General features: G+C 31.6%; 1 protein-coding gene across 3 annotated transcripts; it reads right to left on the bottom strand.

The window, feature by feature from the left end:
* Positions 1-19,863: 19,863 nt before the first annotated feature.
* LOC143064340 (neuroendocrine convertase 2-like) lies at positions 19,864-65,440 on the bottom strand. 3 transcript variants are annotated; one of them, XM_076237104.1, is made up of 17 exons: positions 65,384-65,440; positions 57,180-57,335; positions 55,500-55,521; positions 54,414-54,479; positions 51,462-51,587; positions 48,623-48,675; positions 46,179-46,264; positions 40,817-40,989; positions 38,065-38,191; positions 35,801-35,901; positions 35,126-35,226; positions 32,684-32,799; positions 29,484-29,601; positions 27,863-28,131; positions 25,580-25,669; positions 22,581-22,782; positions 19,864-20,067 (listed from the first exon to the last, which is right to left on the bottom strand). In XM_076237104.1, the coding sequence occupies exons 2-17, from the start codon at positions 57,242-57,244 to the stop codon at positions 20,004-20,006; spliced, it is 1,779 nt and encodes a 592-aa protein (XP_076093219.1). In that variant the 5' UTR covers positions 57,245-57,335; positions 65,384-65,440; the 3' UTR covers positions 19,864-20,003. The 3 variants fall into 3 exon arrangements, with proteins under 3 accessions (XP_076093219.1, XP_076093218.1, XP_076093220.1); XM_076237103.1 differs by having other exon boundaries at positions 65,275-65,411; XM_076237105.1 differs by lacking the exon at positions 19,864-20,067 and adding an exon at positions 20,397-20,480 and having other exon boundaries at positions 65,275-65,411.
* Positions 65,441-72,089: the final 6,649 nt, after the last annotated feature.

The raw sequence follows: 72,089 nt of genomic DNA, 5'->3' as shown, positions 1-72,089 counted from the left end.
ATAAATAACTTAATATTTAGAAGGCATCACGAGACAGGTTTCGATACAATATGCGAAGCTTTAAATCATATGGACGTCAAGTTGGTTACTTATTCCTTATTCGTTACTTATTCCGTATGCGCTACTTTTTCCTTATTCGTTACTTTTCTCTTATTCGTTACTTATTCCTTATTCGTTACTTATTCCTTATTCGTTACTTATTCCTTATTCGTTACTTATTTCTTATTCCTTATTAGTTATCTATTCGTTACTTATTCCTTATTCCTTATTCGTTATACTTATTCGATTTTTAATATCTTTCTCCCTTTTTAATTCTTTGTATTCTTATCTCTGGTAATAGTTTTTATTTTGTTGAGGTGATGGTACCCTTTAAACACGTTAATATGTATCCGTTTTTTATGCTCGACCGATCCTGTTATTTGGTTTTTTTTTTCGGTCAACCTTTTAATTGCTTTATTTTCGTATATCTGTAGTTGGTTCTTGGTTCGAAGAGGGGAAGTTAACCTATTATTAGCGCGTGTACCCGTTTCGAAGCTAGACTAATACCTTGTTTCTAATTCGTTTCTTATACGCTAATAACACGTGTGTTATATTTTGCACCTTTAAAAAAAACTTTTCAATCTTTTTTTTTCTATACATCTCTTTGTGGTAACTATAGGTTCTTAGAGATGGAATAACCCTATTAGCGTATGTACTTGTTTCAGCGCTCGACTGTTACCCTGTTACTTATTCGTTCCTTATTCGCTTATGATACGTTAGTTATACGTTGCACCTTTTAAAAAGAAATCTTTTTAATTTGTTTGTTGTCCCTAATGGTAATTATGGGATCTTACAGGTGAAAAAAAACCTTTTAGCGCGTATGTACCCGTTTCAGCGCTCGACTGGTACCCTGCTACTTATTAGTTTCTTATTCGCTTATAATACGTTTGTTGGGGAAATACCCCTATTAGCGCGTATGTACCCGTTCAGCGCTCGACTGATACTCTGTTACTTATTCGTTCCTTAATCGCTTATAATACATTAGTTATACGTTGCACCTTTTAAAAAGAAATCTTTTCAATTTGTTTCTTGTCTCTGATGGTAATTATGGGTCCTTACAGGTGAAAAAAACCTTTTAGCGCGTATGTACCCGTTTCAGCGCTCGACTGGTACCCTGCTACTTATTCGTTTCTTATTCGCTTATAATAAGTCTGTTGGGGAAATAACCCTATCAGCGCGTATGTACCCGTTTTAGCGCCCGACTGATATCCTGTTACTTATTCGTTCCTTATTCGCTTATGATACGTTAGTTTTACGTTGCACCTTTTAAACAAATAATTTCAATAATGTTCTTGTCTCTGGTGGTCATTATGTGTCCTTACAGGTGAAATAACACTATTAGCGCGTATATACCAGTTGTCGTCCGTCGTCGTTAACTTTTACAAAAATCTTCTCCTCTGAAACTACTGAGCCAAATTCATCCAAACTTGGCCACAATCATCATTGGGTTATTTAGTTAAAAAAATGTGTAGCGTGGCCCGGCCAACCAACCAAGATGGCCGCCATGGCTAAAAATAGAACATAGGGGTAAAATGCAGTTTTTGGCTTATAACTCAAAAACCAAAGCATTTAGAGCAAATCTGACATGGGGTAAAATTGTTTATCAGGTCAAGATCTACCTGCCCTGAAATTGTCAGATGAATCGGACAACCCGTTGTTGGGTTGCTGCCTCTGAATTGATAATTTTAAGGAAATTTTGCTGTTTTTGGTTATTATCTTGAATATTATTATAGATAGAGATAAACTGTAAACAGCAATAATGTTCAGCAAAGTAAGATTTACAAATAAGTCAACGTGACCGAAATGGTCAGTTGACCATTTTAGGAGTTATTGCCCTTTTTAGTCCATTTTTAACCATTTTTCGTAAGACTTAGTTATCTTTTACAAAAATCTTCTCCTCTGAAACTACTGGGACAAATTAATCCAAACTTAGCCTCAATCATCATTGGGGTATTTAGTTTTAAAAATGTGTGGCGTGACCCGGCCAACCAACCAAGATGGCCGTCACGGCTAAAAATAGAACATTGGGGTAAAATGCAGTTTTTGGCTTATAACTCAAAAACCAAAGCATTTAGAGCAAATCTGACATGAGTAAAAATTGTTTATCAGGTCAGGATCTATCTGACCTGAAATTTTCAGATGAATCACACAACCCGTTATTGGGTTACTGCCCCTGAATAGGTATTTTAAGGAATTTTTGCTGTTTTTGGTTATTATCTTGAATATTATTATAGATATAGATAAACTGTAAACAGCAATAATGTTCAGCAAAGTAAGATTTACAAATAAGTCAACATGACCGAAATGGTCAATTGACCCCCTAAGGAGTTATTGTCCTTTTCTAGTCAATTATTAACATTTTTCATAAAATTTGTAAATTTTTATTAACATTTTCCCCTGAAACTACTGGGCCAAGTTCATTATAGCAATAACAAAGATGGCGACCCCCATGCGTTTGAAAATTTCTTGTAACCCCAAAGTGTTTAAGGTGAAATCACCACTCACTACAATAGTCACAGACATGTACTAGACTCATAAATATGGGAGCTCGGTAAGAACAACTTGGCAACATTCCAACAACAACTTTTTGTTTGACCGCGATTTGGCAAAATTTATAAATTATTGCAAACAATTTCTATTTTGCAATGCATGCATCATACTCACATGTATATACAAATCCGGCAGTAGGCTCATTTGAAATATTTCAATAAAAGCTTCCTTATAGTGAAGGATAAAGGTAATTCCAGTAACGCATTTACATCCATGCCAAGGGTGTGTTCTGTTATTTTGTTCAATCATTTTCCCCTTAAATTTTCATTCTCTTACATGAGACAAAATTACCTAAACTGTAGTTTTCAAAATTCTCAAGCTAAAAAGAAAAGAACCGGAGAGCATAGTATGTCTTTGTTGTCCTTTACATTGAATGGCAGCACAGGGAATCACCTCTGTGGGGTTCAACTTAGGGGGTTTATTTATTTCAAAAATATTTTTTTTCACTTATTACAGTTTTGTATGCATAAGATTTGTTATGTTTAGGTTGAACTTGTCAGTGTCAGGGAATAGGGATAAGAAAACTATTTGTTTTCATGCTGTACAACTTGAATATGCCTATGAATTTGATATATCGATTAAATTTGTCTTCATATCTTTTATTGACAATTATTATTTGTTTAAGCAATTGATTTATTTGATTACATATACATGTATATATGCATATATACAACTTAGTTTAATATTTTAGTACTATGGCAGTTACTATAGGGGCTCTTAATTGCAGGGGACTGTCGGAAGAAGTTAAACGCAGAGATATTTTTGATAGATGTAATAAAAAATATGATATAACTATTTAATGTGAAACAAATTGTACAAAAGAAAGAGAAAATAAATGGAGAAATGAATGGGGATATCAGGCCTATTTATGCTCGTTCACTGGACACAGCAGGGGAGTTGCTATACTTTCAAAGTTATTGTTCATAAAGAATACAAACATAAAGAGGGAAACTATTTAATTTTGGATATGACCATTCATGAGTATCGAATAACTTTAGCTGGTATATATGGCCCAAATAATGATAATCCAGGTTTTTTCACAGAAGTACAGGAGGTAATCTCAAATATTCAAAATTCGTCAATAATTATGGCAGGAGACTGGAATGTAGTTCAAGATTATGAAATTGATACACTTAATTATAAAACAAAAAATAATGTCAAAGCGCATACTAAACTGATAGAAATAAAGAACTCCTTGGACTTGGTAGATGTTTGGAGAGCAAATAACCCAGACAAGAAAAGATATACATGGAGAGGCCCAGAACATAAACAAAGTCGTTTAGACTATTTTTTGATATCCACTGATTTTGAATCCTTAGTAAATAAATCTGATATAGATATTAGCTATCGTTCTGACCATTCTCCTGTTTCTCTCAGTTTGAAATTTTATAACCAAGAAAGGGGGCGGGGTACTTGGAAATTTAATAATAGCTTACTACATGATACTTATTATGTGGCTGACATTGAAAAGTGTATATCAGACACTGTTAATCAATATAACCTATCAAATACAGATACTGGGGAAGAAACAGAATTATCTGTAAACCCCCATATATTTTGGGAGTTATTAAAATGTACAATAAGAGGGAAAACTATCTCTTATACTTCCTATAAAAAAAAATCAACGGGAAGAATCTGAACTTGAACAACAATTAAACATTTTACAAAACAGATATGACCTACACCCAGATCAGGAACTAAAAACTGAAATTCAAAACATAGAGGAGAGTTTAAAAACATTAAGAGAAAAAAAAATGGAATAATTGCAAGAGCAAAAGCAAAATGGGAAGCAGAAGGAGAAAAACTACTTTTGTAATTTAGAAAAAGACATTATAATGAAAAAATTATCCCTAAAGTTATCAATGAGAATGGAGATGAATCTTTGATCAATTCAAAATATTGGAAGAACAGAGAAAATTTTATCAAAATTTATACTCATCTAAAAATGCATTTTGTAAAATGGAACATGAAAATATGTTTTTCAATAAAAATAACTCTTTTATCAATTGTTTATCAGAAGAACAAAGGTTAGAAGCTGGGTATACAGCAGAGTTTTATAAATTTTTCTGGAATGACCTTAAATTCTATTTAATTAATTCCTTTAATTATAGCTTTGAAGAAGGCTCATTATCAATTTCACAAAGACAAGGCATTGTTACATGTATCCCAAAAGAAGGGAAATCTAAGTTTTATTTAAAAAAAAACTGGCGACCTATCACCCTTTTAAATGTTGATATGAAAATATGTTCCGCATCCATCGCAAATAGAATTAAACCTTTGCCCAAACATATTATAAGTGAAACACAGTTAGGATTTATTAAAGGTAGATACATTGGGGAATGTACAAGACTTATTTTTGACTTAATAGAAAGAACTGAAGAAGAAAATATACCTGGACTTCTACTCCTTTTAGACTTTGAAAAAGCATTTGATACTCTTGAATGGTCATTCATAAATAAAGCACTTGAATTCTTAGGTTTTGGTCCAGATTTCTGTAATTGGGTAACATCTTTATATTTTAATATTGAAAGTTGTATCATACATAATGGTCATTGCTCTAGTTTCTTTAATATAGAAAGAGGGGTATGTCAAGAGGATCCTTTATCTCCTAATCTTTTTATACTGGCTTTGGAACTTATGAGTGCAGCAATGAAAAATAACCCAGATATTAATGGTATTAAGATAGATAACTCTGAGTATTTGCTTAGTCAGTATGCAGATGACTCAACCTTAACTTTAGATGATGATGAAAAATCGTTAGAACAATCTCTATAAATTTTAGAAAAATTCTCTGAGTGTTCTGGTTTACGAGCAAAGGAGTAAGTTCGGTAAGGGACATATTTGGCCCCAATTATAAAGTTCATAGTTACAAGACAATAAATGTTTTAAGTTGCCTTAAAGACATGTGAGAAAGTTTAACAGAACTGTTTTTGTCAAAATTTTATTCTAACACGTTGATTTTTACATCCCAAATAGGTCAAAATAAAGGGTTTTGGTAAAATTTGACAAAAACAGCTGGATTTCAACCAATTTAAGGACCAGGAAAGATAGAGCGCAGGCGTCGACAAACTTAATATTCAAATAAAACATGTGAAATGTCTTCACAAACATTATATTAAAAGATCTTTGTTGTCGACGTATGCGCTCTATGTTTCCTGTCTAATAATCTATGGGAAATTTACCCATTTTCATTGATTTTTTCGTGAAAAATCAATATGAGTACAACTTGTGACGTCATAATGAAACGCAAAAACCTAAAATTTTCAACAAAATGGCTTATTTCCTATCTAGTCACTGTATAAGCTATAACTTATTGTGATTTTGGTCAATAAGTCCGAATTTGAAATTGACGCTAAAAATGGGGGCCATTTTAGGACCTTACCGAACATACTCCTTTAGAAAAAACTGAAGCAATTTGGATTGGATCAAAAGCACGTTCAAAGGAAATATTTCACCAAGGAGAAAGATTAAACTGGAATCAGACAGGGAAATTTAAACTCTTAGGTATAAAACTATGATCTTTTTGCTGTCGACAAAACTTGTTATAACTTCGAAGAGAAAATTGAAAAGATAAAGGCATTATTAAATACTTGGATTTACCAAGATCTTACATACCTAGGAAAAATTACAGTCATAAAGTCTTTAGCATTGCCAATTCTCACTCAGTCATTAACAATATTACCAAATCCCTCTTTTGAAAATTTTAAGAAAATTGAAAATATTTTTTTTAAGTTTCTATGGAATGGCAAACCAGATAAAATCAAAAGAAATGTACTAATTGGATCATATGATACTGGTGGACTAAAGATGCCTCATATTGAATCCTTCTGTTATTCACTAAAAATGACATGGATCTATAAATTATTAGACCCTTTCAATCTTTCTCCTTGGAAATTTCTTTTTAATGATAAATATAGAAAATATGGTGCAGATAAAATATGGATGATGAATAAGGATAGTATTGAACAAATTTCAATATATTTTAATAGATTTTGGAAGGACATCCTACTAAATTGGGCTAAACTGAGGAATGCTACCCATGACCATAATGATTTTATGGGTCAACCTATTTGGTTTAATACACTTTTAAAAATTGATAATAAAACTATTTTTTATGAAAAATGGTGTGAGGCAGGAATATTTTTTGTCAATGATTTACTGAACGAGAACAATGAATTTCTGTCTTTTAATCAATTTAAAGAAACATATGATATTGATACAAATTTTCTTCAATTCTATGGTATATATCATATGATCCCAAGTAGTTGGAAGGACCACATCAAAAACAGTGAAAAGAAAATCAACATTACTTGTGATAATTTAGACTTTTTGAAAACAAATCAGAAATCATGCCCATATTTTTATAAATTAATTTTGTCTACTTATCATAAAAACCCCATAAAATCACAAAATAAATGGAAAGAAATTTTGCATATGGAAATAGCTCACTGGAATCTTTTCTATATGCATCCTTTCAAGTGTTCTTTGAGTAATAAAATGATCATTTTTCATACAAAATTCTGCAAAGAATTTTATGCACAAATGATCTGCTATATAAGTGTAAACTTAAAGAAACACACCTTTGCAGTTTTTGCAATGAAACAAAAGAGACAATAGAACATATTTTTTGGGAATGCAACATTGTCAAAAACTTTTGGCTCCAACTAGTTGATACACTACATTCAGATTGCAATTATGAGCTTCTGATATCAAAACAAAACATCCTCTTGGGATCAGATATTATAGATATCTCTGGAAATTTTTTCACTGTTCTTATGAAGTACTATATTTATTCTTGTAGATTGAACTCACTGGTACCTTGTGTTAAGATTGCACTAAAGAAATTGAAAAATTATTATACTATTGAAAAACTATCTTCCACTTTTCACAGTTCTCCTGCAATAGGTGAAAAAATAGAAAAAAATGGGAACCATTTCAACAACTAATTTTATGATACAAGAAAGATAACTCATATTTGACTGAAAATAAATGTGTAACACAACTGGATGCACATCACAATTGGACAGTGGTTAGTGTGCATCCTATATATATTATATATATGTATGTATGGAAGATTTAAATATGTGTTACTATGTTATGATAATAGGAGTTAAAATACTGTTTTTTTATTATGATTTCCAGATATTTTGGGGAGAGAAAATAACAACAGAATATAAATGTATGTCACTATATATATATATTTTATTTTTATTTTGAGTACATGTATGAATAGAATAATTAGGTTGCATTAATAATAATTATAATCGTTTAATATCAATTTAATCGGATATGAATATAAGTCAATGATTTTTTTTTATATTTATTTTTTGTTTGTTTGTTTTTTGTACTTTTTGTTTTGTTTTTTGTTTTTTGTTTTTTTGTTTTGTTTTTTTTTTGTTTTTTTTGTATGGGGAGGGGGGTGTTCATATAAGCACTGACACTGACAGGTCAAAATGAATAAACATGTTTTGTATTTTTCTTTGATAAAATACATATAAATATTGTATGAGGTGAAGAAATACAAAATAAAGAATTATAAAAAAAAAGTTCATTATAGATATTAGAGATAATTGTAAGCAGCAAGACTGTTTAGTAAAGTAAGATGCACAAACAAAAAGATTTTCAATTTTGTTCTTGTCTCTGGTGGTAACAATGTGTTGTTACAGATGAAAACAAGAATGTGTCCACAGTACAAGGTTGCCCCACTCGCACTATCAATTTCTATGTTCAGTGGACCGTGAAATTGGTTTAAAAATCTAATTTGGCATTGAAATAAGAATGATCATATCATAGGGAACATGTGAAATAAGTGTCAAGTTGATTGGACTTCAACTTCATCAGAAACTACCTTGATCAAAACCTTTAACCTCAAACTTACACTATCCTTTCCTATATCAATTGGACCGTGAATGGGGTCAAAAATCTAATTTGACATTAAAATTAGAAAGATCATATCATAGGGAATAGTGTACTAAGTTTGAAGTTGATTGGACTTTTACTTCATCAAAAACTACATCCACCAAAAACTTTAACCTGAAGCGGGACGGACGAACGAACGAACAGACGGACGAACGGACGCACAGACCAGAAAACATAATGGCCCTCTACTATCGTAGGTGGGTCATAAAACCTATTAGCGCGTATGAACCCGTTTCACATCTTACAACCCATAGTTAACAACAGAGGCAAGATAAGAAAAGATTTTTTTTTTATTTTTAAAAAACACAACGTATAACAAACGTATTATAAGCGAATAAAGAACGAATACGCAACAGGGTATCAGTCGAGCGCTGAAACGGGTACATACGCTTTAATAGGTGTTGTCATCTGTTAGAACCCATTGTTATCACCAGGGACAAGAAAATAATAGAAAATCTTTTTTAAGGGTGCAACGTATAACAAACGTATTATAAGCGAATAAGGAACGAGCTGATAAGTAACGGGGTATCAGTCGAGCGCTGAAACGAGTACATACGCTCTAATAGGATTATGTCATCTCTTAGAACCCATAATTACCATCAGAGACATGAACAAAATTGAAAATCTTTTTTAAAAAAACATTCAACACATGTTTTATGCAAATAAGGAACGAATAAGTAACGGGTAGAAGTCAACCGCAGAAAAGGGTACATACGCGATAATAGTTTTTTTCACCTTTAAATAAATAAATAAATAGTTACCACCAGAAACAAGAAAAAAATGAACAGTTTTTTAAGAAGGTGTAACGCATAACAAACGTTTTATAAGCAAATATGAAACGAATAAGAAACAGGGTATTAGTCGAGTGCTGAATCGAGTACATACGCGCTAACAGGCTATGGTTATTTTATCTCTAACAACCTATAGTTACCATCAGAGATAAAAAAATAAAATTGAAAAGTTTTTTTTAAAGGTGCAAAGTATGACACACGTGTTATAAGCGAATAAGAAACGAATTTTAAACAAGGTATTAGTCTAGCTCCGAAACGGGTACACACGCGCTAAAGTAATAATAGGGTAATTTCACCTTTTCGAACCAAGACCCGACTCCAGGTATTAAAAAATAAAGCAGTTAAAATGTTGAATGTATTAAAATCGAAAAAGGCACAAAAACGTATACATATTTACGTGTTCAAAGGGTAATATTACCTCAACAAAATATGAACTATTACTAAAGATAAGAATACAAAGAATTAAAAAGGGAGAAAGACATTAAAAATCGAATAAGTAACGAATAAGGAATAAAGGAATAAGTAACGAATAGGTAACGAATAAGGAATAAGTAACGAATAGGTAACGAATAAGGAATAAGTAACGAATAGGTAACGAATAAGGAATAAGGAATAAGTAACGAATAGGTAACGAATAAGTAATAAGGAATAAGTAACGAATAGGTAACGAATAAGGAATAAGGAATAAGTAACGAATAGGTAACGAATAAGGAATAAGTAACGAATAAAAAATAAGAAATAATTAACAAATAAGTAACAAATAATGAATAAGTAACGAATAAGTAATGAATAAGGAATAAGTAACCAACTTAACGACCATTAAAATCATGCAGTCTTTAAACATGTGTATAAGTTAAACAGAAGCAAGCGAAGATCTGTAAAGTAAAAGAAAAATAGTTCTACAACCAACGAAAAACATTTTAAGATATGTGACATGGAACTGACGCGATCCGTGACTTAACTGGCACATTAAAAGTGGCGATATCATTTTCTTACATAAATAAGGCCGTTAGTTTTCTCGTTTGAATTGTTTTACATTGTCTTATCGGGGCCTGTTATAGCTGACTATGCGGTATGGGCTTTGCTCATTGTTGTAGGCCGTACGGTGATCTATAGTTGTTAATGTATGTGTCATTGTGGATAGTTGTCTCATTGGCAATCATACCACATCTTCTTTTTAATATATTTATATATATTTGATAGTTCGCAAGGGACAGAACGTGGTATAACAACGCAACAAAAGAACATGCAGTTGGAATAAACACAACAGAACAACTAACGTAAAAATAAACAACACACCATATCAATCTAAGAGTTATCCCTGTTACTGGAAGCTAGTTCAAAACCAAATACAACTAACAAATGTACAATATTCTCTATGCTATAATATCAATCAATACTTACCAATGTTTATGATCTCCACAGAAGGTAAACAAACTAGACACAAAGGAACATACAATTAAGGAACATTAACACGTAGTCTAGTACTTTTTTTAAGACAGATATTGATTTCAAAACCGCTGTTAGTTGTTGTGTTATGTCTCTAAAAAGAATCAGCAGCGTAATGTCACGACTTGTAATAACCAATATGAAAGAACTTTCAATTGATTTGGTAATTATTTGATACTGTAATATGATTACTTCAATTCAAAGTAAAAGACTTGCACTACCAACTGATTCTTCTTGAACTGAACATTTACCGAGAGAATACATTTCAAAATTAAGCTAGCAAAGGGTTTAGAATGCTAGAAACCTTACAGGTATATATACATGTACTGTGGTAGCTTAATTTTCTTATTTATAAAAGTTTTATAAATCATAGTGAAAACCATAAAAACAACTTTGTTTAAGTGAGCATCATGGCATGCATCTTTCCCCTTTTGACCCCTAAATTTATATGCATATTATCCTACCCCTTTTATTTTCCATCTGTATTAGTTTTATTCTTATTAAGCATGTAAAATTAAAATTACCGTCTGGATACAATTTTCATTTTTTAAATTCTTTTTTCAGTAACTGTCACCTAGATCCTTGATCTATTGGCCTCATGCAAACTCAACACACTTTCCCCCTATTCTACCTGTTCACTATTTCGCCAGGCCAAAAACACTTCTGCTATTAGTTCCAATTCTGTTTGTACAGATTGATTGCCATTATTACTATCCACAACCTATTTACACCTATGACTACTAGTTCTAAAGCTGAGGGAAAACGTAGATTTTTTACGTAGAATCCGCTAGTAAGGGTTTTGATTCAATCAATTTAAGCAGAGATCTATAAGAAGGTCAGTGGGTATTTGCCGGAGTTGATTTAAATATCCTAATTCAAGCTGTCAAAATAACCTATTTTTCTAGAATTGGCTATTTTACCGGCACCAGCAAACGGTTATTTTTTAAGTTTAATTTAGTATTAACTTTGCTTTTGAAAAGTACCATATGAAAATGTGCACTGTCAACATAAAAGAATCAAATATTACTGATGTACCAGTGGTTAAAGAAGAAAACAGCTAACAATGTTTGAAACACATATATTCGTTTTATTAGTCAAAGCGTAAATATTTTTTAAGATGATTTATAACAAGAAAAAAATAAAAAAAAATATTTAGCATCCATTTGTTGCAATGAAATTATATTTTAACAAGTAGTAAAAAAAAATCTGAAATCAATCAGTCTATAGCTGCATGTATGCAAAAGAATACAATATTTTTAACTGTATGTTATAAAAAAAAAAAAGTAAAAAATCTCATTGCATCATAAATTTGAAAAAAACATTATACACATTATATAATAAAGTCAATCGCTTAGCTTCAAAAATGTTTAGATTAAATAGTTATGAAAGGTACCAGGATTATAATTTTGTACGCCAGACGCGCGTTTCGTCTACATAAGACTTATCATTGACGCGCATATCGAAATATTTATAAAACTTGTATTTGAAATAACAGTCACAAATTGCATATGTGTAAACTAAATAGTGTTTTACTTGACCACCGCTTACCTAAGGCCTACAATATAATATATTTTCCAATTTTCCAGCGCTGACAACAAATTCACTATAATACTGGTATCGGCAAAATAGCCATTTTAATAGAAATAGTATATTTTGCCAGCTTAAATTAAGATATCTTTAATAAGAACCGGCAAAATAGCCATTACCAAAAATTAGCAACATACACTTAACATACTTTGCTTTGGGATACCATGCGCCATATTTTTTTTTAATAGTGAAAAAAAAGGTGAAACATGTCACACAGAGGAACAACTGATAAATATTCGGGAGTTTCTCATTTACAAAATATTTGTAGAATTTTTCAGCAAGTTGTCGGCATTCATATGGGTATTAACTGTGCACCTCTACAGATTTCAGTAAAATATGATAACATTAAAAAAGGTACCTCTACTTAATTTCATGAGTTGGAGTTCTTCAGACACTTGCCAAACACAAGAAAACAGAAGAAGTCATTTAATTTCACATTCAGATAAATTGATGATATTATTTCCATCTAAGCAATCTAAACTTTTCTGATTGGATTCCATTAATATATGTACGATTCTATCTTTTTAATTTCTCTGATTCCTTTATTTAGTAACTATTGGCATTTTTCATGCACAAATATAATTCGTTGATATATACCGTGCATACCATTCTTATATTATAAAGCAAAAGGTAGATTAGACAAGATTCCTTAGGAAAAGGTACATGTTGATGTCTCTTAATATGTATATTATTTGTATAGGTACCAAAAAGAAATTTTACTAATGTATGAGTAAAAATATGAAAACAAGATGTTATACATTTCATACGTTCAACGCGCTTTCCTGGATTAATCTTCATCAGGAACGCTGAAAGCCAAGGAATATATAAGGACCGAAAACGTTGAAGTTATCAACCCCAAAAAAATGCCATCTTTGCCTGTAGGCCTTTAAAGGGAAACCGGTACTATAACATTGTCCAAGCATAATGTTGGCCTTTTCTGTACCAAGGTGAAGGAAGGCAACTTAGGAGCTCTATAAAGGCAACAGTAGTATACTGCTGTTCAAAACTCGTAAATCGATGGACAAAAAACAAAATCGGGGTAACAAACTAAAACAGAGGGAAACGCATTAAATATAAGAGAACAACGACACAACATTAAAATGTAACACAATGAAACGGAATAAACATTAGACAAAATCCGATGAGAATAACAAATATAACATCAAAACCAAATACATGAATTTGGGATAGAAAAGTACCGTGACACGTCTTATAGTAATGTGAATTCACACTCAAATATTAGAGAAAACAAACGACAAAACGGAAGCACAACGTTAAAATGTAACACACACAGAAACGTGTGATTGGATGTAAGGGTACAATTATTTTTTTTTATTCATCTATGAATAACTGCAGTGTGAATATTTACAATATAAATTTTGAAACCTATTGGATTATTTCTAGAGAATTAATCGATAACACTACCTTAATTTCATAAATTTGTTGTAGACTGACGGTGGGCATCAATATCATAAACAAGCTCTGGGAAGTTGGTCATGATACTTTTGACTTCAATTTTTAAAACAAAAAAATAAAATTCTAACACCACACATTACAGTTTTATCCAGGTTTTTATTATAAAAAGTGGTAAATTTAGAAAATGTTAGTACATGTATTGTCGCCTCTGGCAGAATAAATAGTACCGTTTTCCCTTATTTTCTGTATAGTTTCAAAATTTTCAACGGGCATTTCAAATAAAATTGAACTTGATAGATGCAAAAACACTAACTATGTCATTTTTATCAAGAGAAAATACTCATAACTGAACAGGTTAATTATTACTGAAAGAAAATTATATTCCAGAGTATGATCAGAGTATACATCTCCAATAAAATACGATATTCCAAAGTTTGCCTTTCCTATAATGATTGACTTGATAGAGAGTAGATGCTAAAGTGTCAACTATAAAAGAGCTCAGAAGTTAAATCACAAAAATGCTGAACTCCAAGGAAAATTCAAAACGTAAAGTCCCTAATCAAATGATAAAACACATCAAACGAATGGACAACTGTCATATTCCTGACTTGGTACAGCAAAGTGGTAAACTGAAACATCCCTTTGAAAATTGGAAGGATGCCATTATGAGTTGGTTGACCGTTATGGAATATCTGTTTCGCAGATGACAACGTATTTATCTAATTGTCTTAACCATAATCCTGTCATATTTTTCATATATGGCAACTGCCAAATTATCTATCAACGGGTTTTTAATTAAATGAGCAACACCACGGGTGGCAGATGTGGGGCAGAATCTGATTACCGTCCGGAATCACTTCTAGTTCTGTTTTAAAACATATCGCCATTGCTTAAGGTTTAAGTTTTGTTCTTTGTGGTTTATAAATACCGATAACAGTCTTGTTTTTGTCATAAAATACGGTTCAATTTCACACTTCCTGAAGGTTCAGGATAAAAATATAATCCAACCGAGTGATTTTTGCGAATTTGATGATGACTTAGGGTTGAATAAATATATACAATTTTTGGTCAACTTCAATGTCAGAAAAATATAAAAAAAAATGTACGAGGCTGTGAAACTAGGGAAATTGCCTTTCCCCAGTTTTATTGTATAAATTCGGTTGTACCGAGATGCACTTTTCAGATGATTTTTGTTTGCAGTCAGTAAGAGTTGTAGTTCTAACCTCTGATTTAAACATATAACAGAGTGGTTTTTTTAAATGTTTGGTGATTTTGTTTTTATAGTTTTTGATTAAGATATTTACGAGGTCAATATATGTTTGCTCTTTAAGTATACTGTTGTTTATTCTAAAGAAACCCCTGCCTTTTTCTTTGAATTTTGTCCACCTTGTAAAGAAATGGCTTAGTGATCAGTATAAAAGGTCATTGCCAGTCGAATATCTGCTTGCATAGCATGCTGTCTTATATTATGACTTAGCAAAAAGAAGCCATAACAAGGAGAGGCAATAAACAACACTACAAATATCTGTGAATTTATTTTTAAATCTGAAATAGCATATGCATATAAAGTTATTGATTATGTTACAATGGACATGTAGAATAACAGACTCGTGTACAGAATCTTGCATTTTTTATAAACTAAATGCATGATATCCAAACTCAATTATTCAGCATGTTCAGGTAACATGTATCAACAGAATAAAAACTGGAATTAAGCAAACAAGATTTAAAACTAAACACTTTCTATAACAGTACATTATAAAAGTAGCTAAATAATAAAACAAATTTAATATCATAAGCACTAACAGACCAATAAATGATAAAGATTTCACACACAGAACTGCACTGTTCACTCATTAACTAATTCAACTAATTGTATCAGTTGTATGAAATATGTATATCATCAAAATATGTAAAAATTCAATATGATTAATCACTAAATAAGTAGTTCAAAGGTGTATTTATCTTAAACCAGGGTATATCTTAAACCACAGCAAAGTTATTCTGGATAAACTACAACATGCTACATGATTGCATGTTAAAAGTTTACATGAAAATATTAAACCATCCTGTAATGTCTCGCCTGTTTTACCTATCATTGATCATTGGATTTATATAATGATGCAAATGGGCAACAAACAGAAAATTAGTATTTAGATAATCAGAAATAAATATAATTCAATTCTTCATTCTACAGAATGGGCATACATGATCGTTAATTTAAATAGTTTTAATAGAATCATATCACATTACACGTAAGACTTTCTGGGAATATAAATTTTTAGTAATATTTTTTAATTTTTAATGAAAATTTTCATATTTAAGTTTTCAGTTACCTGCAGATCTCTTTCTTAAATCTATTTTGAAAGCATCTATATTTGTTACAAGGATCACTGAACATAACGTAAAAAGGGGTATCTAGGGAAGACAATGCATAATTCATGCAAAACAAATAGTATTGTATATGTTTAAAGAGAGCCAAAGAGGACAATGACAACAATTAGTGACAACTACAGAGCAAATAAAAATAAGAATTATATCTGAATTATTTTTCTAGTTTTTGATTTCTTAAGCCTTATATATTTATAAAAGAAAATGTGAGGTAGACTTTTATTAGCAAGGAATTCAATAATGCAATTAAAAAAAAAGACATAAAAAGTTATTGCACTAAACCATGATAATGATATATATACAATATATGTAGCACAATTTTGACAAATTCACAATTCATTCTGGCATTACTATAACCCTATTTAATGTTATGTTCCTCAGTTATTCTCTGAACAAGATTACCAGTACCACAACATATTAAATAATCATTTGGTTATCAGTTTGAGGCTTGAGATTTAAACAAGAAAGACTAGTTAAACCCCACTACATGTTCATTTTCCTGTCTGCAGATTAGCCAACTACTTTACTAGTTTGAATGACATTTTCTGTCAAATAACTTAAGGAATCTTCTTGTCAGTTGATGGTTCATATGTCAATCAATATACATGTGTATAAGACAATGATGACATTAAAACTTGGCATATATACATAACAACAAATAAGCTCTAGTATAATTAGGTTAGAAAGTACATTTTCAATGTTTTTTTTAAACATTGAGTAAATTATGTTAAAAACGACAACACTGTAAAAACAAAATGTAATCAGTCAATACATATAATAAAAAAAAACTGTGGGTTTTCAAAATATCAAAGAACTACATGGACTAAAGTAACAAACATACAACAGGCAAACTTTGTGTTTATATACTACCGGTAGTATATTTTTCCTTAATTATTAAGCCAAGGTTCCAAAAGAATATGGTGCACAGTTGGGTAATTTCCTGATCTCAGGTAAGGGAACATATATTTATTCTAGTGAGCTTCCTCCAGGCATGCTTGGAGGATGCTCCGAGCATTTTAGAGAAGCTAATATCGTTAATACACCATTACACTCCCATTAATGTCAATCATATAGAAAAATTTATAGTTAAGAGCTGGTATAAGCTTTTAGTGAGCCTTTTGTACGCCTGTTATAATAAAGTTTTACTATGTTGCCCTAGAAAACTAGTTAATTGACACAAAAATAGATACATCAAAACTGGAGGTTAAACAGTTTAGGAACATTTCATCAACATGAGATCGAAAAGCTGTAATATAACTAAAACATATTTATATAAAGCCGATAAAAATAACACAACAGTGGTTGTAAATAAAATCGATTACATCAAAACAGAAACAAGTCACCTTAACAGTTATCATTACATGAAAATAAATATTAACATTGTTTTCAAATCTATAAAAGATATTGTTGAAAACTATATAGGAAAAAAGAAATAGATTCATAAACTTATAATTTTTTGAAGAATGATAACAAATCAAAACATGGACACATATACCTTCTTCCGAAAATTTATAAAATCAATCTAGAAATAATTAATGAGGCATTTCGAACTGGTGAAATAGTTAGCAACATAAACATTTCTTATCGACCAATCATCCATAAGTGTAACTCTACCACGAGACGCATTGACAGATTACTGGATCTAATTCTAAAACCATTATTGAAGAGTCATCACTTTTACATTCAAGATAAGAAAGACTTCATTTATAAAATAGAGTCGCACAAGGTCAAGAAAGAATGCATTCTTATTGCCTATGATATAACGTCGATGTACATGAATATGAAGATTGATAACTAAGAAGAAACATTTATCAATGCATTTTCATCAGTTGACAAACAAGAATATGCTTCAAAAATTTCAAACAAACAGAATAAACGGCATTTGTAAAGTTAAGAAACAATGAACTTGAATTTAATGGACAGTTATACAAACAAATTATAGAAGCGCCTATTGGTGGTATTTTTTCTCCGACATGCATATTTACATCTGTCTGTCCTATTAAAAATATATTAAATTATGTATATAACTTTACAAACGCCGTTTATTCTGTTTATTTGACATTTTTAAAGTATATTCTTGTTTGTCAACTGATGAAAATGCATTGATAACTGTTACATCAGAGGCAAAAAGAATGCACTCTTTCTTGACCTTGTGCGACTCTATTTTATAAATGAAGTCTTTTGTATCTTGAATGTAAAAGTGATGACCCTTCAATAATGGTTTTAGAATTAGATCCAGTAAAGGTGACTTGTTTCTGTTTTGAAGTAATCGATTTTATTTACCACCACTGTTGTGTTATTTTGATCGGCTTTATATAAATATGTTTTAGTCATTTATTTAGAGCTTTTCGTTCTCATGTTGATGAAATGTCCCTAAACTGTTTAACCTCAAGTTTTGATATATCTATTTTTGTGTCAATTAACTAATTTTCTAGGGCAACATAGTAAAACTTTATTATTACAGGCGTACAAAAGGCTTACAGAAAGCTCATACAAGCTCTTAACTATAACTTTTATAATTGATTGACATTAATGGGAATGTAATGGTGTATTAACGATATTAGCTTCTCTAAAATGCTCGGAGCATCCTCCAAGGCCTGGAGGAAGCTCACTAGAATAAATATATGTTCCCTAATACCACATATGAAATATGTGCCTCTTTTCAGAAAAATAGGCCACTTCACGGTTATTTTGGCCATATTGAACGTGTGATTGTTTTTTAAATAGGTGAAAATAGCATGAGATTATGGGAAATCTATGTATGTTTCCCAGCATCTACTTTGTTTTAATGATGTTTTCACATATTTTTCAGACCAATTTTACCTCCATTATGAAATTCTACCACTTTTTAATATGGCCAAACTAATTGAGAAGGGGCCTATTCTAATCAACATAGCTCAAAATAGGAAGTATGAGAAAATATGGACTTTGGTTAAATATTTAGCTAGTTGTTATATATGTTTCAATGTCTCTATCAGATCCTTAGATATTTTGCTGACTAGATAAGCATAGCACAAAACATTTGTAACATAAATTTATTTGCAAATAATTCTTGCTGTTCTACACATAAAATGTTAAAAAATAATGGGACCATATTGTTACTTTCCAGGTAAATGATAGAATTTTCTACAGTTCACCATCTATAAAATGGATTTTTTGCTTTTTAAACACTGTCGAACTATTTACTGGATATTTTTTTTGTAATTTCCAATTTTTATTCATACATGACTATATTCTAGCAATATGTACGTAGTAGGTGGGATTGCAAATAAAGATTTTATCATATTTTAAAATGTAAATTTTTCAAATTACATAGGATTCTGCATAAATTATGCCAATTATAAAATCCATATGTGAGTCATTTAAGTCACTAGAAGGCTGACTTTTTGGTTTATAAGGAGCCTAAACCATAACTACAAGCTGGGATATAGGCATTAATTTATATAATTGAGACTTGCTTGATGTCCCTGTATAGTTTGCATTTAATTCCTAGGGACCAATTTATTGATTTTTAAATGGCAGTTTAACATTGAGACATTTACAACACCAGGGCTTTTTTGTAGCAAGAACATACTTTATCTGAACACATGGTAAATTGTCATAAGGTCATCTTCAATCAGAAAACACTTCTATTTTAAGTAAGTTATTACTTTTTTCATGATTGGTACACCCTGCTTAGTATTTAAAATAAAAACAACCTTAAATATATATATATTGTATATATGTACTGCTTACAATATCGTTTTTTCATAACAACCAGACACCTCTGTAAGAATGACAGTTGGCCTAAATCGCCATAATCATCTAGAGGTTCTTTATGTATCTATAGATATAGACATACTATTGTCATTCTTTATAACACTAACATTTCAGAGGTATATGCTGTTCTGTTGGGTAATTCTCTAAAATCTCTGAATTCTTTGATCTACAATGACAATAGAGTTATCAAAGTTAACAGTGGATTTTATAGTCAAACCTGCAATAACGGTCATCTTTATATTTCAATAACCTGCTAGTCATCTTCTTCTTATCCTACTGTAGTTATACCAATGCATTCTGACCCTCAATTCAAAGATCATACCACTAATAAATCAGTATTCTCCTGTCCTATAGTTTACCTTTACAAACATACTCGATTATTTATTTTGTGGAACAGCAAACTTATTTTAGCTTTACTTCACTCCAAGAATCAGTTGGCAGTAGAAATTCAAACATTTTACTTTATTATTATTCAACAGAAACTCAATACATATATATAGATGTAATAACTGTTGTATTTCTTTATTCTAAAAGCTAACATTTCAGAGGAATATTCTATATGCTGAGTACTTTTCTGATCTACAATGCAAAGAGAATTATAAAAATTAACCCCAGATTTAATTTGTTCACTAACATGATTTACCTCTTTACATTTTATACAGGTCTTTCATGAACGTGTAATTTAGAGTTTGTCATTGTTCTCTGTTTTATCATATTTTTTTATTTACTCTTTTGTTTCTTAATCAAGCTCTTAGTTTTCTCATTTGAATTGTATTACATATGATCAGGTTGGGATCTTTTATAGCTTTCTATACACTACTGTATGGATTTCCCTCATTTTTAAAAGGCATATAGTTGTTTGCATATATGTAATTTTATCTCTGGTGCATAGTTCTTCTTTTATTTTTTTTATATTATCCATAATTGAATTCACTTAGAATGAAAACAAATACATTGTATCTATAAGAAGTTTAAAATTGGTAAACCGTTGCAAAATTATTTTGAAAGAACAGTATGTGAAACAATACTTAAAAATTGCTTTGTTTTGAAACCACATATTAAACAGGATTCTGTGAGTATTGCACGGCAATACATAGACCCCTACCAGTTGAAATTCTTTGTAATGGAAATTCAACTTGATCTATTACTTGTCATGGTGTACACTACATAAAAATATCAAGGTAAAATCTTCAAGCATGACGAAAAAAACAGCTGAAAACTGATTATTTAAGTGAATTTTCTATGTCCAAAGACCATAAGCATAAAATCATCAGACCAGAACAAAATTCCAACTTGATCTGCAGCTTGTCATGATAAAAACTAAATACTAATTATCAAATCAATTTCTTAAAGAATGACAAACAAACCTTCCACTAAATTCCTCAAATAAAAAAAAATTAATTCTAGGGAAAGGGCTTTAATTGAACAAAGAGAAAAGATCAAATCGTGAAAAATTGAACTTGAACTGTAACTTGTCATGATAAAACAATAAACCAAATATCAAATCAATATCTTCAAGAATGAAGTAAAAAGGTCTTGAAAACTGATTTGCCAGTCTGACAGATGGACAGACAGACAGACAGAGTGCAAACCTAAAGTTCCCTTGGACTTCATTGGTAGGTGACTAATGAACACGAGAAAAGAAATGATGGCCTTCTCTGAATATGAAAGATTGCTTTGTTCTGAAACTACATGTTTAACAAACATTCTGATAGTATTGCATGGCAATACATAGTCCCTTCTACCCGTTTAAATTTCATTAAACTGGAACAAAATGCTATATCTAATCTGTAATTTGTCATGTTGTAAAATACTTTACATACATATACCAAGTCAACATCTTCAACCATGACCAAAAAGAGAAAGGAAAACCAATCCAAGGACCACAAAATCGTCAGAAATGGAAAAAAATGTATACTTCATTAGTAATTTACCATTATAAAACTACATACCAATGATCAAAACAATATCTTCAAGCATGACCAAATGTAATATTTTTTGTAAAACCAACTCCAGAAAATTTACGTGAAGTCAATGGACCATAACTCTAGATGAAATCATCAAAACAAAAACAAAAAAGAACTTGATAATGATGAAAATAAATACCAGACTTTAAATCAATATCTTCAAGCAAGAAAAAAGTGTTGAAAACTAATTTGTCAGACTGTTGGATGGACAGACAGATAGATGGAAAGGTTAGAGTGCAAACATTTGTCTTTTAATTGTTTTTTTTTTGTGCCATGATAATGTTGTTTTTACTTTGAAAGTTTTGATTCAAAATACTTCAAATTTAATTTCTTTCTATTTCTAAAAATTTCAATAAGTAGTACCATCAATTTCTAAAACTATTTTCCTTTCAAGTACTGATATTTTTATTGCTAGGCACCATCTGCAAAATACAGGTATAAAATACCTCTACAAAATGCATATTCCAAAGAAACTTCGGTAAACAAAAATACTTTTTGTGAATTCTATGCATCATTTTTTTGTCTTGTTTAAATTCACACATGGCAACTTTAATAAATTTACCCTTCAAACCATTATCGTTGATAGACATGAACTTTATACATGAAATATACTTTTTTTTATATACCAAATAATAAAGTCCCCCCCCCCACAACACTAATATATTTCATTGTTTTAGGTAATTAGTTTTATACAAGTAAAGGATAAACATACCTCAATCTTTCTTTAAAACACAACTTTTTCTTTTTCTTGAGAATAAACAGTATGACTATAAGGACTACAAATATAACTGCTACCACCACAATTATAATGACAGCATAATTGATAGATGGTTTATCTGGTTTATCTGTAGTTTTATCTGTAGTTTTATCTGTAGTAACTTCATATGGGGGTGGTGAGGTGAAAAACGATTTGTCTGCAAAACAATGGTTATGTCATTAAAAAGTAGAAAACAATGATATCTTGTACTAATTCATGGCATAAGTAGCCTAACATGCACCATGTTTAATATGAAAATGAGAAAATAACCATTATTGTTTTAAAGTTCTTCATGACTTAAACAACAGTGTTGCCTTTAATTCAGGGTTTCCCCTGGGTCAATTATTTTTTTCAACACCTCTTTTGCCAAAACAATATATTTATCACCACTTTATTAATTTTTTTGCCAAGTTACATAAATATATTTTTCGTTTAAATTTTTCATTTTTCTACCCCCCTCAAACAAGATGAGTTTGCCCCATTGTTGTCTATGATTATACTATCAAACTTATCTTAGTCTACATTGTATTGAATTAAAAGTCTAAACATTTACTTCAAACTAGAGGCTCTAAAGAGCCTGTGTCACTCACCTGTATTTACTGATGCTTTGGAAATCATATAAAATAAGGTAAAAATCATAATTTTAGTATAAGATATTATTAGATACTATAAATAATACCTAAGATAATAGGAAACCAGATGCTCCGCAGGGCACAGCTATATACGACCGCAGAGGTCGAACCCTGAACAGTTGGGGCAAGTATGGACACAACATTTAAGCTTGATACAGCTCTGAATTTGGATTGGGATTAAATAGTTGACACAACATAGGTTTCTGACACAGCATGAATGTGGTCTAAGAACTTAAACTTAAAAACTTAAAAAATTTAAATGGGACATTTACCTATTATGGTCTAATATCCAAAATCTAAATACATGGTTAGATTCAGCATATCATAGAACCCCAAGAATTCAATTTTTGATGAAATCAAATAATGTTCAATTAAAGACCCTTTAGACCTCAATGTGGACCAATTTGATAACCGGGCCCAAATATTAAAAATCTAAATACATGGTTAGATTCAGCATCTTGAAGAACCCCATATATTCCAATTTTTGTTGAAATCAAACAAAGTTTAATTTTTTACCCTTTGGACCTTAAAGTAGACCAATTTAAAAACAGGACAATACTGTGCAATTGAATATTTCTTGCTATTGCGCAAAACTGTGCAATTGAAAATTTCTTGCTATTGTGCAATATTGTGCAATTAGATATTTCTTGCTATTGCGCAATACTGTGCAATTGAAGATTTCTTGGTATTGCACAATACTGTGTAATTGAAGATTTCTTGCTATTGCGCAATACTGTGCAATTGAAAATTTCTTGCTATTACACAATACTGTGCAATTGAAGATTTCTTGCTATTGCGCAATACTGTGCAATTGAAAATTTCTTGCTATTGCACAATACTTAATATAATAATTTTGGACCCCGATTTGGACCAACTTGAAAACTGGGCCCATAATCAAAAATCTAAGTACATGTTTAGATTCAGTATATCAAAGAACCCCAAGAATTCAATTTTTGTTAAAATCAAACTAAGTTTAATTTTGGACCCTTTGGACTAATATGATATGTTATTTGTAAGTTTTCTTTCCATTTAAAGTACATTTAATACATATGTAAGGATTATTTATAATCAAAAAGCTTCACAAATTTAAAATTGCTGGAAAATATTACATCTTCATGTAAGGCCCCCCCTTCATTGGAAAACCTCCATTTTTAGGCACAGGCTCATATAAATTTGGCTTTTGAATAATTATGCTAAGTCTGATATATCAAATGAGTACTCTATTGCTTTAAATACATGATATATTATATATTAAGGCATTTTAAAAGTATTTTTTTGGAATATTTAAATTTTAAAAGCCCCAAATGTTGATAGTTGAAATTTCTCAATTTTAACGTCTAAATTTAACACGCAAAGTTGAATATAGAATTAATCATATTGTCTATAATATATATCCTATTGCTATGAAACTTTGTAAGCAGTCTTATAATATATTACGCTTTAGTCATACCAAGTTTTATTAAGATTGGTCAACTTTTTCTATCCTATTAGGTCTGAGTACACAGTTATCGTCCTTTGATTTTCGTTGTCCACAAATATAGTCCTTAGTGTGGACAGTGTGTAACTTGCCAATTTTTGTTATACCCCTTCCAAATTTATTTCTCCATGTTTTATGCCTCATATAGCAAGTTGGGGGGTGAAATGACACTGTAAAAAAATTTGGATCATGAATATCAATGTAAAGTAGTGATTAGGTCCAGCTGAAAAAGGTCAAAAATTTCGGTAGCTGTCAAAAGATTTCAAGACCCCCTTAACATAAAATTGTCCATATTTTGAGTTAGAGCTGATGAAGTTTTCTATAATTTTGATATAATTTGTCCCAAAAGTAGTACAACACACTGTAAAAATATTAATGAGAAAGCACAGGTGGGATTTTTTTTATTTTCATTTATTGTCTAAAAGAAATGCACTACAAAATAACTGTGTACTCGGACCTAATTTCTCGTTTCTTGTTTTATATAGATTTTCCTGTTTGAATGGTTTTACACTAATAATTTTGGGGCCCTTTATAGCTTGTTTTTCGGTGTGAGCCAAGGCTCCATGTTGAAGGCCGTACATTGACCTATAATGGTTTACTTTTATAAATTTTTGTTTAGATGGAGAGTTGTCTCATTGGCACTCGCACCACATCTTCCTATATCTAAATATCAAAAGTAAATTTCCAGTCCTACAGATTTTTAGTACAGAAATAGTACCTATGCAAAAGTAGCTGTGTAATGCTCTTGCAAGTCACCAATGTAAAGAGTGTATAAAACAGTCTTGGACATGATGCAATTTCCCAAAGTAAACTTATTTTCCACCTATATAGACAGATCTTATTACCTTGTACAGCAGGCTCTAAACATCTTAAGTCAGACAATGAACAGTCAAACCCATGTATTTTTAGACTGATGAACTCCACTGTAACGCCACCTGGAAAAGGATTTGAGCAGGTTTAATATACACTGTTTTCTTTTAAATCATTGCTATTTCATTTTCAATTTTGGTGTTTTTGTTTTGTAAGTCTCTTCTTTCCTTCTCCATTTATTTAAACAAGTTAAAAGTGAGAAACATGAAAATTAATAGTGTAAGATTGTTGAAACATAAATACACTAAATAAAATGGCGTTATGTTGACCTCCAATTGTTTGGAGCACCATTGGTGTGAAATGACAGTTTTTGGGTACGGCTGTAATATAACGGCCCCGCATGGTAAGGGTTAATCAAAGACAATATATATTAAAATGCTCATTGACATGATAAATCAAGTATTTATTTGGTTAACAATTATATGAATCAAAATTAGGAAAGACAACTTAATCTTTAAAAAAGAGGTCTGTTCAATAGAGGTTAATATTCGATTAAGTTGTAAGTAACCTAATAAAGCTGTCATATTTAGATTTCAGCATGATTTATGACCATTAATCCTTTAATCCTTAATTGCTTTTCTGGATGTTGTTTTATCAGTTACACAGTTCAGTTAGAGTAATGTAAGGTAAAAAAGTTTAACATGATATTATTCATCGTATTCCGGTTATATTTATCTAATGCATTTTATATGTATGTATTAAAGTAGAACAATACAAAGATTTTTTTACTTCCAATCTCCAACTTTTAAAATGTTGTTACTTTCTTAAGACTGCACATAAATCAATAAAAGAGGTATATGTTCCAGACCATATGAGTATTTGGACAGTATACGTTTACTCGTATGGTCAAACTGTATCAGTATACGTGTATGGTCCAGTATGAGCTGATTATACATGTTATTGGATCATATGGGTTAAATTTAAACAAACATTTATCACAATCTTTATTTTAAGTTTTACAAATTGTTATTATTACAATTAGATGGATAAAATGAACAAACGAACAATTGAAATTAAATATTTGTTTAATTGTATATCTGAATCCAATTTTGGTACTGTCGCCCACGGTGACACAAATTACGTAATATTTTTTACATTATCATGTTTTCAGTACATGCATGTTCCTTTGCATTTGCTTTTTGTAAAGTTGCTAAACATTCTAAAACAATTGTCCTCTCACATTATGTTTACTTTGATATCTTCAATTTCAGTGATCAAAATTCAATTAATGTATTACAGATCGACATGATAAATACAAGTAGAGATTAACAGATTTTAAATTACAATTAGCGTGAATTTAAAAAAAAGTTAAAATATGAAGTTTTTATTTCAATTAAAATTGAACTATTTTATATTAATTTGAGAGTTAAGTTATGTTGATCTGTTATATGCATTTGTATCTAATAACTTGACCAACTTCTTAATATCGCATACTGTCCGACCGTGTGAGTATTTTAAAAAAAGTATGCATACGGTCCAGACCGTACCCGTACGGTCCAAATACTCATACGGTCTGGAACATAGATAAATAAAACATAAATCTTTTAAATGAATGCAATATTTTTGTTATTCAATCATTATGTAATCAATTATTATGCAATTAATGGCAAATGCTTGGTCAGTTCACTAGAATGAATTTAGCTCTATCATCTCTATAACTATACAGGAAATTTTAACGAAATCTTAATCAACACAACAGGAGCTACAAAAGGGTGTCCCAAATTATCACTAATGTATTCCATTCTCTCATAAATCTGTAATTAGTGTAAACATCCTTCCCACATAAAGTACATAATGTTTGATTTAGTGTAAAATTTGATCTATAAGTTCTATCCAATATCTGAGACACCCTTTTGTAGGCAATGGCTCTAGGAACAACATATAATAAAATCAAACCCTCTTGGGGTATCCATGAAAAAGCTAATTTCAATTGAAAGTGGAAATTTCTTGTAAAATTTTGTAGACACAGTCGACATTATAATTGATTACATAATTGTTGCATAATACAAACATTGCATTAAGTTGAAAGAGTAATATGCTAGCTATCCATAAACACCCCTTTTATAAATTTTCAAGCATTATAAAGAATGCTACAGCATTTTAAAACTGGGGAATTGGAGGTTTAAAATCTTTGTATTGTGCTACCTTAAAGCTGCATTTGTATTCATTTGTACCTATTTTTGCCCAAAATATACCTATCGCAAATTTCTTGAAAATAAATACAACACAAACAAATTACATATACAGTAAATACATACCTAAATTGCTGCCAAAAAGAGCTTCAGGTTCTAATCTCCAGTATCCATTAGGATTTTCTCCCCACATCTGAACAGTTAAGACAGTCAGATTCATATATCTTGTTGAATCCAACAATCTGCCTGGAAGTATTGTAGATTCAGTTCCATGAGGCGATATCAGAACCCATTTTATCTGCCCAGCACTTTGGTGATTTACCTTTAGTGTTACTTCAACATGTTCTGTGTAACTGATGGCACACAAACTTACATGTACAAAAAGATTCCCCACACTGAAAAATATAAAACAGTATGGTTATCTCCCCTTCATATTACTATTAACCAGTAAGATTATCTCCCCTTCATTTCATTATTACCAGTAAGGTTGTCTCCCCTTCATATTACTATTACCCGTTCACCTTAGATATTATAATATTACTCAAAATAAACAAAATTTACATAAAGAATACAGATTAAGTGGGATAAAGTCGAAAATAGATCTCTTAATAAAGTGTATTTTTGAACTTTTGTTTTTGTTGCTGTAATTCTAAGGGTTGACTGGGGTATAGAAATGTGATCATCACTTGTTTTTTTTCAATTAACAATACAACTTTCCCAAAGTAAGGTTTTGTTTGGCTGTGCTTGATAAATCCAATGTATTTTGATATAGGGTGCTTACAGTTTTTCTTTACCCACCAAAATTGAAAACTAATTCTATATATACATATATACATCCTGAGTTGCTCACCTCAATCTATGAGCACAATGGACTCTCTCCAACATTGTAGACAAGAATATTTTTCTGACATAAATCTTATTTTGTTCATTGATCTTTCATTACTGATATTTTTCTGTTTACAGTTTCTGTTTATATTTTCTTTAGATATAGCCAAAGAAGAAGTTCAAAATGTAAAAAGTTAATGCCGACACTCAACGATAACTGCAGACGATGGACGTGAAGTTAATCTAAATCACTATCTATCTATGATAATTTTTCAGATACAATATATTATGCATCAACACACAAAATTGATAAATCAAAGAGCTGAAGAGCTATGATGGAAAAGACAGCCATTGTTTCTATTTTTTGGGGGGTATCTTTTGATAGTCTACATACACAGAATGACCAAAAGAACAGCTATAACATGTAGAAAGGTTGACAATAATGAAATTTAATGTTGTTTATTTCATTTCATTAATCAAGAATTCATCATGGAGTCAATTAGGACCAATGAGATCTGCACCTTCTAAATCAAAACATTTAATTAAAGTTGGGAGTTAATTATCTAGAATTCAATTGAACTTAACAACTACTTCAATATATTTTAGAACTGTACCACTGAACTCAATTTTTGTGACAGAACTCTTAAGTTTTTTTAAGTTTTTTTCTCGTAAGTACAACTGCCTGTTTGACAGTGCCCATTTGAACTGTTCATTTCCAATTTTTTATTCTAATAAGCATCAGCACTTACAAATCATACACCTTATTTAATTCATTCAGAAATATGTGTGTATTTCAAAACATCTAAGCGAGAAACAAACATGTTGAGGGACATAACTTCTTTATATGGTTTATACAAAATATACTAGAAAATAGTACATTGGACATAAATGCTCCAGAAGCTTGTTTGTTACTGATACATACCCTTGACTATTGATCATGTCTGCATTACAGCTCTTCCTTGCTGGTACGTTCTTCCAAACTTGACTCCTTTGGACAAGTGCTCCTATATCCAGCAGGCCAAATCCAAAATATGAGGAAACTAAAAAAAAACAGTTTCTACAAGATATTTCTACAAAGTAGCTATTGTTGGAAACAAACTTTTTTCAATTCTTTTTAATATCAAAATAATAGAGGATTAACATTCTTTGTAGGCATTTGTTTACTTGTAGGTTTTTTTTGTGTGATCTGAGATGAAAATTAGAAACAAGTAAATGGGAAATGATGTCCCTGCTAGCATATAACATTATAAAAGTACATAACTCAAGAACTATAAAAGTGAAGCTGCCAAAATTTGAACGGAAACTGAGTTTAGTGGTAATAAGCATTATATATGCATTTCATTAAATTATTTAGTTAGAACAGAAACATTAAACCAGATGCTCCGCAGGGCACAGTTTTATACGACCGCAGAGGTTGAACCCTGAACGGTTGGGGGCAAGTATGGACACAACATTTAAGCTGGATTCAGCTCTAAATTTGGATTGTGATTAAATAGTTGACACAGCATAGGTTTCTGACACAGAATGAATGTGGTCTAATGAACTTAAAATATTTTTTTTTTCCTTTGAGCAATTCACTATGCTGTTGAATATTAATCCTCTCAAAAAAATGTTTGAAGAAATTTTCTTTTTATTTATGAAATCTGAAATGAGAAAAATTTAACCCCCCCCCCCGCCCCCATTTTTTTTTTCACATCCCCCTTTCCCTTTTTCTCAAAACTGATCTCAATTCAAATTTCTAATGGAGTTTGCAACAATAACTACTTATTTAAATACATCATAAAATATTAAAATGTAACAAAAGGTGCTTGTTATCACTGAATGGTAAAGATTGTTTTAATTTATCAGTTGGTAGTAAAAGTGAATATACATTGTATATTGTATAAAACAATGATTTAAGATGACTCAACTACTATTCTGGACAAAGAAAGATAACTCCAATCAATTGAAAATTTCTTGCTATTGCACAATATTGTGCAATTAGATATTTCTTGCTATTGCACAATACTGTGCAATTGAAAATATTTGCTATTGCACAATACTGTGCAATTGAAGATTTCTTGCTATTGCGCAATACTGTGCAATTGAAAATTTCTTGCTATTGCACAATACTGTGCAATTGAAGATTTCTTGCTATTGCTGAATACTGTGCAATTGAAAATTTCTTGCTTTTGCACAATACTTAATATCATAATTTTGGATCCTGATTTGAATCAACTTGAAAACTGGGCCCATAATCAAAAATCTAGCATTCAGCATATCAAAAAAGCTCAAGAATTCAATTTTTGTTAAAATCAAACTTAGTTTAATTTTGGACCCTTTGGACTTTAGTGTAGACCAATTTGAAAACGGGACTAAAAATTAAGAATCTACATACACAGTAAGATTTGGCATATCAAAGAACCCCAATTATTCAATTTTTGATGAAATCAAACAAAGTTTAATTTGGACCCGATTTGGACCAACTTGAAAACTGGGCCAATAATCAAAAATCTAAGTACATTTTTAGATTCAGCATATCAAAGAACCCCAAGGATTCAATTTATGTCAAAATCAAACTAAGTTTAATTTTGGACCCTTTGGACCTTAATGTAGATCAATTTGAAAACGGGACCAAAAATTAAGAATCTACATACACAGTTAGATTCGGCATATCAAAGAACCCCAATTATTCAATTTTTGATGAAATCAAACTAAGTTCGACCCTTTTGGCCCCTTATTCCTAAACTGTTGGGACCAAAACTCCCAAAATCAAACCCAACCTTCCTTTAGTGGTTATAAACCTTGTGTTTAAATTTCATAGATTTCTATTTACTTAAACTAAAGTTATGGTGCGAAAACCAAGAATAATGCTTACTTGGGCCCCTTTTTGGCCCCTAATTCCTAAACTGTTCAGACCTCAACTCCCAAAATCAATACCAACCTTCCTTTTGTGGTCATAAACCTTGTGTTTAAATTTCATTGATTTCTATTTACTTAAACTAAAGTTATTGTGCGAAAACCAAGAATAATGCTTATTTGGGCCCTTTTTTGGCCCCTTATTCCTAAACTGTTAGAACCAAAACTCCCAAAATCAATCCAAACCTTCCTTTTGTGGTCATAAACCTTGTGTCAAAATTTCATAGATTTCTATTTACTTAAACTTAAGTTATTGTGCGAAAACCAAGAAAATGCTTATTTGGCCCCTAATTCCTAAAATGTTGGGATCAAAACTCCCAAAATCAATCCCAACCTTCCTTTTGTGGTCATAAACCTTGTGGTAAAATTTCATAGATTTCTATTCACTTTTACTAAAGTTAGAGTGCGAAAACTAAAAGTATTCGGACGACGACGACGATGCAGACGACGACGCCAACGTGATAGCAATATTCGACGAAAAATTAGAATTTTTGCGGTCGTATAAAAAAAACAAACAGCAATTTTTCTATTTGTAAAGGGACATAACCCTAGAATGGTAATCCAAGTGCTTGTAAGTACTGAATGGTAAAGATTGCTTTAATTTATCAGTTGGTAGTAAAATTGAATATTGCATTGTATATAGCATCAGTTGTAGTTGATTCAACTACCATTCTGGACAAAGAAAGATAACTCCAATTTTCAAAGATTTTAAAAAAACATTGATTGTAGTTGATTCAACAATAGTCATGCACAAAGGAAGATAACTCCAATTTAAAAAAAAAATTACTTGATTAATATTTAAGAAATTTTTCAGCAATTTTTCCATTTGTAAAGGGCGTAACTCTAGAACTGTAAAAGTGACGCCATCAAAATTCAAACCTGATCTGTATTTAGTTGTAATAAGCATTGTGAATTAGTTTTATAGCATTTGGTTGAGACAAACTTAAGTTGAAGAACAGAAACCAACTTTAGGACGTACGTGCAGACGGTAAAAATAAATGAGCCCTTCGCTACAGTGGGGGCATCAAAATGCTTAGCTTCATAATTTTTTTTTATTAAAACTGATTTTATATTTTTATATAATTCACTGTTATGCTATTAATAATTTTATGAGTTCTTGCATTTTTTGCTCTTTTTCAACTTTGGAAGAGCTGGTCAGTATGTTTTAATCATTTGACTTGGAGAAAAACAAATCCAATAAACATGGCATTCCTCTGAATATACCTGATAAGTTTGCTGCATTCTTCTTAAAGTAGTTTTTTCCTTTTTCAAATCCAGGCAGATCTCCCCTAGATGTGTTAACCAGAAGGTGCATCACATCACGATATGATAGATTGGGACTGAAAAATAATAACAAATATAAAGAGATCACTTTTCAACAAGGTGCTTGACTACTTGAACTAATAACATAGAACTGAAATATAAATCATACAGTAAAATGAATAGAAAGTTTTGGCATGACTTAGTAAGGTCATTATCATTTTATAACAGGTTATATGTTAGACAGAAAAGTTGAATGGATAATAGGAGCAAAGGCTTATTAGCTATATATCAGTAACCTTGTTTAATAACCAGATGTATTTATCCCTTTATAGTTGAAGAATCTACTGTTTTTTGTTTTGATCAATCCCACACATTTTCTTGTAGTTTCAGTGAAGTTTTGGTGACAGATAGATGATAACTGCCTCTCTAGGCCAAGTTTTACATGTGAAGGAACCAAATGAGGTTGTTTGAGGGGGGCTTTCCATTGTCCACACACTATCTCTTAAGATGTTCAGAAAAATGAATGAAAATAGGTGCTACTTATACTACAATATTTGCAATCAATTAATATCAACTGTGAATTCTTTATAAAGGGTCTTCAAATCATCAATCCCCAAAGATTTGAAAAATTTTCTCCTTTGTAGATTCTGAGAAAATTTTGAAAAATTTACCAACAGAATCAAACCTTGCTTCTAGAGGCTTTTCTTCATTTCATCTGGACCATAAGGGAAACAAGAATATATAGGACAACATAATCGCTAAAACTATAACATTTTCATGCACACCCATAGCTAGGGTGGTTCGAGTGGTTCATAAACGCCCATCCCATCCCCTTCAAAACAAATAAGCACCATTAATGTCAAAGTTCTGTTTGAATTGTGACTGTTAAAGTTCAGTATGATTTTATTGTGTGTCCATGTTACACCCCCTCCCCCTGGAAATTCCTGGCTATGAGCCTGTTATGTTCAGTGGACTGTGGAATCTCTGTTTAAACCTCTATTGGGTCAACATATTACAAAATTTTCTAAATCATGTTTACTAATTTTAAGTTTATGTGACCAAAAACTAACCTCAACAAAAACTTTCAGACAAAATTTATAAAAGACCTTTCAATTAATATCATATCTGCTCATGGGGTTTGGTGGAGGAAATCAGAGTCTTCTGAGAAAAACAGCCAACCTTCAATAGGGAAACTGACAATTTTAGTCAATTAAGAGGTGATTCTAGTGCACCAACACAAGCAGGGTTACAACTCGCAACCTCAGTGTTGCCTGGCTGGTGATTACAGAAGTTGAACTACTAAGACCCCTTGGCCACTGAGGTCTTAAATCTCTTAAGATTACAACTTGGGCAGGAGTCCTTTTGTGCCAAATACTGTTTTTCAGGGATATCATTTGCCCCATTTTTTTTATTCTTTTAAATCTATCAATTTTGCCAATATTCAGACTCATTTGCACCAATTTATCTGTACACCTTTCTATCATACATATGAATGATAAATACATATTTGATAATAGTGCTTTGGTCCCTCCATCGGTATGGGCTAAAACCCGATCTACCGCAAGACGTATCAATAATAGAGACGAGGCATTCCACAACAATTACAATGAATTACAATGAACTGTTTTATTGATTCAATCCTTCAATGTTTGTGTTTTTGGACTATATATATATATATAGTGAAGCTACAAGCTAAGTACTACAGACATTAAATTGTGAAGTACCCATGCAGCAGCAGTAAGAAGTAGACATGTTTCAGTAAAGGAAATATTTGCCATTCAAAAGTTTTGAGAAAGATGCAGCTGCAGACACTTCGTGCATGTTTTTCCTACCTTAATATAATATATATGTAGTCGAAATGTACATAGTTTTATTTTTTAAAGCATTCTATTTAAAAGGACTAAAGATGGCTCTAACTCCTGTCCTGTCCTAAACCACCTGTTCCAAGCTCAAATAAATGAGGAGGCAAGACAATTTTTCTTTTAATTGGTGCTATCGTATATTTCATTTTTGGTGCAAATGATACTATGTTAATGTAAAACAGGTGGCGCAAACATAGTATTGGATAAAAAAAAGTTGTGGCGCAAAAGGAGGTATTTTTGGCACAAACAGATATCTCCCAAAAGTTGTTAGGTCCTTTTTTAAAACAGAAATTGTGTTTATGTACCTATCAGAATAATGTGTTCAGAATCATTTTGAGGCCAATAATTTCTCAAATAAAGGGATCTGTTCTAAAGGCAAAATTGGGATAAATTTCCTTAAAATGACATCAATAAATGACCCAATTCATAAAAAATTTGACAGAAGAAATAAATGTAATCAGAAACTCCATTAGAACCCTTATTAGAAGCATTTCATAAAAGAATTAGATAAGATCATTGCAATGCTCTAATACAGACTTACTTGGCACTTAGAGCAAGAGCTACTGCACCTGACACCATTGGAGCTGCTGCTGAGTTCTGGTTAAAATATTCTGTAAATTTATTCCCAACATCTGTTGTTACCTACACAAAATAGTCAGTTCGGTACATGTATATAATTGCACATGATTGTCTGTCTATTCACATTCATATTTATGTTTGAATTAATCGCATGACCATAGGCAGTCTAAGAGGTCTTCTTTTTAATTAGGAAATAAGTTTTAGAATTCTATAAATCAAATATAAGAATTTGAGTTTAAATTGGTAAAAATGAATTTGACAGCTAATGCCCCATTAATCTATGAATTCACAATCTTAATAACATTTACTGAAATGAAAATCAGGAATGACGGTCAATAATTGTTACAACTATGACTAAGATTTGACTGAGTTATCTTCTTCTTTAAAGGTATTGTTTAACTTATTATGAATTGTGGGAGGATGTACGGTGAAACCTGTTTTAAGAGACCACATAAGGGAGAGTAAAAAAGTGGTCTCTTGAGACATGTGGTCTTTTAATACAGGTTTAATCTCTCTGAAATGCATAAAGAGGGACCTTGAATTAATGGTCTTATAACAATAGTTTTGCTTAATACAGGTGCTCTCTTAAGCAGGTTTGATTGAATTTTTGAATGTTTATAATCTATATTATACATACTATTTTATGATGTTGGGCTCCACCCTTAGCAGTGAAAGCAGCTACCATCATTGCACTGCAAGCTTCTCCATTCGGAACTCTACTTAAATCATCCTGTATTCCTGGAAAATATTATATATATAATCTGTTTTTAAAAAAATTGAGAAACCTACCAAAATAGTTCACTTGGCATGACATAGATGTATGGACTTGTCTTGTAGAGTATTCTTTGAAAAGACTTATTTCTATGAGCATTTGGTTCCAAGTGGCTCTGTTGGTTCAAAGCTATTTATGTGTTTCAAACAAGAAGACAATTTGGAAGATTTACACTGGTCAATTATAGACATTTTTATACACATCACCATAGACAAAGGAGACATTCAGTGTTACCCTTGACTGTCTGTCTGTTCCAACCATTTTTGTGAGGGCAATCGTGTCCTCAGACATTTGCCTTTTATTTTAAAGTTAATGTTAAATTGAATTAATGGAGTCATCAAAACAGACATATATACCAGTACTTTGATGTTGGTTTTTTTTTTCACAAAAGAGATATGTAAACAAAAATTGTTCATAAACTCAGACACTTTTTTGTCATGCATTTCTGTATCAAAGGGTATCTATCTTCATTCAAATACAATTTATAACTATAATACCTTATGTACTCTATCAAAATAATGCATCAATATAGCTATCGTATCTTAAGTCTAATGCAAATTAAATGCATCATAAACAAGAGCTGTCAAAATGACAGTAAACCGGATTCTTTAACATTTATTTGTGTTCTGGCATTTATCAATATTACAAGGACCAAAACTCCTAATAGGAAATTTTAAAATTTGGTTGAACGGTTCATGAGTAAATGCACGGACACAACATTTTTTAAACTTTCAAGAACCGTAACTCCTGAACGGTAAAAGTCAAAATCGTCATTATTGAACTTGACCTCCATTTTGTTGTCAGTAACAACATATTACAAATTTTAAAAGGTTTGGTTGACTGGTTCATGAGTAAATGCACGGACACGACATTTTTTAAACTTTCAAAAACCGTAACTCCTGAACGGTAAAAGTAAAAACCGTCATTATTGAACTTGACCTCCGTTATGTTGTCAGTAACAACATATTAAAATTTTAAAAGGTTTGGTTGAATGGTTCATGAGTAAATGCACGGACACAAGATTTTTTAAACTTTCAAGAACCGTAACTCCTGAACGGTAAAAGTCGAAATCGTCATTATTGAACTTGACCTCCATTTTGTTGTCAGTAACAACATATTAAAATTTTAAAAGGTTTGCTTGAACGCTTCATGAGTAAATGCACAGACAACATTTGGTTGCCGCCCGCCCAGCCGCCCGGCGTACATCCCCAAATCAATAACCGACATTTTTGACACAAAAATCCGGTTAATATAATGAATAAAGAATGTGTCCATGGGATACAGATCAGATGCTGCCCCTATACATATAAGTTAATAAAGGAACATAACTAGAGATCTGTAAAAGTAATGCCACTCAAATTATAAATTGATCTGTGTTTTATGGTAATAAGCATTGTGTATAAGTTCCATAACATGTGATTGAGACAAACTAAAGTTTGAGAATGAAAACAAACTTTCAGGGCCTTTTATAGCTGACTATGTGGCATGGGCTTTGCTCATTGTTGAAGGCCCTCAGTTTTACATGTTTTACAACTCAAATCTTTGGAAATTTATAAGAATTTTATGTAAAATGAAAATTTTATATCATGGATGGTTTAGGCTTAACAACATAAGCCCATGCGTTACAGCCAATTCCACTGAGTGTGTAGGCAAAGGTAATATCTTTGGTTACCTTGCTTGCTAGCTGAACCGTGAAGTCATTTTAAGGTTAGGTAAACTACACTACTTCACATCTTCAAGAGTAGACTAGTCCAACAGCTAACCAATCTATCTGTCTGTAGGGACTAGGTTATTTCAAAGGAGGGTAGTATACCTGACTTAATATTGCATGACTTAACGGTTCAGCTAGCAAGTAAGCTAACCAAAGAAATTACCTTTGGCTACACACTCAATGGAATCAGCTGTAAAATCTGTTATAACCCTTAGTTAAAAGTTTAACATGGAATTTGTATGCAAAATCTTATAAAAATCAATTAATTGCATCATACATTTACTGTGGTTTTATTGAAATGTGATCACCAATGAGAATCCATCATATTTCAACTGATTACTTTATAATTCAGATAGATATCACTTATTATACACTGATTATCTAATACCTAAAAAAAAAAAAACAATTGTGTATATACCTGCTACTGAAATAACATATCTATTGGTAACCAGTCTGTCATAAGCACAGCTGTCTACACTTATATCTTTTTCATCACCACTGTTTCCTGTGGCAAAAACATAAACAGATCCAAGGCCTCCTCTGCCCTGAAAGTTGAATACATCCAGTTAAATTTACAGAAAAGATAATTTGCATACCAGTAATTATATAATTAAGCAATAAAAAGGAAAATAAAATTGAGAATGGAAATGGGGAATGTGTCAAAGAAACAACAACCCGACCAAAGAGCAGACAACAATGGGTCTTTTAAAAATGCAATGAAAAACGCCCACACCTGGAGGCTTTCTTTAGCTGGCCACTAAAAAAAAATTGTAAACTAGTTCAGTGATAATAGTTTTCATACTAAACTCCAAAATATACACAAGAAACTAAAGTTCACAAGAATTTGTCCCCAGTACATGGATGCCCCATCTGCACTATCATTTTCTTCGTTCAGTTGACCATGAAAATGGGGTAAAATCTCTAATTTGGCATTAAAATAAGAAAGATCATATCATAAAGAACATGTGTAATAAGTTTCAAGTTGATTGGACTTCAACTTCATCAAAAACTACCTCGACCAAAACCTTTAACCTGAAACAGGACAGATGGACAGACCGAATATCAAACAGATGGATAGACGGACTGACGAATGAACGAACAGACGCACAAACCAGAATACATAATTCCCATAAATGGGGCATAAAAATCAGGGATGGGGTAATTGAAAATGTAATGGTAATTAAGTGTAATGCATTACAATTTTCCATGTAATTGAATGTAATGTGTAATTTAGCATTTTTTTAATTACATGTAATGGTAATTTAATTATTTACATTGAAAAAAGCATGTAATGCTCAATTACTTTTGAATTACATTTCAATTACATATACTTTTATGGTGTTAAAGATAAGGATTTGTGTTAAATAATATAAATTGTAAAATAATACTTGTTTTTCATATATTGACATTACATACTTTTTTAATATATGAAGTCTATAATTTATACTGAAGTTACAATGTATATTAATATTTATTTGAACTACAGATGTTTTTTTTTAATAATTATTATTTAATTATAAATTAAAAAAATGTAACATCATATATTAGTGTTCAGATTTTAAGAAAGATCTTTTAACTAAATAGATTGATAAGTAATTAATCACCTTGTTAAACAAAAACCAATAAAAAGTGTCACTGTGAAAAATCTGTCTTAGACAGTTCATTTAGAATTTAAAATCACTGTACACAATCATTTTGTCAAATTAGTATACACAAAAGGAGTAGAGAAATAAAAATTAACAGCTGTAAAAACAAACAGCAATTAATCAGATTAAAATGTCATGGGGCAATGCCACTTTTACATGTATTTTTATCTAATTAGCAAAATATTGCTAATATTAAGTCATTATACATACTTTATTTGTACTAAAAAATATTTTCAATATTGTGACAAGCACACTTTTTGATATTTTTAATGTAAAAACAAATATTAATGATTTATGTATAATATCTTTATTTATATTATGTTTAATTTAAATGACTTCATTTTTGAGATGTCAAAATACCCCTTGATGCATTGGCAAGTTAATAGGAACCAATTCCCCTTCCTTTCAATATGATGATCTTTTGATCATAGAACTTCCATGTTCTGATCAAGCAATATCTACCACATTAGCTCCTGTCGTAAAGCTATTTAGAATTGATGTCAAAGTGTTCAGACCAGAGAGATTCAGACTAAATGACAAAATAGTAAAATGGCTAATGATTATCAAATGCAATTATGCTTGCATGAATATTTTACACATGCATTATTTATACATGTATAATATTGTTAAAAAAAATTACCATGACTGAAATGTAATGTGTAATTTAATTAATTACTTTAGTAAAGTAATTGTAATTTAATTAATTACATTTCAAAAACAGTGTAATGTGTAACTGATGTAATTGATCATTTTTGCAATGTAATGTGTAATTTAATTAATTACATTCCAACGTAATTGACCCCAAGTCTGATAAAAATCATATAAGACAAACAAAGGCCAGAGGATCATATATAAGATGAAATAATGTACTTTAAAGTTCTCTACATTTTACCGTTCAACCAACTTGGAGTAAAAATATGCAGAATTTGAATATGAAGTTCTCCAAACCCTGTAAGTACACACCTATGGTAAAATATGAATACAGTGTATATCAGCTGATTGGCCACATAATGATTTGTTTTGGCAGTTCCATTCATAATCAAAAGACTGAATGAGATTATAATTTGTTAAGTGCAAGTTTCTTAAATAAAAGTGTGACTTATTGAATTTGTTTAATAATCAAGAAATCAATTAATCAATTATACAAATAAAATAAATAAAGATCTACAATATTTATGTGTGGCTTTTATCCACAAATACTTGTTACATGATAAAAACTCAACCTCCTTCATTGCTGAGTGGCATATGAACAATGATCAATTCCCTCTTTTCCAACACAGTAATTACATTTTCATAATTATTTAACTTGACCATGATTTGTATTAGTATGTTATGCGTGTCTTTTACATCAATATCTATTTATGTTCAATTATGGATAGAGCAAAATATGCCTTCTCCTAGATTGCTTCGATAATTCATGGAATTCTTTGATTTATATGGATTTTCTAAAAGGTTAGTCTGTTACGCCTAAAATACCAGAAAAAGTAATACCTATATGAATTTTATTCAAGGGGAGATAAATACCTCAGTAGTTCCCTTTATGAATGCATCCTCTTGATTTTTCTCTAATTTGTATGTTTTAGTGCCAGTATGAAAATTAGCGAAACTGCAGGAGTAAACCTGAATACTATCCATATGATGATAGAATGCTCTCACATCAAACGTATCCCAAACAGCTGTAGAAGCTATCTTTATATCTAAAAAGAAAATAACAAATGAAATACAGTCACAATAGTCAAAGAGCATGATTGCTTTGAGGGATATGATTGCCATTGTTTTCATTGATACATGTATAAGTATTATTTTCGAAAATAATTCAACTTCACATTTATTCTTTTATTATAAGGTATTTCACTTTGTACCTTATCGCCTATTTTTCTACGTGAATTCTAGGAGGAATCCCATTTCTAACTCTTTAAATATTTAATTTCCTTTGGGTCAGTGGGCATGACTCCTTTCCTTACACATTCCTCTGTATAAATTGCGATCGCTTTTAATATAATACGATGTCTATCGACAGAATAAGTTAATCTTTCTCGACGTATCGTCATATTTTGATTAAGAATTGACAGAAATATAAGAGAAACAACTCGAAGCGATATGAAAGATTCCATTTCAGCTGAAGGGGTGTTCTATTAACACCTTTACATTGTGGACTACATTTATCTTAATTTAAATGATGCATATGATTTAAAATTATGCAACAACAATACCATCAATTGTAGCAAAGATGTTTATCTAATTTTAATTAACAACCTAGATGGTTCTCCATTTCTTTCTAAAAGTACAATATCAAATATCAGTTTCATAACGGTATGATAAGAAAAACTCCACTTCAGTTCTATTATCAGATACAGAAATAGATTTATCGGAATTCTGGGGAAGTCCATTTGACGTGTTTCTAAATTTATAAAAGCACTATATACATAAATACTGCTTAATTCTGATTTTCCATGTTGTTTTAAAAAACATGCATATAAGTCGAGGGAAAACGAACAAAAGAAGGAACGAACAAACTAACAGACAGACGAACGCACATAGAAGAAAACATAATGCCCATAAATCATTCCACCCGAAAAGATCTATTTTGATACACAAATATGCAAATGCTGTTTAAAATGTCATTTCCAGTGTCAAAAGATGGCTTATTGTACGCTGATTTAAAAATATATGGTTTCTAGACATTTTTTTTTAAATAATGGAGATAATCTGTTACTTCCGGTTTGAAAAATGTCACTTCTGGTATTTTTTTATAGTTTACCTGACACTGATCTGAAAATAGATGGTTCTATACAATTGTACATTACAAAAGTACAAAAAATAGCTACTTCAGCTTTACACAAGGTCACTTCAATTTGAAGGTCATAATCCAAGACCTCAAATCAAATCAAATCAAAAGACATTAGGTCTCTTATATATATGGTGAATGAGTTATATCACCATAAGCGTAATTCTATATATAAAAGGGGAGAAAACTCTAATTTAATGTTAGTTTACCTTTTCAACCAAAAAGTATGTGTTACAACATGCCACAACTAACAATTCAGTAAAAAAATGTGATTGATATCTTGTACGGTTTTTGAAGAGAAAATCTAAATTAAGAATGTGACCTTGAACACTGACCTTGACCTAATTTCTTCTTTTTTTATCCGAGGACCTCAAATTAAAAGACCCTTGGGCTCTATCACTTATTGTTTTCGAGTTAGAAATGCATATCACTTATGTCAAATGCATTAGGGGAAATAACTCTCATATGGCTTCTCCGGATAGCTTCAGTCAAAATAAAATGTATTTGAAAAATAAATTTGTTGCTTTCTTTTATGTTGCAAAGCAGATCTCATTACAAGAAAAAAAGTGATCAGGGAGATAACTCCTACACATATTTTTTTTTCTTTTTAAAGGGTGAGTTTTAAAAGCTTTAAGACTGTATGATATTATATACAAACTAGAGGCTCTAAAGAGCCTATGTCGCTCACCTTGGTCTATGTGCATATTAAACAAAGGACACAGATGGATTCATGAAACAATTGTGTTTTGGTGATGGTGATGTGTTTGTAGATCTTACTTTACTGAAAATTCTTGCTACTTATAATTTCCTCTATCTATATAGACTTGGCCCTTTAGATACAGAGGAAAATATTTACAATAATTTACCAAATTAATGAAAATTGTTAAAAATTTACTATAAAGGGCAATAACTCCTTAAGGGGTCAACTGACCATTTTGGTCATGTAGACTTATTATTAGATCTTACTTTGCTGAACATTATTGCTGTTTACAGTTTATCTCTATCTATAATAGTATTCAAGATAATAATTATATATAACCAACCAGATGCTCCGCAGGGCGCAGCTTTATACGACTGCAGAGGTTGAACCCTGAACGGTTGGGGCAAGTATGGACACAACATTCAAGCTGGATTCAGCTCTAAATTTGGATTGTGATTAAATAGTTGACACAGCATAGGTTTCTGACACAGAATGAATGTGGTCTAATGAACTTAAAATATTTTTTTTTGCCTTTGAGCAATTCACTATGCTGTTGAATATTAATCCTCTCAAAAAAATGTTTGAAGAAATTTTCTTTTTATTTATGAAATCTGAAATGAGAAAAATCTAACCCCCCACCCCCATTTGTTTTCACATCCCCCTTTCCCTTTTTCCAATACTGATCTCAATTCAAATTTCTAATGGAGTTTGCAACAATAACTACTCATTTAAATACATCATAAAATATTAAAATGTAAAATAAAGTGCTTGTTATCACTGAATGGTAAAGATTGTTTTAATTTATCAGTTGGTAGAAAAAGTGAATATACATTGTATATTGTATAAAACAATGATTTAAGTTGATTCAACTACTATTCTGGACAAAGAAAGATAACTCCAATTGAAATATTAATCATATATCTGTATTGTATAAAACAAAGATTTAAGTTGATTCAACTAATATTCTGGACAAAGAAAGATAACTCCAATTGAAATTGCAATTAGATATTTCTTGCTATTGCGCAATACTGAGTAATTGAAAATATTTGCTATTGCACAATACTGTGCAATTGAAGATTTCTTGCTATTGCGCAATACTGTGTAATTGAAAATTTCTTGCTATTGCACAATACTGTGCAATTGAAGATTTCTTGCTAGTGGTGAATACTGTGCAATTGAAAATTTCTTGCTATTGCACAAAACTTAATATAATAATTTTGGATCCTGATTTGAACCAACTTGAAAACTGGGCCCATAATCAAAAAACTAAGTACATGTTTAGATTCAGCATATCAAAAAAGCCCAAGAATTCAATTTTTGTTAAAATCAAACTTAGTTTAATTTTGGACCCTTTGGACTTTAATATAGACCAATTTGATAACGGGACCAAAAATTAAGAATCTACATACACAGTTAGATTTGGCATATCAAAGAACCCCAATTATTCAATTTTTGATGAAATCAAACAAAGTTTAATTTTGGACCCCGATTTGGACCAACTTGAAAACTGGGCCAATAATAAAAAATCTGAGTACATTTTTAGATTCAGTATATCAAAGAACCCCAAGGATTCAATTTTTGTTAAAATTAAACTAAGTTCAATTTTGGACCCTTTGGGCCCCTTATTCCTAAACTGTTGGGACCAAAACTCCCAAAATCAAACCCAACCTTCCCTTTATGGTCATAAACCTTGTGTTTAAATTTCATAGATTTCTATTTACTTATACTAAAGTTATTGTGCGAAAACCAAGAATAATGCTTATTTGGGCCCTTTTTTGGCCCCTAATTCCTAAACTGTAGGAACCAAAACTCCCAAAATCATTCCCAACCTTCCTTTTGTGGTCATAAACCTTGTGTCAAAATTTCATAGATTTCTATTCACTTAAACTAAAGTTGTAGTGCGAAAACCAAGAAAATGCTTATTTGGGCCCTTTTTGGCCCCTAATTCCTAAAAAGTTGGGACCAAATCTCCCAAAATCAATCCCAACCTTCCTTTTGTGGTCATAAACCTTGTGTTAAAATTTCATTGATTTCTATTCACTTTTACTAAAGTTAGAGTGCGAAAACTAAAAGTATTTGGACTACGACGACGACGCAAGACGACGCAGGACGACGACGACAACGCCAACGTGATAGCAATATACGACAAAAAATTAAAATATAAAAACCGCAAAACTTCTTTAAAAATTACCAATTGGGGGCAGCAACCCAACAACCATTTGTCCAATTCATCTGAAAATTTCAGGGCATATATATATTGACTTGATAAACAATTTAACTTTGTCAGATTTGCTCTAAATGCTTTGGTTTCAGAGTTATAAGCCAAAATCTATATTTTACATCTATGTTCTATTTTAAGCCATGGCAGCCATCTTGGTTGGCTGGCCCGGTCAACGAACACATTTTTTTAACAACATACCTTAATAATGATTGTGGACAAGTTTGGTTAAATTTTACTTGGTAGTTTCAGAGGAGATGATTTTTGTAAAAGATAACAAAAATTTATGGAAAATTGTTAAAAATTTACTATAAAGGGCAATAACTCCTTAAGGGGTCAGTTGACCATTTTGATCATGTTGACTTATTTGTAGATCGTACTTTGCTGAATATTATTGCTGTTTACAGTTTATCTCTATCTATAATAATATTCAAAATAATAACCAAAAACTGCAAAATTTTCTTAAAATTACCTATTTAGTGGCAGCAACCCAACAACAGGTTCTCGGATTCATCTGAAAGTTTCAGGGCAGATAGATCTTGACCTGATAAACAATTTTAACCCATGTCAGATTTGCTCTTAATGCTATTTATGGTTTTAGAGATATAAGCCAAAATCTACATTTTACCCCTATGTTCTATTTTTAGCCATGGCGGCCATCTTGGTTGGTTGGCAATATCACCGGACACATTTTTTGAACTAGATACCCCAATGATGATTGTGGCTAAGTTTGGTTAAATTTGACCTTGTAGTTTCAGAGGAGAAGATTTTTGTAGAAACGTAGTTAACAGACGCCGCCGTACGACAACGACGACGACGGAGGACGGACACAAAGTGATGAGAAAAGATAAGCAACATCTTCTGAATCAAAAATACAGAGCAAGAAAAAAATTGCTGAAAGAAAAAAAAATAGATAGTTAAATCTTTAATTTATGTCTCTTCCTTCACCCCCAAAAGTCAGCTTGATAAAATAATGAACTAGAAGGTGCATAAAATCTCTTTATATACTAAGGACTATGTTTATATTTCATTGAAATCCTTTTTAGGAGGAGTTACTTAAAAGTACAATGCAACATATGAACTACAAACAAACAAACACAAAGGTTCTTTTATACCCAAGGTTAAGTAAGCAGGGCTATAATAAATGGGTAAAGAATCTCATGCTTCTTTAACTGGGTACCTGCTATTTCTACCCCAAAAGCAATCCCTATTGTAAAATTCTTATTCTTCAGAGCTCCTATAACACCAGCTACCCTAGTACCATGTCTGCAAAAAACAAACATTTAATAGTAAAAAAGTCAAATGAGGTGCAATAACAGTTTTCACTTACAAGTGTATCCTTTTCAATTATCTTAAAAACCTTGTAAGTTTATCTTTGGTTTGAAGATAGCTTGTTGAAGTTCATAGTGTTTAAGTCTATAGTTGCTAACATCCACATTATTTAAAATTGAGAATGGAAATGGGGAATGTGCCAAAGAGACAACAACCCAACCATAGAGCAGACAACAGCAGAAGGTCACCAACAGGTTGTTCGCATGTTTTAGCCATGGCGGCCATCTTGGTTGGTTGGCCATGTCACCGGACACATTTTTTGAACTAGATACCCCAATGATGATGTGGAGAGGTGTCTCATTGGCAATCATACCACATCTTATTCTTATATTTTCTACAGCATAATACAACCATAGCATGCTTTAACTAGTACTTTCAAGGGTCAATTGACTTTAATATATTGCAAAATTCATTAAATAATTTTCATAGGTCTTACCTAATATAAAATACACCTAAATATATGTATTGCTAAATTAATTATTAAGTATTTTTAAAAGATCTATGTTATTTTTTGTACAAAAAGAACAAGGACAGGTTCCTAAAATAAGATTGTAAAATTTTCTTTTGATAAAAAAAAGTTTAACATGAGTGCACATGCTGAAATGTCTCACCTTCTTTACTAATCATTGATATTATGTTGATAGTCCTAAATATAAAGCTTTATTACAACTGTCACATAAACTCAACATTAACTAAGAAAACTAAACATTGATCAATGAACCATGAAAATGAGGTCAAGGTCAGATGAACCATGCCAGGCAGACATGTACAGCTAACAATTCTTCCATACAACAAATATAGTTGACCTATTGCTTATAATTAAAGAAAAACAGACCAAACACAAACACTTAACACCGAGCAATGAACCGTGAAAATGAGGTCATGGTCAAATGAAACCTACCGACTGGCACATAGATCATTAAATATTTCCATACACCAAATATAGTTGACCTATTGCATATAGTATCAGAAAAATAGACCAAAACTCAAAAACTTAACTTTGACCACTGAACCATGAAAATGAGGTCAAGGTCAGATGACACCTGTCAGCTAGACATGTACACCTTACAATCATTCCATACACCAAATATAGTTGACCTATTGCATATAGTATAAGAAAAACAGACCAAAACACAAAAACTTAACTATAACCACTGAACCATGAAAATGAGGTCAAGGTCAGATGGCACCTGCCAGTTGGACATGTACACCTTACAGTCCTTCCATACACCTAATATACTAGACCTATTGTTTATAGTATCTGAGATATGGACTTGACCACCAAAACTTAACCTTGTTCACTGATCCATGAAATGAGGTCGAGATCAAGTGAAAACTGTCTGACGGGCATGAGGACATTGCAAGGTAAACACATACCAAATAACGTTATCCTATTACTTATAATAAGAGAGAATTTAACATTACAAAAAATCTGAACTTTTTTTCAAGTAGTCACTGAACCATGAAATGAGGTCGAGGACATTAGAACATGTGACTGACGGAAAGTTTGCAACATGAGGCATCTATATACAAAGTATGAAGCATCCAGGTCTTCCTCCTTCTAAAATATAAAGCTTTTAAGAAGTTAGCTAACACCGCCGCCGCCTCCACCCAATCACTATCTCTATGTATTAAAGCTTTCTGCAACAAAAGTTGCAGGCTCGACAAAAATGAAGATGTGGTGTGATTGACAATGAGACAACTCTCCAGAAGAGACCAAATGACACAGAAAGTAACAACTATAGGTCACCATATGGCCTTCAACAATGAACAAAGCTCATACTGCATAGTCAGCTATAAAATGCTTTGAAATGAGAATGCATGCTTTTGTGTACTTTTCAATCCATTGAACTTTACTTCAAAAGATTACTAGAGTGGACTAATTATATTCTGCATCACAAAATGCAGGTGAAGTAGTGTGTACAGAAGAGAAAATAAATTTACCCCATCAAAATGAAATACTGTAAATTCAGAAATGAATGCGAGGTTTTTATTATTGCGAAAAATGCAACAGAGCTGTAAAAGCAATAATTTAAACTCACATTTTGAAATATTTTATATGAATTTAACAGAATTTTTCTCAGAATCGAAAAAATTAAAATCGTATTTTAGTCTAAAATGACAAAATCACAATAATAAATGCACGCAATAATTTCTGAATTTACAGTAAGCATGTGTAGCAAGTTAGCAACAGATAAAAATTAATAGTAAATCTGCAAAATATCCTCACCCCCTCGCATAATATCAATTAGTTGTCCCCTAAATGTATAACAATAGTAATTGGCTACTTACTGATAGGATGTAACTGATCCTTCATTAGCATTATTAAAATCAAATCTTCTATTCTGCAATAATAAACAAAATGAACTGTAAAATAGGCAATATAATAAAGGTGTACTGACATAAAAGGTCTCTAAACACATTAACTCCAACAGAAGCTTTAGTTAGTAGAAGCCATATTAATTATGTGTATCAGCAGGGGAAATGTAAAAACATAAAAATATAGTATATATGCCAATACACATAATTAACAGAAGTAATATAAGAATGAACCGCCGGTTAACTCTGAACCGCTGGTTATTTCTTAACCGCTAATTATTTCTGAACCGCTGGTTACCATATCTATATAAATAGGGTGCAAACAACAATACACCATACTGCCTCTGATGAAGGTCCTTTTGGAAAGAAACCAGTCAGGCTATGAAACATCACCAGACGTGTTAATTATGTGTATTGGCATATTTACTATATTTTTCTGCTTTTAGATAAACTGTAAAATACTTTGACACATAAAAAACACTTTCAGCACTTTGTCCTTTATAGAATACAAAATATCTTATTTCACAAAAAACCTACATTATTATATCATGACCAATATATAAATATTAATGGAACCAAACATGTCTTCAGTAAAATAGCCAGGACATTACTTGCACTTTGTTGAATAGTTGTCTCATTTACAATCCTACCACATATCCTTATTTCAAATAAATCAGTATAAGTGTGAAATAATAATAATATTTGCCTTTTATATAATTATATTTTCTGTTTGTGTGTATAGGCTCTGTAAGTCTTTCTAAAACCAATCTTTAAATGGTTGGTGCTGTTAAAATGTTTAAACCATCTGCATTTGTATATGCACCTGTCCTAAGTCAGGAGCCTGTTGTTCAGTGGTTATCGTTTGTTGGAGTGGTTCATAAGTGTTTCTCGTTTTTTATGAAGAATAGGACTGAAAATTTCAGAGCAGACAGATCTAAACCTGATTAACAATTCTATTCCATATCAGTTTTACTCTAAACGCTTCAGTTTCAGTGATAAAAGCCAATCAAAGAGCAGATTGCTCTGAGGGATACGATTGCCATTGTTTCATTGACACATGTATGCATGTAGCTGGATAATATTATTTTCAAAACTAATTCAAATGACAAACAGACATGTAAAATAGTTACAAAATAGCCAAACCCGGATAAAAGTGTATGAACAATGTAATTAGGTCTATTGTGTTTTATTTTTATACTATCAATACCAAGTTTACTTTCCACAGCAGTCACTGACTGACTGACTGACTCAGAGTGAGAGATGTCAGAGAAGGTATTTTATTTCACTCATTGGTTATATTATATTTTATTAAGTGACTGTTAGCGATGCGCCGACGTATAGTAATCAATGTGCTGATCGATCGTCGTATGATGTAGATTTCAATTCGTATCTTATCACCCTTTTTTCCTACGTTAATTCTAGGAGGAACCCCATTCCTAACTCTTTAAATATTTAATTTCCTTTGGGTCAGTCATCATGGCTCCTTTCCGTACACATTTATCGGTTTAAATTGCATTCGTTTTTAATATAATACCACGTTTATTGACAGAACCAGCTAATACTCGACGTCTTGTTTATATTCAGAATTCACGTAAGTTACTGTCGGAAGGGAGACAACTCGAAACGATAATATGGAAGACTCCATTTCGCCTGAAGGGGTGTTCTACGATGTGGAATATATTTATTTTAATCTAAATGATGCATATGATTTAAAATTATGCAACAACAATAACCCTCAATAGCAGACATACATAGAAAAGATCCCATGAGTTATAAATTAATTAATTGAGTGGGGAATCCAGAGCACCCATTCAATCTAAAACCCCTTAAAGTCAAGAAAACTATATGCATGCGCATAATTTCCAAATCAAACCCTGGGGCAAGATATATTAAATGCTTATTAAACGACCTAGATGGTTCTCAATTTCTTTATGGAAGTACAATCTCAAATATCAGTTTCATAACGGTAACATATAAGAAAAACTCCACTTCAGTTCTTATATGACAGAAATAGATTTATCGGTATTCAGAGAACTCTCGCATTTTATCAAAACTGGGAATTCCCTCTGACGTGTTTCTAAATTTATAACTACACTAAATATAAATACTGCTTAATTCTGATTTTCCGTGTTGTTAAAAACATGCATCGAAGTCAAGGGAATTATCAAACATGAAGATTATGAAAAGAACATTATAGGAAAGTTGATTAAGTTCAATCCCTTTGTTTGTTTTTACCTTTTAAAGCAAGACAATCATAAGAATCTGAGATGTTCCTTAATAATTAGAATAAAACGATTGACGTGAGGGAAATTGCTCTGAGCCATCGGTATAAGTCTACAGATTGCTTGAAAGCAATCGTATCCCAAAAACTGCATTTTACCCCTACATGTATGTTCTATTCTTAGCCATGACCGTTAGTTGGTTGGTTGGCAGGGTCAACAGATAAATTTTTAAAACTAGCTACCCCAATAATGATTATGGCCAAATTTGGCCTAGTAGTTTCATTGCAGAAGATTTTTTTAAAACTTCACGGATGATAACAACGGCAGCCAAATGATGAGAAAAGCTTACTTTGCCCATAGTTTTTTTCAGCATCAATCATTATCATGATTATGGTAAAACTCTCAAGCTAACAAAAAAATCAAGGCATGAAATATAAAACAGCTAGTCCCACTGTATATAACCTTGTAATACTTAACTCGAATAATTTAAGCCCTTACCTTCTCCGACTCTCTCCAGCTTTCGAGTTAATGTAGTGATCGATAGGGAGTGTAATATAACGACTGGATTATTCGGGTTATGTAATACTTACAATTTTCAGATCAATATGATCCTGAACACCTTTGTCCACCACGCCAACTGTAACACCAGTACCATTCACACAACCTCTCCAGGCAGGTAGAACATTCATGTCATACTTGTTCACTTCTGTGTTATACTAAAATGATATGGAGTATGTTGTAGACTTATGATTTAGGAGTTGTGCCTAGATTATTTATAATATTGCAAGGAAGCATAACATCAATGATATTATCACGACTAATTCAAAATGTTATAATATTCACTGATAAAATATCACTTTAGAGTTATGAACCAAGTTATGATTCAGGAAATGAAAGGTCAGAAAGGATCAACATATTATTTGTAGTCTGAAATTCCTCATTAGAGAAACAACTAGTCTCCAAAGAAATCAAATATTGCTCACATTATATTTATCATTAAAAGTACCATTACTGAAAATTTAAGTTCTCATGAGGCATGTTTATCAAGTTTAATAATTTAAGTTTGGTTTAAAATGACCTAATTGTTTCAGTTGTGAAAGTGGTTCCATAAAATATGAAACGCAAAATCCAATTCTGTTGAAATGAGTATAATAGTACTGTGTCTTGTGTATCAAATGTCAGAATATCACCCTAGTAGTAAGAAAATTTGAATATGACTGATAAAATATATATCTATTAATTTGGTAGATATTATTTTCATTATACCATTAGGTTCTTATCTGGAGAGGCATTTGTACGCATATATATATATTATCAGATTATCTAAAAATATCAGAGTGAATTCTTCAAAAAAAATTAGAACAAATGTCAATTAAATAACACAATCTCAATTAACATGATTAAATATAATGAAAGAATAATTTCTTTACAATTTTTCACATGACCTAAATCCATGATACATTTCGGTCATTGACCTTTTCAATTTTGTTTCACAAATATGACCTTTTTCTGACCTTTGTTTGTTAGATAAATTTTGAAGGGAAATATCTTTCTGGGTAAACTAAGCTTTTACTAATATCTAACTAGAGGCTCTAAAGAGCCTGTGTCGCTCACCTTGGTCTATGTGAATATTAAACAAAGGACGCAGATGGATTCATGACAAAATTTTGTTTTGGTGATGGTGATGTGTTTGTACATCTTACTTTACTGAACATTCTTGCTGCTTACAATTATCTCTATAATATAATGAACTTGGCCCAGTAGTTTCAGAGAAGATTTTTGTAAAAGATTACTAAGATTTATGAAAAATGGTTAGAAATTGACTATAAAGGGCAATAACTCCTAAAGGGGTCAACTGACCATTTCGGTCATGTTGACTTATTTGTATATCTTACTTTGCTGACATTATTGCTTTTTACAGTTTATCTCTATCTATAATAATATTCAAGATAATAACCAAAAACAGCAAAATTTCCTTAAAATTACCAATTCAGGGACAGCAACCCAACTACGGGTTGTCCGATTCATCTGAAAATTTCAGGGAAGATAGATCTTGACCTGATAAACAATTTTACTACTTGTCAGATTTACTTTAAATGCTTTGGTTTTCGAGTTATAAGCCAAAAACTGAATTTTACCCCTATGTTCTATTTCTAGCCATGGCGGCCATCTTGGTTGGTTGGCCGGGTCACGCCACACGTTTTTTAAACTAGATACCCCAATGATGATTGTGGCCAAGTTTGGTTTCATTTGGCCCTGTAGTTTCAGAGAAGAAGATTTTTGTAAAAGATTACTAAGATTTACGAAAAATGGTTAAAAATTGACTATAAAGGACAATAACTCCTAAAGGGGTTAACTGACCATTTCAGTCATGATGACTTATTTGTAAATCTTACTTTGCTGAACATTATTGCTGTTTACAGTTTATCTCTATCTATAATAATATTCAAGATAATAACCCGAAACAGTAAAATTTCAATAAAATCACCAATTCAGGGGCAGCAACCCAACAACGGGTTGTCCGATATATCTGAAAATTTAAGGACAAATAGATCTTAACCGGATAAACAATTTTAGCCCATGTCAGATTTGCTCTAAATGCTTTGGTTTTTGAGTTATAAGCCAAATACTGCATTTTACCCCTATGTTCTATTTTTGGCCATGGCGGCCATCTTGGTTGGTTGACCGGGTCACCGGACAAATTTTTTAAACTAGATACCCCAATGATGATTGTGGCCAAGTTTGGATTAATTTGGCCCAGTAGTTTCAGAGGAGAAGATTTTTGTAAAAGATTACTAAGATTTAAGAAAAATGGTTAAAAATTGACTATAAAGGGCAATAACTGCTAAAGGGATCAACTGACCATTTTGGTCATGTTGACTTATTTGTAAATCTTAATTTGCTTAACATTATTGCTGTTTACAGTTTATCTCTATCTATAATAATATTCAAGATAATAGCCAAAAACAGCAAAAATTCCCTAAATCACCAATTCAGGGGCAGCAACCCAACAATGGGTTGTCGGATTCATCTGAAAATTTCAGGGCAGATAGATCTTGACCTGATAAACAATTTTACCCCATGTCAGATTTGCTCTAAATGCTTCTGTTTTTGAGTTATAAGCCGAAAACTGCATTTTACCCCTATGTTCTATTTTTAGCCATAGCGGCCATCTTGGTTGGTTGGCCGGGTCACGCCACACATTTTTTAAACTAGATACCCCAATGATGATTGTGGCCAAGTTTGGTTTAATTTGGCCCAGTAGTTTCAGAGGAGAAGATTTTTGTAAAAGTTAACGACGACGGACGACGACGACGACGACGACGACGATGGACGACGGACGCCAAGTGATGAGAAAAGCTCACTTGGCCCTTTGGGCCAGGTGAGCTAAAAATGAACAATGATTAATGACAATATCTCAAAATGAGGCTTTTGTTGTTTTGCATAAGCTGTTACAAGCTTTTATGCAAAAATTCAAAGTTTAAACACTGATGTCAGTGACAGACAATACATTTAACTCTTGCTTACTCTGTACTACTTACCAGATACCACTGCAAGGGCCATAACTCATCTTCAATTTTTATATCACAGTTCTGTGATTCTACAAGCTAGTGAACAAATAAAATAAGAATCAATCATAATTATATTCATTTAATATGCTTAAATAACCATATATTATGAGGTTTCTTCAATTTTTTTCAATAAATTAAGGTTAAATATATACAATCTTGATGCTGATCTGTACTTATACATTCCAGTGTTGTGGTATTGTGATATGGTAAATATTTGATTTCTTGTCTTTCTTTTTTGCAAATGTGCTTTGTCTATTAGCCTTTTATATTTCTTTGTTACATATTTGCAATTTTTTTTGTTAAAAAGTCCATTGGATGTTGGATGTGAACAAATTGATATCTTAGTCAAAAAATGCTGATGCATTATTTTTTCATCAGTTGTTAAATGTTGGCTTTGAAAGAGCATTCAGCATGTTAAGTAACTGTGAATACTCTCAGATCTGTACTTACAGGTTTTTCTTAGGGTTAATTTGTGCTTTGAATCAAATTAATGATTTCAACTCATTTTTATAGTTTATTTTTATATTGTACTGTTGGACTATATAGCTACTGTCCATGGTTAAATGAGGGTTTGGAACCTGCAAATATCTTTTACCCTGTCACATTTAATATGTGCATGTCCCAAGTCAGGGGCCTGTAATTTAGTGGTTGGCGTTTGCTGCTGTGTATTGCATGTTGTATTTGGTTTTTGCTTATTTTTTTGTACATTTATCAGTCCTTTAGTTTAAATGTTTGAATTGTTTCCCGTTGTCATTTCATGGCCTTACAATGTGATACTAGTTTTGCTAATTGTTGAAGTGACCTACAGTAGTTAACCTTGTCATTTGTTCTCTTGTGGAGAGTTGTCTCGTTGGCAATCATACCACATCTTCTTATTTCTATATTTATTTTTATTTTTATAAAATGTATTCCAAAACAGGAGTTCATTAGAGTTTATTCATGCCAAATATGCCTTTTTGGAAGTTTTTGCTATATCACATGGAAGCTGCCAACTTCAAAAAAATAATTGTGTGTACTGAAAACCCCTAATATCAGTCAGGTCAAAATGTAACTTACCTGACACAACTGTATGAATATCCTAAAATAAAGTAAATAGGTATTAAATTTGTAAATACATGTAATGCAATTGGAAACAAACCTAACAAAGATATGTTTAAGAGAAAGGCCTTTATTAAATAATAATAATAGCAATAAACTGAGAAATTAATGTAAAATCAAATTTTAAGGGGAAAATACTCATATGCTGATGTAAAATTGAGAATGGAAATGGGAATATGTCAAAGAGACAACAACCCTACCAAAGAGCAGATAACAGCTGAAGGTCACCAATGGGTCTTCAATGCAGCGAGAAAACCCTGAACCTTGAGGTGGTCTTCAGCTGAACCCTAAATAAAATACTGTTATTTAAATGTACTAGCATGACTAGTTCGGTGAAAATGGACTTCATACTAAACTCCAAAACATATAAATGAACTAAAACTAAAAAACATACAAGACTAAAACAGGCCAGTGGCTCCTGAAATTGGACTGGCGCAAACATGTGACGGGGTTAACATGTTTTGTGAGATACCAATCCTCTCCCTATGATGTAGTTTACTGTTATACCTACACATAAACCATTTACAAATTTTCGTTGTAGTTGAGGTTGTTTAATGTTATAGACAGTAAATAGTTTAATACTGTAAGTAGGTCCCTGCTGCTGTAGGGTGTATTTTCCTTCGTTTATTTCTATGTATGTATATACATGTATGGAGCCTACATAAAAAAAATCAAATTCAGATTTTTTTTCTGTGTTTTATACATGTAAAACAACCCTGTGGCAGCACACTTATAGTCAATGTTCCAGAACTTTCCATTATATATAATGTACAAATGAATAAGGCTGGTCCTCTCCCTTTCAACATATGGGTAAAGAACCTACAGATAAAGGACAAGGAACACGTTTATAAATGTATCAGATTTCTTTACAATAAACCAAGCCAGTCAGGGGTACTACTTGTACAAGTTATTTTTTAATTACTTGAAGAAGTAATATTAATATACTTTAATATAAGTAAATTTGTAGGATACTTATACAAGTGAATTTTATTTACTTGTATAGGTAAAAAAAAAATATTAGCTGAGTTATGTCCCTTAGACATTCAGATTTTTTTACTTGTAAAAGTAAAAAAGTCATCCTATCTTCTTTTATTGAATTCTTATGATTTCTTTGCTCTAATAGAATTTTAAATTATCTGCCCTTTGCAGATGTCTTTACTTATCATTTAAGTGTAATTTCATGGACAATGAAAATCCCATTTGTACTTATCTTCAGAACACTGCTCATTTACAAGCCCCCAAGGAGCAATTTTTGAAGGCCTTGGGCAAAGATCTTAGCAAATACTAAAGATCTTTGCAGCAATCAGTTTCTTTGTCATGTTTGTTGAATTAATGAGATGAAACATTGAACTCTAATTAAAAAATTGAGCAAACCTGGGAAAAATCATTAAAGGCATGAATTTACATCTCAAAACTAGAGGACTTTTGTGGGATTGCAAGAAAAATTTACTTATACAAATGTACAAGTAAATTTTTGAAAAAATTAAGGGGAGATTATTCAAACATTATTTATTTACTTATATGTGTATATTTTTTTTTACCTCTTCAAGTAAATAAAAATAACTTGTACAAGTAGTACCCCTGACTGCAAGCTATTACAACTGAGAAGAATTGGTTTAAAATAGTTTATTAACTTACATATAATAAATACAAAGATACACAGATGCAAACTGATTCTTGCTGTCTGGGGAAAATAGGACCATTATGTAGTTTTAAACACCAGATTAGATCATATGCTGCTTCAGGCTCTTAATACACCCTCTTGTATGATTAGTTGTAACAACAATATTGCACCTGGAAGAAGAAAAAAAGATAATCTGACCAAACATGTACTGTGGATTGATTATTATTCGTTGAATACTAGTTTTCGTGGATTTTGTGGGTAAAGGGGAACCACAAAATTAAATTAAATGTACACCTAATGACAAATTTCCAAAAGGCTTGTACAACAATGTCAGAGTTTTGTTTTTTGCAGACTTTTGCAATTTAACCAAAAAATTAAATATCCACGAGCATGTAAGTTTTCATTAATCCACAAAAAATGGTAACCACGAAAATAAATGAATCGACAGTAATCAGTTTGTCACTAATTTACTTTTAAACATGCAGAAAAGTAAGTAAAATATCATGAATATGGTTTAACTAAGCTAATGCCAGCAAAATAACATATAATTTCTATTTTTCCAGCACCTGCAACAATTTTACTATATACATTTAGGTACAAATGTAGTGCTGTTAAAATAGCCATTTCTCTGGTAACAGGCTATTTTGACAGCTTGAATTAAGATATTTCAATCAGAGCCAGCAAAATAGCAAAATTTGCCAGTGACTTTTTTTTTATTGATATCAGAATATTTTTTATCTAGGCCTATATCAAAATTATTTTTTATAGAGAACCCCACCCCCCTGAAAGTAAAATGGTCGTTTTTTTTTTAAATAATAATTCAGGAAATACTAAGGGAATGACCATTTGATATTCTGGGGGGGGCCAGGAGGATTTGTTTTTGATCGGTTATTTATTTTTGTAAACTAAGAGGACAGATTATTCTTTTTCTGCACTATTGCAGCAAGATTTTTCATTTTCATTAAAGCAAGGGACTGATTATTCATTTTCACAACTATATTTATGATATTTGAAAACATAATTTTTAAATGATTTGTTTATTATAAATAATACATGTATAGTCAAGTCATTATGTACCATTTAATTAGAATTAATCATCATTCCGTGCAGAAATGAATCTTTTATATTCCCAACTGCATATACATGTATTGCATACATACATAGTATTAAAGTTTTGTTGTAAACTAGCCTCATTTAAAAGTATTGGCAAACCTATTTCGCCGAGCGGAGCGAGACAAAAAAATTTTGAAGGGTTTTGGAGCCACTGAAGGCCCAAGAAGCGATGCGAATCATGCTTTCTGGGTGTTCTGAGGACCCTTTCATAATCTGAAAATGCAAGTCTTGTTTTAATAATGTTTTGACAATATTTTGGTCTCAAAGCAAAATGTATAAATTCAGTGTAAGACTTAAAAGTTTCTAGGGACAACATCAAAAGACCAATGTGCATGATAAAGCAAAAATGGAATTCACATAGTTAAGTGACAGTCTGTAGCTGCTTTTTTTTAAACTCATGATCAAGTTCATAACAAAATTACTAGATTACAAAAGAAATGCAACACAGAATACAGAAGGGCAGTCAATGAACAAAAGACAAATAGATTAGAAACATTGATCCCGAAAAATCAGGGCTGACGTCTGAGGGAAAACAGAACTTGCTTCTTGCAAGGCACTCACCGTGAACACAATTTGATATGGAGACAAACGTTTGGTTTTGAAATTTACTACATGAGTCATTTGCCTCAACATGCTCAATGAAGTAGTTACGGCCCTGTTAAAATAAAAGTGAGATAAGATTTCCTGAGACAATATACCTCAAGTTAAATGAACCCAATTTTTAGACATTTCAAGTATATTTAAATAATATTTATACTTTTATTATTAAACCAGATGCTCCGCAGGGCGTAGCTTTATACGACCCCAGAGGTTGAACCCTGAACGGTTGGGGCAAGTATGGACACAACATTCAAGCTGGATTCAGCTCTAAATTTGGATTGTGATTAAATAGTTGACACAGCATAGGTTTCTGACACAGAATGAATGTGTTCTAATGAACTTAAAATTTTTGTTTTCTCTTAGAGCAATTCACTATGCTGTTGAATATTAATCCTCTCAAAAAAATGTTTGAAGAAATTTTCTTTTTTATTTATGAAATTTCAAATGAGAAAAAATGAACCCAATTTTTTTAATCACATCCCCCTTTCCCTTATTCCAAAACTAATCTCAATTAAAATTTCTAATGGAGTTTGCAACAATAACTACTCATTTAAATACATCATAAAATATTAAGATGTAAAAAAAACTGCTTGTTATCACTGAATGGTAAAGATTATTTTAATTTATCAGTTGGTAGTAAAAAGTGAATATACATTGTATATTGTATATAACAAAGATTTAAGTTGATTCTGGACAAAGAAAGATAACTCCAATTAAAAAAAATCTTGCTATTGCACAATATTTTGCAATTAGATATTTCTTGCTTACTATTCTGGACAAAGAAAGATAACTCTAATTAAAAAAAAAATTGCTATTTCACAATATTGTGCAATTAGATATTTCTTGCCATTGCGCAATACTGTGCAATTGAAAAGACTTGCTATTGCACAATACTTAATATAATAATTTTAGATCCTGATTTGGACCAACTTGAAAACTGGGCCCATAATAAAAAATCTAAGTACATTTTTGGATTCAGCATATCAAAGAACCCCAAGATTTCAATTTTTGTTAAAATCAGACTAAGTTTAATTTTGGACCCTTTGGACTTTAGTGTAGACCAATTTGAAAACAGGACCAAAAATGAAGAATCTACATACACAGTTAGATTTGGTATATCAAAGAACCCCATTTATTCAATTTTTGATGAAATCAAACAAAGTTTAATTTTGGACCCCGATTTGGACCAACTTGAAAACTGGGCCAATAATCAAGAATCTAAGTACATTTTTAGATTCAGCATATCAAAGAACCTAACTGATTCATTTTTTGTCAAAATCAAACTAAGTTTAATTTTGGACCCTTTGGACCTTAATGTAGACCAATTTGAAAACGGGACCAAAAGTTAAGAATCTACATACCGGTACACAGTCATGACAGTTAGATTCGGCATATCAAAGAACCCCAATTATTCAATTTTGATGAAATCAAACAAAGTTTAATTTTGGACCCTTTGGGCCCCTTATTTTGTTGGGACCAAAACTCCCAAAATCAATACCAACCTTCCTTTTATGGTCATAAACCTTGTGTTTAAATTTCATAGATTTCTATTTACTTATACTAACGTTATGGTCCGAAAACCAAGAAAAATGCTTATTTGGGTCCCTTTTTGGCCCCTATTTCCTAAACTGTTGGGACCTAAACTCCCAAAATCAATACCAACCTTCCTTTTGTAGTCATTAACATTGTGTTTAAATTTCATTGATTTCTATTTACTTAAACTAAAGTTATTGTGCGAAAACCTAGAATAATGCTTATTTGGGCCCTTTTTTGGCCCCTAATTCCTAAACTGTTGAAACCAAAACTCCCAAAATCAATCCCAACCGTTCTTTTGTGGTCATAAACCTTGTGTCAAAATTTCATAGATTTCTATTAACTTAAACTAAAGTTATAGTGCGAAAACCAAGAAAATGCTTATTTGGGCCCTTTTTGGCCTCTAATTCCTAAAATGTTGGGACCAAAACTCCCAAAATCAATACCAACCTTCCTTTTGTGGTCATAAACCTTGTGTTAAAATTTCATAGATTTCCATTCACTTTTACTAAAGTTAGAGTGCGAAAACTAAAAGTATTCGGACGACGACGACGACGACGACGACGACGACGCAGACGTCGACGCCAACGTGATAGCAATAAACGACGAAAAAATTTTCAAATTTTGCGGTTGTATAAAAATTGGGAAGTGTTTCCCGATTTTTTTGGGGAAAAAAGATGAATTTATGAAGAAGCTGGTGCCATCTGTGATACTTTCGATTAGACCTGCTGAGTTATTTATTTTCAATACATTGCAAGTCAGGTAATTTATTTTCAAACTACCACAGAACAAACCATTTATTTTTGTGATTATCAAGGCTGAGTAACCAAAATCAGAAACGTTACAGTATTTCCGTTTGGTTTATTTTTAATTTTAATTAATGAGGGGGGATAGGACCTTTATCGGGACTCCGGGATCAGGTGTTTTTAAGCTCGGGATTTCGGTATTGACCCTTTCGGGATCCGGGAATTCTTTTTTCGAATCTCGGGACCTCAGGATTTCGTGTTTTTAAGCCCGGTGTCATATGGTATTTTGAACCCCCTAAAAAGTGAACCCGGGGTCAAAATACCATGCGGTAAAATGACCCCGGGGTCATTATACCGCATGGTATTTTGACCCCGGGGTCATTTTTCACATATGGTATTTTGAACCCCCCTGCGGTATATTGAACCCCCCTGTTTTTGATAAATAGTATTGCAGATAATCTAATTTACAACTTATTGGCTATCATTTTTTTTAATTTGTGGTTTTAAGTAGGGGGTTCAATATACCGCAGGGGGGTCAAAATACCATGGTTAGCAAAATTTTCAAAATATCTTTTCCAGCATGTTTAACACATACAAACCACTTATTGGAGTATTATAACTATGTTAAGCAGTTAGAATAGCTTGAATTTTTGAAATAAAAGGTCTATAGTAGGGGGTTCAATATACCGCAGGGGGGTCAAAATACCATGGCTAAGTAAAATTTTCAGAATATCTTTTCCAGTATATTAAATACATACAAACTACTTATTGGAGTATTATAACTATGTTAAGGAGTTAGAATAGCTTGAATTTTTTAAATTCAAGGTCTATTGTAGGGGGTTCAATATACCACAGGGGGGTCAAAATACCATGGCTAAGTAAAATTTTCAAAATATCTTTTTCAGTATATCAAATACATACAAACTACTAACTGGAGTATTGTAACTATGTTAATTAAACGTGTTGTTTTCCATTTTTTAATTAAAATTTTTGAAATTCAAGGTCTATTGTAGGGGGTTCAATATACCGCAGGGGGGTCAAAATACCATGGCTAAGTAAAATTTTCAAAATATCTTTTCCAGTATATTAAATACATATAAACTACTTATTGGAGTAATATAACTATGTTAAGGATTTAGAATAGCTTGAATTTTTGAAATTCAAGGTCTATAGTAGGGGGTTCAATATACCGCAGGGGGGTCAAAATACCATGGCTAAGTAAAATTTTCAAAATATCTTTTCCAGTATATTAAATAAATACAAACTACTTATTGAAGTATTATAACTATGTTAAGGAGTTAGAATAGCTTGAATTTTGAAATTCAAGGTCTATAGTAGGGTGTTCAATGGTATTTTGACCCCCTGCTATATATTGAACCCCTTACTCTAGACAATTCAAAAAATTCTGGCAATTTTAACTCTTATATGTAGTTGGTATACACCAACAAGTAGTTTGTATGTATTTAACTTGATGGAAAAGATATTTTGAAAATTTTACTTTACCATGGTATTTTGACCCCCCTGTGGTATATTGAACCCCTTACTCTAGACCTTTAATTGAAAAAATTTTGGCAATTCTAACTTTTTTATATAGTTAGAATACACAAATAAGCAGTTTGTATGTATTAAACTTGCTGGAAAAGTTATTTTGAAAATTTTACTTTGCCATGTATTTTGACCCCCCTGCGGTATATTGAACCCCCTACTCTAGGCCTTTAATTTCAGAAATTCTGGTAATTTGAACTCTTTTATATATAGTTAGAATACACTAATAAGTAGTTTGTATGTATTAAACTTGTTGGAAAAGATATTTTTAAAATTTTACTTTGCCATGGTATTTTGATCCCCTGCGGTATATTGAACCCCTTACTCTAGACCTTTAATTAAACAAATTCTGGCAATTCTAACTTTTTTATATAGTTGGAATACACCAATAAGTAGTTTGTATGCATTAAACTTGCTGGAAAAGATATTTTGAAATTTTACTTTGTCATGGTATTTTGACACCCTGCGATATATTGAACCCCTTACTATAGACAATTCAAAAAATTCTGGCAATTTTAACTCTTATATGTAGTTAATATACACCAACAAGTAGTTTGTATGTATTAAACTTGATGGAAAAGATATTTTGAAAATTTTACTTTGCCATGGTATTTTGACCCCCCTGCTGTATATATATTGAACCCTCTACTCTAGGCCTTGAATTTCAGAAATTCTGGCAATTCTAACTCTTTTATTTAGTTAGAATACACCAATTAGTAGTTTGTATGTATTAAACTTGTTGGAAAAGATATTTTTAAAATTTTACTTTGCAATGGTATTTTGACCCCCCTGCGGTATATTGAACCCCCTACTCTAAGCCTTGAATTTCAGAAATTCTGGCAATTCTAACTCTTTTATGTAGTAAGAATACACCAATAAGTAGTTTGTATGTATTAAAGTTGTTGGAAAAGATATTTTTAAAATTTTAATTTGCCATGGTATTTTGACCTCCCTGCAGTATATTGTAGCCCCTACTCTAGACCTTTCATTTCCAAAAATCTGGCAATTCTTACTCTTTTATGTAGTTAGAATACACCAATAAGTAGTTTGTATGTATTTAACTTGCTGGAAAAGATATTTTGAAAATTTAACTTTGCCATGGTATTTTGACCCCCTGCGATATATTGAACCCCTTACTCTAGACCTTTAATTAAAAAATTCTGGCAATTCTAACTTTTTTATATAGTTAGAATACACAAATAAGCAGTTTGTATGTATTAAACTTGCTGGAAAAGTTATTTTGAAAATTTTACTTTGCCATAGTATTTTGACCCCCCTGCAGTATATTGAACCCCCTACTCTAGGCCTTTAATTTCAGAAATTCTGGCAATTTGAACTCTTTTATGTAGATAGAATACACAAATAAGTAGTTTGTATGTATTTAACTTGCTGGAAAAGATATTTTTAAAATTTTACTTTGCCATGGTATTTTGACCCCCTCCCCCTTTTTTTACCATGGAAAATCAAAACTACCCTTATATATATATATATATACATATGTTATAATTACAAATAATTAAAGCATTCAAGCTACATATGGTCTAGTTATAATGTGTCAATAAGTATTTTGAATGACATTTTGTTGGTAAAGACTTCAGAGCACCTATACCAAGCAAAGATATTTCTTTTAATTAAGCATGGAAAATGTACCTCCCCTTCTTGTATGAATGATTTTTTAATCTATGATAAGCTTTAGAATAATGTAAAATGTTCTAATATTCATCTAGGAGGAAACAAACAGGGGGGTTCAATTTACCATGGGGGTTCAATTTTCCATACAGGGGGGGTTCAATTTACCATGGGGGGTTCAATTTACCATACCGGTATTTTGACCCCGGGGTCAATTTACCATGGGGTTCAAAATACCGTATTTCGTATTTTTAAGCTCGGGATTTCGGGATCAGGACCCCTCCTACCCTCCCTCATTAATTGGGATTGTTTAAATTAATCAAAATAATGTATACACAGACTACGTCCCATTTCACAGGTATTTAAGTCTGAAAAAGAATTAAAATCTATTTGTATGTATATTGAAGAAGCTCTTGATTTGAGAGACCACCATACCGTTTCATCAGATTGTGTGTTTTAAGTAAATTTATGAAAATCTAGAATAATACTGATGTATAAGTTTATGGTATCAATATCAGTTTATAATGTATTGGTATACATAGAATTGGCTTATGACTAATGTTACATGCATCTTTATTACATTTATATGTTGTTTTAATATTATAATTGTCTGTATTTGGATCACGCCTCTATTGTGCTCTTTCCAATACAATATTGAATTGAATTGAATTTAATAAATGCCTGTCTCATATTAAATGTTAAGGCTAAAGGACTATAATTTATAGTATTAATAGTCTCAATCCCAGTGGGGGATCCATGGGGAGGGTTCCGGTGGTTGGTACCCCCTTTTTTTTTGACAATCAATACAATTGAATGGGGACATATAGTTGGACCCCCCCCCCCTCCTTTTTTGTCCTGGGTTGGGAACCCCCTTTTAAAAATGGACGGATCAGCCCCTGAATCCGTATGATTGGGCTACCCAGGCAGCAAAATTAGTCCTTACCTTCAAATCCTGACAGCTTTACGAAACTTGTGGCTCAAATTACCAATTATACATGTAAGTCAAACAGTGCAGTAAAGGTGTAATTATATTCCAAGAAAGACTGACTCACCGATGGTTAACTTAGTCTTATACATCCCTCCATTTTAATTTAAGATATCGATTGTACCTGAGACTACTATAACACAGATTGTACTAATTGATATCCTGCTATCTATTAAAACTAATTTGGGTTTACTGAGATGCCTTGAACTTTTCCTTTCCATAAGAACTTTAATTAATAAAAATTAACTAGTAAACTACAAAATGAAACTAGACACTTCCGTTTTTAATGCGTACGACATTTATGTAAACAAGTAATAGCTTTTCTAAAAAGCTTGCCGTATTTTAGCTGATTATATTGAGATCAGTGGTTTGTGAGTAGTTTATTTTTATTGGAATATTGCACTTCAAGCAATATGAAAACATAGCGCTACTAATTTTTCATTTTTGTTGTATTATTGGTGGACCCGTGTTATAATGGAAGGATACTTAATAAAATTGAGAATGGAAATGGGGAATGATATTATAATAAAATGTATTCTGTGTCTATAATCAACTTGATAAAAATAGCACATAACCTACACATACTTTTGAGGATTACTACTTGACAAAATGGACAACAACAGAAGGCAGTGGCAGATCCAGAGGGGGACGTAAAGTGTGTACGCCCCATCCCCCCCCCCCCCCCCTTTTGCTCTTTTTTTTTTAAATGATTAATCATACGCGACTATGTGAACTTTGCCATTTCCTGTGTACTCTATTATCTAGTTTTTATCCGACAATTCTTTACTTATAGAGATATTTTTCGCTGGAATTTACTGATTGTCAAAGTCATGTGATTCGCTATGGTGGAGTTGACCAGTGCTTCGAAAAACGTCGCTCAGTCATTTTGAAATTCAAATTACAGTAACACATTGCTTAAGCTGAGGATTACAATCATGACACCCTTAAAGTGACATAGGATTGAGCAAGAACGTATTGGCTTCTATTTCACTATTCCACCAAACAGGAAGTAATACTCTATAGACTATAACACTCTCATGAAAAAAGTTCCATGGCAATATTATTTACCTACAAAAACATGTTTAACCCCAAACGCCATTGTCATGATTGATATGGACTATATAAAATTGCTGTTTGGTGTGAACCAAGCTTTGCGTTGAAGACCAAACTACAACCTTTTATAGTTTACTTTTATAAATTGTGACTTGGATAGACAGTTGTCTTTGGTACTTACATGTATATGAGATCCAGTAATATCTATCTACAAGATTGAGAACACATTTTTTTGTAATAACTTTAAAACATATATAATTCTGTAATATCTGATAATATGTATCAGTTATTTGTGATTTTTCATTTGATGTTTACTCTCTGGTAATGTCAGTATCAGCATGATCAGTTGATTGGTTGTGATTAGAAAAATGGGGCAGTTTGCAATTGTCATGTGCAGGTACACCACATGTGGATCTTCTTTCCCCTCTCATTTATAAAATTGTGCATGATATTTATTACAGAAACGCACCAGTATTTTGGTGAATGAAACACTTGTCATATTAAATTAAAGTCAGAGGTGGAGTTAGAGGGTTTTTCGGGGGGCCTGGGCCACCCCTTTTTTAGGAAAAATTTTGTTGTTTTTATAGGGAATCACTGACGCATGACTGGAGTTGGCCCCTTCTTAGGCAGTCAGTGGGCTCCCGCTTATGAAAATTTCTGGATCCACCACTGAAAGTTTGAGTAAAGTTAGATAAGGATTTATGACAAATTATGTTGAAATTTGCACAGATAATGAATGAAAAATCTAGTAAATTAAAAAATAGGCACTATTATTAAAAGCTTTCCTTGCTTATTCACAAGGACATATCATATCCTCCATGCTATTCCGATCTGAGTTTTTATTCATACATGTACATACAAGTAGTCTGGTGCTGTTCCAAGTAGTCTTCTTTTTTCTGTTTCTTGAGAAGTATTTGTTTTACCTGTTCAGTCACTGTAAAGTGTTACAATTCATATTTAAATGCAACACATAAATAGTGACCAAAAAGGTATGGCTATCACATGAGAGAAACTAGAAAAAAGTCAAATGTATACATTTTAAACATTTTTGTGGGACCATGAAAATGTGGTATATAGATAGATATGCATAGATAGACCATAGAACAAATAAGCAAACAATTCAAAGGAGATGTACATGTAAGATGAATTATGAAAAAAAAGAGCCATGGCCAGGGGTCCCAAACTTGACAGCATTTGGTGTTGAACAGGTAAAATGTTTGCAGTGACAATAAATATAGCCTTTGTTAGAGGTGACCCAGGTCGCCTTTCTCTAAATCAGCTATATTAAACATATTTCTGGGCCGGGTTGAAAAATAAATGAAAATGACTTTAAAAAAAGCTAAAAGAAATACACCAAATTTGGGAGAAATGTATTTAAATGTTTGAAATAATAAGAAAGTTGACAAGAACTAAGCTTTTTCAGATAATTATACAGACTATTGCAGTCAGCCTATAATAGACTCTTTGCCTCCTGAAATGTTTGCTTATACACTGTGCTTTCCTATAATGATTTAAAATCAGTGTGATAGTTTTCATGAAGAACACTGAGCGTACAGGTATTATGACAAGAAAAATGTTGTGTTACATGTACATGTATCTACCCAAATAAGTAAAATATAAAAATTCTTGACTTCTAAAACCAGTGATTGATCTCCTGATTTATATCTCATCACTCTATGCAGATGCTGTGTGAAAAAAAAACAATTGACTTACCAGTATGCTTCTATATCCATTGAGTTGATTTATTATTAATTATTTTGCTTTGGATACACCTTATTGCTACAATATGTATATGTCTGCCATTACAAACTGTACATGCATGTACATCACAAATATTCCATGTAAAATTTTGATGTTTTAATACAAAATATATGATGCCACAATGGAAAAGTAATTGTGGTATGACGTTAATGGTTAGAGGGACAGATTCTCAGGTCAGCTGGGACAATAAGGGGGGACTGGGGGAGGGGGCGACTTCTCTAGTCATGCTTCAGTGATTTCCTACATAATCAACCAAATAGTAATGTTCATCACGAAAAAATATACTAAGTGTAAGACCTGATGATGTGAATAAATTGAAATCAGACATATCAAATGAAGTTTTCAGTGCTTTTGATATATAAATGGGCAATCTGATGAGTTAAGCCTTTTTTGACTGATTTTTATAGTTTGTTCTTATGTTGTACTGTTATACATGTACCACTGTCCAAGGTTAGGGGGAGGATCGGAATCCCGCTAACATGTTTTACCCCGCCACATTATTTATGTATGTTTCTGTCCCAAGTCAGGAGCCTGTAATTCAGTGGTTGTCGACGTTTGTTTATGTTACATATTTGTTTTTCCTTCATTTTTGTATATAAATAAGGCCTTGGTTTTCTGGTTTGAATTGTTATACATGTCATATCAGGGCCTTTTATAGCTGACTGTGTTGTATAGGTTTTGATCATTGTTGAAGGCTGTACGGTGACCTATAGTTGTTAATGTCTGTGTCATTTTGGTCTCTTGTAGACAGTTGTCTCATTGGCAATCATACCACATCTTCTTTTTTATAATGACTGCTGATCACCACTGTGTCCATACTGGGACTATTATGGTCCAACAACCAGTGGCGGATCCAGAAATTTTCATAAGTGCAGGCCCACAAAATTTCCCAGAAAAGGATGGCAAGCCCCCTGGCCCCCTACTAAATCAGCCTCCTGACAACTCCAAAGAATAAATCATCATGTACGAGTACATCAAAGATCATCAAACTGTCTACCCCAGATGCAAACATCTTTTTGGGAGTTCACTGTGTTGCAATTTTTTTGGGTTCGAAGGATCGTATAAAATGATTGCCTTGGATGTCATTGTCAAATATAGAGCTGTGCATTGTAAAAAGCTAAATTATATTATTTGCAACAGCTGACACTATAGTATCCTATAGTGCACTGAAACCCTTGCTAATAACAATACCGTGATGATTGGTGTAGGCTTCTTTGCACATAAGAAACCATATTGCTCACCTTGTAATTTTTGTATCGTCGGGGTTGTTTATTTACACCAGAAATCAATGAAGCGATGAAAGTGCTGGAAACGAAATTACATCTTCGGTAAATTCCGTGATTTTAATATTCTCTAATCAATATGTCCAAGCAATGAAAAATAAATGGTTATTATTTTTATACATAGAGCATACGTTTTGTGTATTAACTATTTAAAATCTAAGCTTTATACGAAGAAATCTAACACAAAAGTATCTCAATCATTTAACCGTTTTAATACTCAGTTTAAAGTGTAAATTATACACATTACTGTTCTATTTTTAGAGAATAGCAATAATACATAAATGTACAGTTTCTTACCAAAATAGCAACATAATTTCAAGATTAAATCATCACATTGTCACATGATTATATAATCTGTACCAAATTGACAGTTTGTGGTGAGTTATCATCATAACTAATCACTATAGTAAATGAACACTTTATCATAATATGTACCTATAACCTAGTATCATGCTTTCAATCCGACCCCACTTACGGACGCGTTGAACATATAATGCATGCCACTCATTAATAGCCAATCAGACGTTAAAATGACCTTCATTTCCCCCATAATCATTCCGGAAACAGCCACGAAGCAGCCATTAGATAGTATTTATAACCAATGAAATAACAGAAATACCGTTAACAGATTTACCCGAACCTGACGTTTAGCCTCTGACTAATCAGACCGTATCACCATGGTGATACGGTAATCACCATGGTGATACGGTAATCACCATGGTGATACGGTAATAAGCCGAGATATGCTACAAGGTTACACTAAAGTCCGAATTTAAAAGTTATTAAAAAGAGAAGCGCAACGTTAACCCTTTCGGCGCCAAAACGACATTTTTGTCGTTTACCGCTAGCACGCCAAAACGACATTTTTGTCGTTTTTCAGTAGAACATACGAAGCATTAAAAACGTATATAAAAAACTTCATTTGACTGCCGAAACCATATTAGGTTAAAAGAAAACTAATTAACTGTGTTCTGTTATTCAAGAATAAACATAAAAGTCTCAAATTATATATTGAATTTTGGGGTTGAAAACTATTTTTGTCTGAGATAATGTGCAACTTTTTACACAATCTATACTCCAATTATAAACTTTGTATGCCTTTATTTATTAAATTAACTGAATGAAATTAGCTCACATATGGTTGACTGTAAAAAAAAAAGTTGTTATTTTATTTTTAAATTGTAACGTTTATCTGAATGACGTCATCAAAACTGATGCTGTGTGTGACGTTTATGCGTATAAAAGTGGCAGGTACTTGATATTACTGGAAAAGTTTTGCAGTAAAACCATTGAGTTTTTACCGATTTTTACAATGTGAAGTGTTACAGATCGAAAATCATTCGATAATTTGTTTAATAGTTTGTTGTTTATTTTAAATTTTTTCAATAAAACTGTTAGTTTAAATTTAGAAAGTTAGCTCTGCAAATATAGTCGGTATACATATATACCCCGGGAATATCTCTTTTAAATGCACTATTTTACCCCTCAAATTTCTTGAGATATTTAGCCATTTGGGGTTGGCTTAAACATGGGTTGACTTCACTAGTTTTAAAAACAACAAATATTTAAGTTATAACTTATAATGAATAATTTTGACAATGCCGGTCTTTTAAAATAATTTCTGCGAAAACCAAATAAACTTGACCCGGATTTTTGTATTTATCATTCTAATACTTAAGTATGGCATACAATCTGCATACTCCGCCTTATGTGTCCATGTGTCTCACTTTGTTATCAATTCAATATTAGAATACATATTCAATTTTGAGTTAAGATCGTGTTTTGATTTACCCATCACTTACTGAGTATTTTTGGATTTATTTTTGTCCTTTGTTACTGTGTTGTTTTTGCATTTTTTATGCTTGGTCCAATTTTGACAAGTCAAGCTCTTTTTAAAAGTTTTTTTCTATCTGTTCTAATATTAAACTGGTACCCGACATGTCATGATCATCTCATTATAAATGTTTAAAAATGTGTAAAAGAATAAAACAATATATAAACATGTTAGCATGCAGATAAGTCCATCTGATCTAGCTACTTCGTATGACTAAATATGAAAAAGATTAAGATATATAATCAAATAGAGCTAAGGAAAAGAGATGAAAATATAAAAACATATAATGAGGCATCTCTTGTAATTCAAGTGTTTTTAAATGTTTCCGTTTGGTTTAAAAATCAAATTTTCAACTTGAAAATAAAGGGTGGTCTAAATTTGCGTATTATTCACTCAAGTCCAATCTTCTATCTAACTATGGATAGGATATGTATGAATGACTACATTTTAACCCGGGACCATTTATCTGTGTCAGTCAACAGCGATGTTTTCCACTCATGTCTAAGAGTTGTTTTATTGTCCCAGTCCAGTCGTTGTTTTCGATAGTATTTGAGTTGGGTTTTTTTTAATTGTCTAAGCCAATTTATACTTTTGCTTTTAGTGTTCGAAATATCGTATAATGCATATTTCCGACTATCTTTTTTTTTAGACTGTAAGTTGACCTCTATATATCTTTGTAAATTTGTTTGTGTACTGGAGTTAAAGTCTCATTTTCACTGAGTCTGGCATGCATGGATCTCTTTTTAAAATTTATAGAAGGGCTTTTAATGTAAGTCGACCAGTTTGTGATTATATTTGTGCATTTATTAAAATCAAATTCATTACTTGAAGAATTAATCTCA

Source organism: Mytilus galloprovincialis, chromosome 2, assembly GCF_965363235.1.
Source record: "Mytilus galloprovincialis chromosome 2, xbMytGall1.hap1.1, whole genome shotgun sequence".
Classification (NCBI taxonomy): Eukaryota; Metazoa; Mollusca; class Bivalvia; order Mytilida; family Mytilidae; genus Mytilus; species Mytilus galloprovincialis.
The sequence above is the reverse complement of the archived record's forward strand: the minus strand, read 5'-3'. Positions and strand labels throughout refer to the sequence as shown.

Coding starts and splice junctions, on each gene's coding strand:
- LOC143064340 (XM_076237104.1), bottom strand. CDS start 57,244: ATGGTCCTATTTTCCCCAGACAGCAAGAATCAGTTTGCATCTGTGTAT. Junction 55,522..57,179: donor TATCTTTGTATTTATTATAT/GTAAGTTAATAA, acceptor ACTTTATTTTAG/GATATTCATACAGTTGTGTC. Junction 25,670..27,862: donor TCTTTTTGGCAGCAATTTAG/GTATGTATTTAC, acceptor ATCCTTTTCCAG/GTGGCGTTACAGTGGAGTTC.